This window comes from Pimephales promelas, chromosome 17 (assembly GCF_988280905.1).
Source record: "Pimephales promelas chromosome 17, fPimPro1.hap1.1, whole genome shotgun sequence".
Classification (NCBI taxonomy): Eukaryota; Metazoa; Chordata; class Actinopteri; order Cypriniformes; family Leuciscidae; genus Pimephales; species Pimephales promelas.
In genome coordinates, this window is record NC_142785.1 from 672,400 (window position 1) to 744,488 (window position 72,089).

The following is a 72,089-nucleotide window of genomic DNA, read 5'->3' on the forward strand; positions in this document are numbered from 1 at the left end:
GCTCCTCCTGCGTCCCACTGTAACCAGCACTGAACTCACTCCCGCGTCCCACTGTAACCAGCACTGAACTCACTCCCGCGTCCCACTGTAACCAGCACTGAACTCACTCCCGCGTCCCACTGTAACCAGCACTGAACTCACTCCCGCGTCCCACTGTAACCAGCACTGAACTCACTCCCGCGTCCCACTGTAACCAGCACTGAACTCACTCCCGCGTCCCACTGTAACCAGCACTGAACTCACTCCCGCGTCCCACTGTAACCAGCACTGAACTCACTCCCGCGTCCCACTGTAACCAGCACTGAACTCACTCCCGCGTCCCACTGTAACCAGCACTGAACTCACTCCCGCGTCCCACTGTAACCAGCACTGAACTCACTCCCGCGTCCCACTGTAACCAGCACTGAACTCACTCCCGCGTCCCACTGTAACCAGCACTGAACTCACTCCCGCGTCCCACTGTAACCAGCACTGAACTCACTCCCGCGTCCCACTGTAACCAGCACTGAACTCACTCCCGCGTCCCACTGTAACCAGCACTGAACTCACTCCCGCGTCCCACTGTAACCAGCACTGAACTCACTCCCGCGTCCCACTGTAACCAGCACTGAACTCACTCCCGCGTCCCACTGTAACCAGCACTGAACTCACTCCCGCGTCCCACTGTAACCAGCACTGAACTCACTCCCGCGTCCCACTGTAACCAGCACTGAACTCACTCCCGCGTCCCACTGTAACCAGCACTGAACTCACTCCCGCGTCCCACTGTAACCAGCACTGAACTCACTCCCGCGTCCCACTGTAACCAGCACTGAACTCACTCCCGCGTCCCACTGTAACCAGCACTGAACTCACTCCCGCGTCCCACTGTAACCAGCACTGAACTCACTCCCGCGTCCCACTGTAACCATCACTGAACTCACTCCCGCGTCCCACTGTAACCAGCACTGAACTCACTCCCGCGTCCCACTGTAACCATCACTGAACTCACTCCCGCATCCCACTGTAACCAGCACTGAACTCACTCCCGCATCCCACTGTAACCAGCACTGAACTCACTCCCGCGTCCCACTGTAACCAGCACTGAACTCACTCCCGCGTCCCACTGTAACCAGCACTGAACTCACTCCCGCGTCCCACTGTAACCAGCACTGAACTCACTCCCGCGTCCCACTGTAACCAGCACTGAACTCACTCCCGCGTCCCACTGTAACCAGCACTGAACTCACTCCCGCATCCCACTGTAACCAGCACTGAACTCACTCCCGCGTCCCACTGTAACCAGCACTGAACTCACTCCCGCGTCCCACTGTAACCAGCACTGAACTCACTCCCGCGTCCCACTGTAACCAGCACTGAACTCACTCCCGCGTCCCACTGTAACCAGCACTGAACTCACTCCCGCATCCCACTGTAACCAGCACTGAACTCACTCCCGCGTCCCACTGTAACCAGCACTGAACTCACTCCCGCGTCCCACTGTAACCAGCACTGAACTCACTCCCGCGTCCCACTGTAACCAGCACTGAACTCACTCCCGCATCCCACTGTAACCAGCACTGAACTCACTCCCGCATCCCACTGTAACCAGCACTGAACTCACTCCCGCGTCCCACTGTAACCAGCACTGAACTCACTCCCGCGTCCCACTGTAACCAGCACTGAACTCACTCCAGTCAGACTTCTCTTCTGGAAACTGTGTTGCATTATTGTCCTGTTATCTCTGTAAAGCTGCTCTGAAACGCTCAAACACACACACATGACCAGTGTTAGGTAAGTCACTAACTAATTACTAGTTACTAATTACCTCTTCAACAGTGTAATTAGATTACTGTACTAATTACCCTCTCTAAAAAGTATTTAATTACTTTCAATTACTAATTACTTTCAAAATCCCATATCAATCTCAACCAGCCGAATAATACAAGGATAGACATGAATCTGTTTTAATTTTTTCAAATAAATACTATAAAATTGCATGAATTATCCTTAAACTGACCACGGCGGAGAAGGTTACATTATAAAAACATACTTTTTAGCATCAGACGATACATTTTGATGTTAAACCCACTATTGTTTTATGTCTGATCTCATGACATTTCACACTTTTTTCATACATGTTTTACACGAATTTGTACGAGTGCGGTCGTAATATTTAGACACCTCGTAAAATGCATCGGATTGATCTATACACAGTATTTACCTCAATTACATCAGAAGTAACTGTAATTAAATTACAGATAAATTAAGAGTAATCCCTTACTTTACATTTTCAAGGGAAAAGTAATTAAATTACAGTAACTAATTACTTAGTAATTAGTTACACCCAACACTGCACGTGACACACACACACACACACACACTCTCTCTCTGCTTCAAAACAATGAAAAAACAGTCACACTTTACAATAAGCTTCATTAGTTAACATTCTCTAATTAACATGAGCAATACATTTTGTTACAGTATTTATTAATCTTTGTTAAAGTTAATAATAATTCAGCTGTTTCTTGTGTGTTCATGTTAGTTCACAGTGCAGTAACTAATGCTAACTAATACAACCTTTGATTTTAATAATGTATTAGAAAAAGTTGAAATTAAAATGAACTAAGATAAATAAATGCTGAAGTATTGTTCATTATTAGCTCATTATCTAAGGTATTTAACTAATGCTAACTAATCTAAACTGCATTAAGCAGAAGAGTTAAAGTTAAGTCTGTTCAAGTTCAATTCATATTCATATATAGACTTGTTTTGAAATTCAAGGAGGTTGTCATCATTAAATAACAGGAGGTTGACCAGACAGCAGCAGTGTCGGCTCAGATCCGGCCCACATCTGGTACGCGCTGGATCCACATGTACCGGGTCTGGGCCGACACTGTCTGGGTCTGGATACTGTAAATGCTGTGCCGTAGCAGTGATCTCTGTGTCTGCCATTATAAAGCAGTCAGGTGATGTTTACATTATATACAAATTCATTTCTCTTAGCCGAGGTTAAAGTCACCCGTCAATCATTTTATCCCTTAAAACTCATCTTTGATCACCAAAATAACATATTTAAACGTTCTTGAAAAACGTCTTCATGTCTTAAAATATCTTGAATGTAACTCGAGACCCTCGCCTCATTTAGTATGTGTGGTTCTATGAATATGCAAATAAGCCCCGCCTCCACTCACTCACTCACTCAGAGATCCACAGGTTGACGATCACTCGTTGATCTGATTGGTTACAAGGTGGTATGTGACGTCAGAAACGCCAGCGATTTCAAAGCGTGTTTTTGAGACTGTCTTTGGTGGTTTAAAGGAGGAAATTCTCAGCAATGCTGTCCACTTATCAACTTACACATGGATTGTCTTAAAGCATGTTAACATTGACACATAAACAACATTAAAAGCTGGATTTTCAACACAGGGGGACTTTAAAGCTTTTTGCATAAACATTTTAAGATTTTATAAGCAAATGATAACTATGAGGGCACAAACTGTCAATCTAAACATCATCAATAGTTCGATAAACAAGAGGTTAATATTGATTAACTTACATTTTGGACACAACATAGACGGATATTGTTGCATCATCTCCAACGAAAATAGTTCCAAACGAAGCGAGACACGACGTTTCCTTCCTGAATGAGTCGATGCTTTTGAACGAGTCGGTTAGTGAATGATTCAAAGACTCGCTCGCTCGTGCGGAATCGCTCCACTAAAGTCTCTATCGCCACCTACTGACTCTGGCAGCTCATGTTTGCTGGATTCTTTTTAGTGTTTTCTAGTATTTTAATGTGTTTCTTATATATTTAATTCTTGCGTTTATCAGGGCTCTCATGTTGTATTATGATTTAATTCATTTACATTTGTTATATGTGTCAGGTCTGGCTTATAGGCACATTTATATTTTTATTTTATATGTAGGCTACAGAAATAGCTCATGCTGTGTTGCAAAATAAGATGGAAGATTTATATAGCCTATATAGAGAATATTTCACTACAATTATGTGTTTAGTTGCACAAGCATGTGATTACATTAGCTTGCCTTCAGAGTCTGATGAATATCATCATACGCATGTCATCATGAAAGCTGCACTGCTGTCAATCATTCTTCTCATCCCAATTTTTCAAGCTTCAACAAGCAATTGTGGAAGATTTCGAGTTTCTTGGATGGAAAACCAGATGTGAACTAATTTTCCAAAACATACTCAAAAGCTTTCAATAAGAAAGGAGGAATTTCTGCTGAAGCTTGAGCCAAAATGTCTGTGGAAAATTAAGAAAACAATCGCAGAATTATCTCCGAAAAATCTGATGTATGATTGTAGACGTTATTAATGAGCCCGTTTAGACTCCAAACTCAAATTTATAACCTGTGACCCGAAAACAGCCTCTCAGCACACCTGTAATATCTGATATTCCGATTCAGGCCTCACGAATAGTGTGTGTGTGTGTGTGTTTTCATGAGTCAGCTTGAGAGGAGCGATAAGCCAGACCGGACTTTATCATGACTGCAAAACACACACACGACCAAACTGTGTTATATGTAAGATAATCCTCCATTTGCATTAAATACTGCCTTAAACACACACTCCAGACCAGATCACACACACACACACACACACACACACACAGAGAGAGAGAAGCACATGATCACCCGTGGCCCAATTCCATTATCCTGAGATTATGATTTGAGTGTCATCAGTTTTCCTCGTGGATAAGTGTGTGTTATCGGAGGTCACTTGAGCTAATTATACTGTGTGTTTGTGTGTTGTGATGAGAACACGGTTGAGCCTGTGCAAAATTAGCCATTTTGTGTCGAGTTCAGCAGAAAACATCGAGAGAGTTGTGGTGTGTGTGTAAACCGGTGTTTAGAGTCGGTTACGGAGAGTTGGATCAGGAGGAACTGGAAGTCTAATCCTCATCCTGTCAAAGAAACTAATGTTTTACACATTTGCCTTTAGAGCTGCGGATTACCCAGCATGCTCTCTGTGTCTTCCATTATTAGAGTCCGTTCCACAGATTTACATCAAGAATCTTTGAAACACTGAGTGTGAAAACTAAAGGATATTGAACACATGGTGTGTTTTGTGGGATAGACGTGTGTGTGTGTGTGATGCAGATTACAGCGTCTGTTGCGACTCTTGCACTGAGATCAGATGTTTATACAGATATATGACATCATACATGTGTTACAGCACATCAAAGCCACTCGCAATGTGTGTGTCACAGATGCTTTATGAGTGTGAGTGTGTGTGTGTGTGTGTGAGTGAGTCAGTCAGTGAGTGTGTGAGTCAGTGAGTGTGTGAGTGTGTGAGTGAGTGAGTGAGTCAGTGAGTGAGTGAGTAAGTGAGTGAGTAGGTCAGTGAGTGAGTGAGTCAGTGAGTGAGTCAGTGAGTGAGTGAGTCAGTGAGTGAGTGAGTGAGTGAGTGAGTGAGTGAGTGAGTGAGTGAGAGAGTGAGTGTGTGAGTGAGTCAGTGAGTGAGTGAGTGAGTGAGTCAGTGAGTCAGTGAGTCAGTGAGTGAGTGAGTGAGTGAGTGAGTGAGTGAGTCAGTGAGTGAGTGAGTAAGTGAGTGAGTAGGTCAGTGAGTGAGTGAGTCAGTGAGTGAGTAGGTCAGTGAGTGAGTGAGTCAGTGAGTGAGTCAGTGAGTGAGTGTGTGAGTGAGTGAGTGAGTGAGTGAGTCAGTGAGTGAGTGAGTGAGTGAGTGAGTGAGTGAGTGAGTGAGTGAGTGAGTGAGTGAGTGAGTCAGTGAGTGAGTGAGTGAGTGAGTGAGTGAGTCAGTGAGTGAATGAGTGAGTGAGTAAGTGAGTCAGTGAGTGAGTGAGTCAGTGAGTGAGTGAGTGAGTCAGTGAGTGTGTGAGTGAGTGAGTGAGTGAGTGAGTGAGTGAGTGAGTGAGTGAGTCAGTGAGTGAGTGAGTGAGTGAGTGAGTCAGTGAGTGAATGAGTGAGTGAGTGAGTCAGTGAGTGAGTGAGTGAGTGAGTCAGTGAGTGAATGAGTGAGTGAGTAAGTGAGTCAGTGAGTGAGTGAGTCAGTGAGTGAGTGAGTGAGTGAGTGAGTCAGTGAGTGAATGAGTGAGTGAGTAAGTGAGTAAGTGAGTCAGTGAGTGAGTGAGTCAGTGAGTGAGTGAGTGAGTGAGTGAGTCAGTGAATGAGTGAGTGAGTGAGTGAGTCAGTGAGTGAGTGAGTGAGTGAGTCAGTGAGTGAATGAGTGAGTGAGTAAGTGAGTCAGTGAGTGAGTGAGTCAGTGAGTGAGTGAGTGAGTGAGTGAGTCAGTGAATGAGTGAGTGAGTGAGTCAGTGAGTGAATGAGTGAGTGAGTAAGTGAGTCAGTGAGTGAGTGAGTGAGTGAGTCAGTGAGTGAGTGAGTGAGTCAGTGAATGAGTGAGTGAGTGAGTGAGTCAGTCAGTGAGTGAATGAGTGAGTGAGTAAGTGAGTCAGTGAGTGAGTCAGTGAGTGAGTGAGTGAGTGAGTCAGTGAATGAATGAGTGAGTGAGTGAGTGAGTGAGTAAGTCAGTGAGAAAGTGAGAGAGTGAGTGAAAGAGAGAGAGAGAGAGAGAGAGAGAGAGAGAGTGTGTGACGGTGTGTGAGAGTGAGGTGGACATGAAGTTGCTAAGTTACTAATAGTCAGTAGAATGAATGAATGTCTGTTGAGGAGCATCACAATAAAGAGTTAGCCGATCATCCCCAGTCAGTCTCTAATCCTCCACGGAGAGAGAGAGAGAGAGAGAGAGAGAGAGAGAGAGAGAGAGAGAGAGAGAGAGAGAGAGCGAGTGGACATGTGGCTGCAGTTACTGATACTGTTCAAGGGAGCAGCAAAATAAAGGTCAAAGGATTTTAAAAGTGTGTTAAATAAATAACAACAACTGAACACAAAACTGGAACATCTACAATCTCGAAAATCACTATGAGCCTGAAATCTGTGTGTGTGTGTGTGTGTGTGTGTGAAGTCTTACGTGTGCCAGTGGTTTGCTGTGGATGGCGATGATGGGACGGCACTGGTGGAAGTCAGTCTGGATCACACACACTTTCTTCTCCATCCTCAACACAAGCACACACTGCCCATCCCGCGGAGTGTGAGGCGCCTGTTACCTGAGACTGAGCCGCACTGAACACACACACACACACACACACGTGCTGTGCACTCGCTCGGAGGGGGAGGAACTAGAGCAAGAAAACATCCAGACTCCCTCAAACTTGTCACACACACAAACTCTCTCTCTCTCTCTCTCACACACACAAACTTTCTCTCTCCCTCTCTCTCTCTCTCTCTCTCTCACACACACAAACTTTCTCTCTCACACAGTCACTCACACAAACTTTCTCTCTCACACACACACAGTCACTCACACAAACTTTCTCTCTCCCTCTCTCTCTCTCTCTCTCTCTCACACACACACACACACACACACACACAAACCACTCAAATCTCTCCCTTTACACCTTTATACCTTCATTACACACTCTTCAATAACTCACATTACACACTCTTCAATGAATCAGTATCCGCCATCACAGAACTGGTTTGTTCATCCTGATGGATAATCTCATCCCAGTATACAGCGCTTGTGTTAGAGCAGACTGGGGCAAGTTGTCACAAACTCATCAACAATTTCATCAACATTCACTTCATAAATATCTTACATTTTAACATTTCCCTCCACAGAGATATAAACCAGACGTGTGTGTGTGTGTGTGTCAAAGATTGAACAGTCTTGTAAAGGTCAAGAATTCAGCCGCTCCCAGATCAGTGTGATGAATCTCCTGTGTGTGTGTGTGTGTGTGTGTGTGTGTGTGTGTGTGTGTGTGTGTGTGTGTGTGTGTGTGTGTTTACTCTGAGAGATTTATGGTTGAGATATTCTTCCACAACCCATCGCTCAGCTGAAATACCTTACTTAAACGAAATCTAAACACCAAAACAACAGGCAGAAATCAGAGTAAAGCGGTTTGGGAATATGCGTGTGTGTGTGTGTGTGTGTGTGTGTGTGTGTGTGTGACGTCGTCTCACGCTAAATTTGTTCAGATATTATTCATATTAAACCATAACCAGTGTGAGGAATCAGACATTCACGAGCCGCAATCCCAGAATCACACACACAGCTGCAGTTTTGGTCTATATAGCTAATGTTGCCCTTCATGACGACTATAAGACGGTGAGATCCGTTTAAATTATATTACAGTTCTTTCCGATCGCTAAATGTGGATGTGCTGATCTCAGTCCAGTCTGCAGTTCATGAGGACCAAACGCTAGTTCAGTGCTTCAACACTTTCAAAACTCTACACACACTGGGGATTTACAGCACTTTGTTCAAATGCTAACACACACTATGGCAAGCCGTTTTAACTTTTATTCATTTCCAGGATATGAATTGTTGATATCAATAATTGAATTGCTGATATCTGTAAGTGTATTTTCTCTAGTGAAATCTCACTGCCATTCAAAGTAGAAATATTTTTTAATATCAATAATTACATTGTTCCTAGTAAAAATGTAAATTCCTGTTATCAATAATTAAATTGTCACTAGTTGAAATGTCTATTCTTGATATCAACAATTCAATTGGTACTGGTAAAAATTTAAATTTTTGATATCTGAAAATGTATTTCTGATATCAATATAATTTCTGATATCTAAGGCTACGTTTACAAGGAAACGATTCTGAAGAGAAAACGCAAAAGTGTCGTTGCGTCATCACTTTTTATTGTGCGTTTAGATGAGCGTTGTGGGTGGGGAATCCGCATGTACATATGATTAGGGTTTGGTTTTGAGAATCGAGTATCGATTGGAACCGAGACTAACTTTTCGTTTTTCCCGGAATCGTTCAAAAGTTAAAATTTCGATTCCTAGTTTCAATATTCACAGTCCGCCGAGCGGAAGAAGAAACCGCTGAACAACACCAATGAAGAAGCGTCTACCGGAAGTGTTGGCATAACCGCGCGAGTCGAACATGAGTACCTTACGTCGGCGATCCAAAGTGTGGCTTCGCTTTTCTAAAAATAACGAAATCTCGGCAAAATGCAAAATTTGTGACAAAAGGAGTATTTGTGACAGAAGGAGTATTTCCTTCAGAAAGGCCGTTGGTTAGCAAGGTTAGCTAAACTTTTTTGACCCCGCCTCTTAAAAGAATCGGAATCGAGAATCGTTAGGAACCGGAATCGAAACAAGGAATCGGAATCATTCAAATTCAAACGATACCCAACCCTACATATTATGATGACGCAAAAGTGTGTGAAATTCAATGTATTATGCACTCCAGGCGGCTAGGAGTGTATACTACAACAACACCAAGTCCACGCGCCTGCGTACAAGTACAACCTTCACTGTCGAGCAGACTTTTGCGTTTTTACCGTTTACACGGGAACGCGGCGGTGGAGCGTTTTTAAGATTTCCACTCTGGAGGGTGGTTTCACTTTTTTGCGTTTTTAAGTCCCAAAAACGCCGTCGCCATGTAAACGAAAGGCACATTCGATAAAATATTTTTAGTGTTCTCGTGTAAACAAGGCCTTAAATGGCTTTCTTACTAGTAACAATCACATTCATGAGATCAGAAATTAAAATTGTCACTAGTAAAAATTGAATTATAGATATCAAAAATGAACATTGTTACTAGTAGCAATTCAATTGTTGATATCAAGAATAGACATTTCAATTAGTAACAATTGAATTGTTGATATCAAAAATAAAGGTTTTTACTAGTAAGAATTGTATTTCTGATATGCGAAATTGGAATTTCAACTAGTAAGAAATCAACAATCAGTTTTGAATGGTGACATTTCACTAGTGAAAATACAATTACAGAGAACAATTATAATTTTTACTAGTTCAAATTCAATTTTTGATATGAAGAATTATCATTTTAACTAGTGAAAATGTAATTGTTGATATCAAGAATTCATATCCTGCGAATGATTAAACGTTAAAACGGCTTGCCATAAACAGAGCAGATTTCAGCCTTGAGCGTTTCTCACACACACACACACACACACACACACACACACACACACACACACACACACAGTGCACTTCAGCTGAACGGCTCATTTATTTGTTTGAATTACAGTATATACTTTTAATTTCAACCTTTTTTTCTCATTACTGTAATTCCGTGTACCACTATTGAAGCAAACTGCTCATTCTCACGTTCCTTACAGAATCGTCATGTTGTAAAAATGTAAAAACATAATGTGAAAGACATCACTGCTGTTGCTGTGTTTATCAGTCAAACATGTAGAACAACCACATGTGAACATCTACAGTATATTAGCATCTACTCCACCATTATTACATGAGATCTTACTATTGAAACACTCGTAGCGCCATCTACTGGAAGGACAGATGAACTAAAACACATTTTCTCAGCAAGTGCATTGAAAAACGAGTTTTAACAGCAAACACACAACATTAAAATGCCAACAACAGATTTAAGAAGCCTACAAAAAAAATGTTCATTATTCATTAGTACAAATACTTTGAAAATACAAACAAGTATGCTTTTGTTAAAAAAGGCTTTGGGAAGTGTAAAATACGGGATGCTGTGTGAGTAATCTCTGAGTGTGTAATAGGATCACTGTGCCCGCTGATCCTCCTCGGTGTCTTACAGTAATCTGCTGTTCTGGGATCAGCTCTTTCTCATTAATATGTGTAGTGAAGCTGGAGGGCTCGGCTCAGATCACGTCTCTATCCTCCTCGGTACACCACGATGTTCTTCTCGGTCTCGTACACCTTGACCTCGTACAGGCTGTCCGGCGGGAGAAGCTTCGCCATGCCGTCCCATATAAACACCGACAGGTTTTCTGTAGTGCTGCAATGAACACACACACACACACACATCATTATAGTGAGTGTATCATGACTGATATGTGGCGTTTAGGCTCAGTCGTACCTGACCACATCAGCAAAGTACGGGACGTCCCGGTCCAGGTTCTTATGGTCAAGAGGTTTCATGATGACCTCCTAAAAATATTACAATACATTTTATTTGTATTGCACTTTACATTAAGCAATCTCAGAGTGTTACAGAGCATATAGTAATATAACGCAATTAAAAAGGAAAAATAAATGCAAGTATAAAATATAACTAATTAACAACGTTGCATCTTTCATTGTAGAACGGCTAAAAGAGTTCACGAGCAAATTAAATGTAGATTCTTGTCTTTGCAATGACTGGGATTAAAGTGTCATATTTATCCTGAATGAACACAAAATGTGTATATTAACTTTAATATATAATAACTTGTACACAACTACAAGTTACTTTAATTTTGTATGTGTATATTTCCGTCAGTCTCTCGTGTGGTGGACTCGTGTGTTTTCTGTAAAGCTGCTTTGAATGGTGTGTGTTGTGAAAGCACTGTACAATGAACACGAGTTGGATTTATTTTTAGTGTGTGTAAACAGTGTGACCTCGATACACTCCTTCAGGTCCGTCAGGTTCATCACCATTCCTGTGTTTCTGTCGATCTATGAAACACACGAGCGTTGTTACACACACACACACACACACTCACGATCAACACAGATTTATAAATGTGAGCTAATACCTTTCCTCGAACCGTCACTTCAACTAGAAAACAAAAATATCATAAACATATTTACTTGTGTGCATGAAAAATGTATGATACATTCATTTCTAACGTGCTCCTAATAAATAACGGCTCACCTTTATAGTTATGACCATGGCCATTAGGATTGTTGCATTTCCCAAATATTCTTTTATTCTCCTCGTCACTTAAAGATTTGCTAAAAAAAGAAAAAATTATGAACAAATGAATAATAACAATAATAATAAATAAATACGTTTGACAAAGACTTGAAATAGGCCGATGTTGAAGACATTTATTGGTAAAATAAAGGTTTAGGCCGTTATTTTTATTATTATTTGCATACAGAATGAAACGTACAGTAGCGCAATGAAATGTTATACATGTATATGATGATATTACATTAGAGATTCAGTCACAATATTTTATATATTGATATTTATCTTTATGAAGACACATAACAATAGAAAACGTCTAAAGAAAATCATGTCATTAAAACAAAGAATAAACAATGCTTTCTAGGTCTTTGTTACTTTTGTTCTCATAAAAGAAAACAACGTATTTGAATAGTTTTTATCTTTTACTAACGTAAAGATCATTTATTCCAGTTTTATCCTAAATCTATTGAAAACTTTGCATAAAAACAAGTCCTCACTTTCACTAAAGCAACAGAAATCAATATCCGAATATCTCGAAATTAAAGATTTAAGAAGAAAGTGTAGGCTACTTTTACTTTATTAGGCTAATAAGAGAGATTATGCTAGCATCTCCTCCAGCTTATATGATATTTGTTTTTGCAGTTTGTCCTCAGTTAATTCAACAGTCTGATGATATTAATTTAGGTTTAGTCACTGTTGGAGAGTTATAGCAAATATGACATTAACAAGCTGAATAAGGGTTAGACGTACAGCCGTGATGACTGGGTTAAATTCGGGGAAATTGTGATTATATAAGACTGAATATATTTACAGTTAGCAGTCGGAAATTATCGGTTATAATCGTGATTAAGCATGAATAAGTCAAAAGATTCCATGAGTGTCAAACCATTTCATTAAAATGATTAATGTTTCTGTTAAACCAGTGACGGAAAGATTTATTAGTTATGGCGTTATTAAATGAAGGAGGCGTGAGGAGAAAATAATGTGAAATTTTCCAAGCGAGAGGTGAAATATGAGAGGGATTTTAGAAATATTATAGTCACATGATAACAGAAATGTTAGGCCACATGAAAGAACGAAGTCTTGTTTACATCCTCATAATAAAGCATCTGGATGTTTTAAACTACAATTCCCATAATTCCCTCGTGATGACGCGGCATGTTGCCGACTTTCCCTCGTGATGACGCGGCATGTTGCCGACTTGCAACAAGTAGTTTCAGTTTAAGAGGTGCATTACTATTGTAAAGCAATTTTTGAATAATAATTAAAAAAAAAAATAAATAAATAAATAAATAAAAAAGTTTCAGTTTAGGGTTAGAGAGTTTAGTGTTTGCTCTGTTCTTTGTATTTCATGTGGTTGTTAATAAAAAAAATAAAAATAAAAAAAGTAGTTTCAGTTTATTCATAATTTTCAAACTGGTTGTTGCTGGAATGGGATCCAGAAGGCGAAAGATTGTTCGAAGAGAGCATGGTTGAGTTATTATTCTGATGTGTTTGATATATGAGGTATGATAAGCCCCTTTTCCACCAAGCATTTTGAGAGCCGGTGCGCGAACCAGTTCTTCGTGTTTCGACAGCCAAAGAACCGGTTCGCGACCGGAAAAACTGGTTCCAAAGCGGCACTTAACTCTTTGCTGGACTAGAGCCGTTCTGTTAGCACGTCATGTTTACTTCGGGGGCTGGGGCGGGTTTAGATGTGCTCTAAACATATTTTCTGACAATCGCAAAGCCAGGAGAAACTGCAGAAACACGCAAGCGTTTTTATTTATTTATTTATTTTTTTATTTGAAACATAAGCAACGAAGAAAACAGTCACGATATAGAAAAAAATAAATGGAAAGAAAAAAGACACAAGACAGGGGTACATAACTTATCAGAAAAGATTACATATCAAACGAAAAGATTAAAAGACTTGCATATTTCAATTGTTTTTAAAGTTTTCTTGGTACACGAGTTAGAGATACTACCAACGCAATGTACTTGCGAGCGTTTCTAGCGACGTGCACAGTGACGTAACGACGTCGTTCCCTGGGCGAAAAACAAACAGGTTCTGCACGGGTTCGCAAGTTGAACCAACTCCGAACCAGCACCAGTTCCGAACCAGTTCTTTTTTCGGTGGAAATGGGTAATAGAGAGCTGTACCTGTGTAAGCGATGGCTCGCGCTGAAGCTCTGCACGCGAGTGATGAAGCCGACGCGCTCCGACATGTTCCCCTCAGAAACCTCTCCGTGTTTACAGTCCAGCGAGCTTTATTAGTCTGTGTTTAACGTTACGCTCCAGCCAGCTTTATAAGTCACAGATGCTCAATATCTGACACTTCAAATGGTTCAATGTTCAGTGGGGGCGTGGCTTAGCCGAGCCGCCTTTCATTTGCGCCAGAGCCGTTAGCTCTGATCATAATCGATTAGAGTGTGACATCAGCACTTTCCTCATGATCATCACGTGTCTTCTCACATCTGGACAAATGTCATATTATTCTATATCCACATAATCACTCTTATATTACAAATAACATTAAATGTTATGTATAATATATAAATGTGTGTTTGTGTGTGTGATATATATAAATAAAATATTAATTTAATATGTTAACAAAAGTTTATATATGTGTGTGTGTGTGTGTGTATAATATTAATAATACAATTAATAATACAAATGTCAATACATATAAAAGTAATATTTTATTTATATACACACATTATATTTTATTTTTCATTATATAATGAAAAATAAAACATAATATACATAATATGTAAATGTGTGTATATATAAATATAATATTACTTTATTTCATATATATGGGTAGTTGACGTGACGTGGCTTTTTCACCGTCACAGAAGATAAAAAATAATTTATTTCACATTTTCATCATTTAGAAAACTTTTTTTTTTTGTTTTACATGAATTTATTGTTTTAATACCAGAGTTACTTTTTATTTTTTTTTACAACTTTGAGCCAAATCTCAAACTCGTCCTATGGTGTGACGGGAGACAACATTTTTTTCATAAATATTACCTTTAATAAATAAAGAAAATAATGTTTAGAAATCTTAATGGGCGCTCCTGGCATAATTGTGCAAGTGTCTATTTCACTACTAAGTGGCCAATCATTTTCCTATATATATTTTTTTTATTAACATTAACATAGTTGCCATTGTGCAATAAAACATAAATAATGATTGAATTTTGTTTCTTGAACAAATAAACCAAAAATAATTAGTATTGCCTCTCAACATTGATCAGTCTCTAACTTCTAATCCCACACATTTGCATGAATTTAGATATACTGTATCAGGACGGACCACAGAACATGTGTTCAGCAACAGCATATTGTGAATTAATCCGAATGCATCAAATAAGCTCAAGAGGTTTCCTGCTGAGACATAAGTCTGATATATTCCTGGAAATCTCTCACTATCAAATCAGCCATAATCAGTATAATCATAATCACGCTTCATCCGCGGCTAATCCTCCGCGGGTTTAAAGAGCGGATCCTCGCGCTCGCCCTCAGTCTGGAGAGTGATTGGGAAGATGGGCAATGCTAAAAGTGGAGCCCTGTCCAGAGATCTCCTGGAGGACCTGAAGATGAACACCAAGTTCAGCGAGGAGCAGCTCTACGTGTGGTACCAGAAGTTCCTGAACGAGTGTCCGACGGGCCGCATCAGCCGCGAGCAGTTCGAGAGCATCTACGCCAGCTTCTTCCCCGACGCCGACCCCAAAGCCTACGCGCAACACGTCTTCAGGAGCTTCGACTCCGACAGCGACGGGACGCTGGACTTTAAAGGTGCGTATAGACATGTTACGCCCTTAGAACATGTGTGTGTGAAATCTCAGCTCAAAATATATATGTACAGATGATAACGTTTTTCTAAAGTTGCTTGCACTTTGGAACCGGTTTCAGGGTTTGCGTTCTCGAGTCACCAGGAGCGGTGTAGAGCGGTGTCGTGTTAGCGGCCAGTAACTTAATCACTAATGATCTTTGGAACGGAAGTGAATCAATCCAAACTAACTTTATCTGGACAATAGCTTTATTCTAGATCTGCTGTAAAGACTAAACACACTCTGTGACTGTAATCTCCTGTTATCACTGTAGAGATGCTGTGAAATGATCTGTGTTGTTAAAGCGCTGGATAAATGAAAGAGATTCGAGTAGCTTGTCAAATTTGCCGTTTTTGTGTGTATCCCTTTAAATGCAAATGAGCTTTAGCTCCGCCTCCGTTCAGTAGAGGGCGGAGCCTTCACACCAGCTTCAGAGACTCCAGCAATAACAGCGGATCTGACTGATCCAGGATCAGGAGTAACAGCAGCTTTAGCTCCGCCTTCCGGAGAGACTCAGGGAGAGCTGCACTTTTACACGTTTCTGAATGTTAGCGGAGACGTTTGTGTAGTTGTTGTGGAGTCACACTGATCATCTCATCATCATGTTGAACTCTTCCTCAAGTGTCCACAGTTCCTGAGACAGTGTTTATAAGACAGCGGTCACATGTTCTGCTCAATAGTGTTCAGTGTCGTCTGTGCTGACCACAGAACAGTTTCAGGCTCAGCTGGATCTTCTCCAGTGCGTTACAACTGGGCTCTCCCAGCAAGCAATTTTGCGTCTAAAAGACGTCTAATAGCCGTCAAAACATAGCCCAGACGTCTAGGCTAAATCAAGGCAAAATTTGGGCTGTCAGTGAAAATAGACGTCTAAATGTAGCCCAAGAATAGACTAGTCATCAATTAGACAACTATTAAACGACTAAATATACATGCAATAGACAACAAAATGGCTAAAAGATTCTTTTCACTCAAATATAACAGGTTCTCATAAATGACAAGCCATCCAATATATATATATATATATATATATATATATATATATATATATATATATATATATATATATATATATAAAAGGCTTTATTTAGCAAAAGAACAACATTACCTAACTTCAAAACATAAAAATTACCAAACCAAATATTAAAATTAAAAATATAAAATTATTTTAACATGAACAACTTAAGATAATAAAATAGAAAACTCTGTTGCTGCTGGGAAGTTGGTCATCACAGCATCTTAAGAATAAAATAATTAGCACAAGAAAAGAAAAGAAATTGTTGAAAGTACCTGTACGTTTTGTGTGTGTGTGTGTGTGTGTGTGTGTGTTCTGTTTAGGTTTTAATGCACATCTGATCTATTTGCATTATTGATATACTGCTGGATACTTTTTAGATTTGCTTATTTTATATAGCCAATCATGTGTATTTTTATGCTGTATTATAATATTAATTTGAAAGTTTCAAACTTGAATTAATGAGGGCATTTTGAATGAAACCTCATCTTATTGTGCTTGTACAATAACAAACATTATTCTACTCTATTAGCTTGCAGGCTCAGTCGGGGGCCAGTTCTCCTCTGGCTAACATTCATATTTTTTAAATATAAATATTAAATATAAATATTGTTTATATATAAAACGGCACCATAACAGCGGCGCTGGTGTGTGTGAACGCGCAGATTAAGGGGCGGGAATATTATATAAAACCCTCTTCATACGCCAGAAGGAACGAAATCTGATCGTAAATCTGCCATCAAACACTCACCAGAACACAGTTACTGGGTTTCACTGTTCACGGGTTCTGTCGGTAGAGGCGGTCGATTACAGCACACACACAAACACACGCACACGCACACGCACACGCACACGGAGAAAAGCAGACTTTCATGATATGTCCGTTTATAGAGTACATCGTGGCCCTGCACCTGACGTCCTCGGGGAAGACCGTGGAGAAGCTGGAGTGGGCCTTCGCTCTGTACGACGTGGACCGGAACGGCAGCATCACCAAAAACGAGATTCATGAAATAGTGAAGGTGAATGAAGACCAACTCAGACTCAGTTACTCACACACTACAAAGAAAGTTTTGAATGTTTTTTCTTACACTGTAAAAAATGTTATGTGTGTGTGTGTGTGTGTGTTCTTTAATGGAATCTACCTGAATAGATTATGTAAAACCCCCTACATTATTTTAGTTTATAAAACGGTTAGTTTTAATCGATGATTCTGATTGGTCAAAAGCTTTACTTTATTTACGATAAAACACATCTATGACCGCGTCACCCAACGGTTCTGTGTATCACTGCGCAACGCTGCGGTTCCTATGTTGTGTTTATTTGAGCTTTCATGCAGATTACACACCGGAGCGTTGTTGCTGTTCACGGTCAGGGACTATTTTTTTCTAGCGGAAGGAAGGCTTTTAGTGATTTTACTTCATGAAAGTTGCACTAATGCATTTTTTTTACTTGAATATTTTTATTGTGTGATAACCGTTTTATAAAACCAATAAGGTACTCGAGGCACGTGCTGTATCGTGAATAATGCTGCCTTCATGTGCTATGGTAATTATGGTAAATACCAAAAGCCGACGTGGAAAATGCACATGAACACCCCCTCATGTGGTATTTTCTACTGGGCAACTCCTAGAATATTTTGATGGACCAGTTGCCGAGATGAGATAACCTTTGAACTTTTCAAAATGTCAGAGAGCACCGCAAGAGTCGTGAATGGTAAAAATATATACTTCATGATCTAGAAAATATATAGCATATTATTTACCTTTTGAGTTTTGATAAATCATTTTCTTGCTGTTGCAGATGACTTAAGCAATCTTAAATAGTTTTAGCTAAATAACAGGTCTGGATCTCCGTCTTTTTACCACATTACGACAACAAAAGCACTTGAACGCAACACACTGTTAAATACCAGTTCACTAGCGGAAAATATCCTACTTTCCATAGCACGTGAACACAGCATTAGTAAATTACTACGGTAACAATCAAAACTTCACCAATGCTGTGGCTGTCTCTAAATAAAAAACGCATAACTTAACTAATTTATTTTTTTCCCTTAATTTTATCAGCTTAATCGGTTCCTCAATTCAAGACTTTCTTTAAAAAAAAATTGGAAATTGTATCTCTTGGTTTTATTAGTGAAATGTTCTCCTGAATCACAATTTTCTTAATGAAGTATACACTCTATTTTTAATGATCCCCTTCATTTATTAAATGAAAATGACAAGACCCATTTTTTACAGTGTAGAAACATTCCCTTTTGCAAACATTATGAGAATGTTCCTTTTGAATCTGAACGTTACAAAAGTTAAAAACGTTCAACTAAAACATTTCAGAAAAGTAAGTTTTATGACTGAAGCGTGTTTGTTCATAACTTTGAGAACCTTTGCTCCTCTTTCAGTCAATATTCAACATGATCTCCAAAGAAGACCAGAAAACACTCCCGGACGACGAGAACACCCCGGAAAAACGAACCGATAAAATTTGGGACTTTTTTGGGAAAAAAGAAAATGGTGAGTGACTGTTTGCACATGTAAATGTCTTAGAGATGACATGTAGAATCTGGAATCTGTAGTCAACACTTTTATCTCTTAAAAATCATCTAAAAAGATCACCAAAATGACATGTAACTCGACACCCTTGCCTCATTTAGCATGCACAGTTCTATGAATATGCAAATGAGCTCCGCCTTCACTCACTCACTCACTCAGAGATCCACTGGTTGACGATCACACGTCGATCTGATTGGTTACAAGGTGGTTTGTGACGTCAGAAACACCAGCGATTACGTGTTTTTGAGACTGTCTTTGGTTCACTGCAGTTTTAAGGAGGAAATACTTATCAACTTAAAGCATATTAAAAACACACACAGACACATAAACGCTGGATTTCACCACAGGGGGACTTACTCTTCAACAGAAAACCCTTTATTGAGCTTTAAGAATGCATTTGTTTGTGTCGTCAGGTAAGATAACAGAGGGAGAGTTCATCCATGGAGTTATGGGCAATAAGAACATCCTGCGGCTGATTCAGTTCGACGAGCCCCAGAAGGTCCAAGAAAGGCTCAAGGAGAAGAAGCAATGATGTGTTTGAATCACTGCGACTTGTTTAAGTTCAATCTGACTTTCTTAAATAATTAAAGTGTAAAAAGTGCATTCGTGCGCCGGTTACACGCCGACTGACAGGAACTCGAATCAGTGTGTGCCATGATGGAATATACATGTGCAAATGTTGTTTATTACCCCCACAACGGACAGGAATGCATGTAATGTGAAACACACGGATACAAGCAGTCCGTCGGCCATGTGACCACAGGGGTCAAAAGGTCACATTCACAGTCATCTCTGTGCAAACATGCCAATTATGCTAATAATCCACAACTTTGCCCATGTATGTAACAGTTATGCACACGTTTCATTTTAGTATTCTACTGTATTTTACTGTGAGTATTGTAGCGCGCTGTTGCTCTTCTACTAGTGTGCTTTCTTGTATAATTGAGTGAAGATATTTGCTAATAACTGTTCACTTTAATCGTGCTCCCTTTGCATTAATTGATTAAAATGCAGTGGCTCTTGATAGGCTAAATGCATATAATAAAATACATCTATCATTATTATCTGGCACTGTTAGGACAGTGAAAGGCAGCATGTAGCACATATGGAAACATGAACGCATGCCAAGATTAGCATTTCTGTCATTTTTGCACTACGAGTCGCAACATGATCTGGATAATATAAAGCATATACTGTCCGAGAGCGTCAATCACAGTGGGGTATAACACAAGAGGCCGGTTCTGAGCACTGCCATATCAAATAAACAACAGCAGTATTACAAAGCTTAGATTCGATTGTGGACCTTGCGTCATAAAATGTACAAAATTCACGTATCAAAAACATAACGGAAGCCATTTACTATGGAAGCTCGTTTCTGCCACGGAATAAAAACGAAAAAGGTCATTACGACAATTAATCACATCCAAAATAAAAGTGTTTACATAATATATGTGTGTGTACTGTGTATAATTATTTTCTATATATAAATAATTTTTTTTTTGTGCAAAAAACGTGTTATTTACATATAATATGAATTATATATACACATGTAAATATTTCTCAAATATATACATGCATGTGTGTGTATTTATATATGAAGAGTTCAGATGCAAAAGCCTCTAAGTGCCATTTGAAATTTCCTTCTTTAATGGTCATTTTTATCAAGCTTGTATATTTAAGTTCAGTAATTTCACTTAAATGGCAATGATAATTACCTATGAATTGCTATTTAAGTGAAATTACTGAACTTAAATATACAAGTTTGATAAAAAATCATCATTAAAGAAGAAAATTTCAAATGGCATTTAGAGGCTTTTGCATCTGAACTCTTCATATATATATATATATTAATTAATTATGCACAGCACACACACATATATTATGTAAACAATCTTTTATTTTGGATGTGATTAATCGTTGCACAGCCTACACTGAGAAAACAATATGATCAATAAGTTATGATAACACATTGCTTTAACTCATCAAAATACGTTTTTTTTTTTTAAATGAGTGTAAATTGCAACTTTTTATCTCACGATTTACAAATAAAAAATGTATATTACGCGATTCCGACGTTTTTCTCAGATATGATCATTATGAAGTCCGAATTGCAGAGTCAGAATCGTGATTAAAGTCACAATTACCTTTTTTTATTCTGTGGCGTAAACAGCCTTGAATAATTTACAGTGGTTAAAGATTGGAAATATACATCCCTAATTACATATTTACATAAAAATGAGTGTCAGAACTCGCTCTCCTCGATGATCTCCTCCATCGTCTCTCCTAAAGTCATTTCCCCGTCGCTGCTGGACAAACTCTTCCTCGTGTAGAACTCCAGGCCTAAGCTCCGCCCACAGGCCAGGTCCTCTGCTGATTGGTCGGTCACCTGCGGATGCACCTGTGAGGGGGCGTGGCCTCCGTCCTCGTTGGATTGGCTCTGCTCTTGGGTTTGTCCTGAACTCTTGTGCGAACACTTCCACAGGTGTTTGGGGTGGATGTCCGTGAAGCAGTTGTGGACCTCGCAGTGATTGGAGGACAGGAACAGCTGCCAGCGCTTCTTCAGCTCCGCCTGCACCTGCACATGTGGACAGAACAGGGCATTATGGGAAGACATCTGAACTCTCTCACTCGCGCCGCACGACTAATCCCACGAACCGATTGGGCAAAGCCTGCGATTATTTTACGTGCAGCTTGTCAGTGAAGTACGACTGATGAGTCTCACACACACACACATGTCCCTCTGAACACTAGAGGGCGTCTTATACACACCACATATTTTCCATACAGGAAAAGCGTGTTATTAAATGTCGACTTTTGTTGGACAAGAGGTTCATAATTGCGTCTCATGTCTTTCTCAAACGCCCGTTACAAGCGACTCAAACTCTGAGCCGTGCTTCACTGACACGCTGCACATAACTAATAATCACAGCCTGGGTTTCAGTGCGATTACATGTAAGTTGTGATTAATCGTGCAGCGCCGTCTCACTTTCGAAACGCCCCAAACGTACCTCTCCGTTGGCGAAGCAGTACAGCACTGCGACTAGCAGACCCTGTGGACGAACAGAGCTCGCGGTTAGAGGCGTCCTGAGTCGGGAGAGGACAAGCGAGGGGATCGCTCACCTGGAACGAGCTCAGGGTCAGGTGGACGAAGTTTCGAGCGTAGCGGTTGCTTCCTTCCACTGATTCGTCGATGATGATGGTGAAGACGATCTCGTGGATCCCGAGCAGAGGAATCAACACGAGCGTTGCTCTGGCTAAACTGTGCAAACCGCGTGAAATCTGTGAGTTTTCATCATGGATGCACATTTTTGCCCGATGCGATAACCGATTACTCCAATCTGACGACCAATTTGTACGAGAGATTAAAAGGTGGCTAATTTGTACGAATTTAGTACGATTTGTCTAAACCCACGTCTTGGATAAGAATTCATACGAATTTGGTAACTCGTAAAATATGTACGAATTAGCAAAAATCTTGCGTATTTGAACGAGTTGGGTCGCATGAATTTGTACGATTTAGCCACCTCTTAAAATTCATATGAATTGCTGAGATCGGGTTGATAACCGATATATCGGTCGATAAATCTAAATACAAATTTTGACATAATTTTTGAGAGCCTGATTACAAAAACAAAAGTCTCATCATGTCCCAATCACACAATTATAATGTTATGAAGCCGATATGACAGACTTGCTCTGCACTTTAACTCTATTTTCCTTCGTGATTTCAATCATATTTCAAGCAATTCAAACCAATCATGTTGAACCGTGCGCATCTGAAGAGTCTCAGCTGAAGGAAATAATACATTATTTATCAGCTTTAATATATTGACCAAATGTTCTTATCAGGCCGATACCGATAACATTAAAAATGAGCATATTAACATTAGCTTTAGGCGAGCACGACTGACCTGTAACGGTAGTCCGTGAACTTCACCTGGTCGGCCTTTAACTTGGACAGCAAAAGTCGGATGATTTTGAGGAAAATGCAAAAAATGACCTGAAAGACAAACAAGCTTTATTATATTTTCTCCACACATATAAAATGTACTCCAACATTTACTAAATGAGACAAAGGGATCGTTAAATTTTAACGATCTGAAACACAAGTATCAAGCGCGACTTCATATCTCGCAATTCTGACTTTATATCACAACTATATATTTGCAATTGCAACTATATATCTCGCAATTCTGACTTTAGGGGAGCGCGGGGTTAAATGTAATACGGACTTTTCACATAGTTCATCAGGATCAAGCAGGCTGTCTTTCTGCTCTTTTCCTCTTTTCTGCTCCCGCGAATTTGCGGAAAGGTTTGATTATATTTCGTGAAGATACTGGACAAAGACTGTTTTGACACCATGAAAGTAAATGTTTTCATCATATATTTTCTGAGTTGGGTGTATACGTTTCCAAATCTAACTTTATATTGTCTTGTTGGCTCAAACACAGCACCATTTTGAAACATGTCAGCAATTCCTAGCGACTGTTAGCTAGGCTTAAAATATGTAATACACAGCGGGGTTAGTACTAACACAGAGTTACAAACAAGCCGCCAAGTGTACAATGATAATCAAATGAAAACGGAGCCACACAACTTTTCAGGTTTGAGTATTTATTTATTCATCTAACTTTGTTGAACTTTCACAAACAATGTTGGAATTTAAAATGTTGAAAATTTAGTGTACTATGAATGATAAAAATATGGCATGTTCTTAATGCAATAAACACTTTTACATTTTTATTTTAAGCTCATTTGTATTATTATTAATAATAATAATAATTGTACATCATGCAGCTGCCACACACAAATCTAATTTAATTGCAATTACAATATTTTATAATTTTATTTATTATTATTTATTGCAAAACTGTGCAGCCTTTTTCTATGTCTCTATCTATGATATTGATCCACAATAGAAGGATGATTGGATGAGGGATGGATGTATGGATATCTGTCTATACAGATGCACAAACAATATCAAACTATACAAATAAAATAGTCCTGAAGTGTTACAACTAACCCCTGTGTCTGTTACAATTAAGTTGCAACATTTGCACTTCTGTCACTTTCAGTCTAACTGTACGAAAATGGTAGGTCCTAGAAAAAAACTTTAAGTGTTCATTTGTAGCAGAGATGTTTATGTTGCTTGTGTAAAAAAAATATTAATCTAACCTAATTATTTTTAATCAACTGAGCCAAAACCAAAATGCGTGCCCCGCTCTGCCCTATATCTTGCAATTCTGAGAAATATGAGCTGTAAACTTGAAATTGTGAGATAAAAAGTCGCAATTACCTTTTTTATTTTTCATTCTGTGGCGGAAACAAGCTTCCATAAATCAGCGTTTGACGTTTGCATGATTCGATTTTCAGCAGGATTGAGTGTTAATGAGGTTTTGATCTAATTATAGTGATGCACATTTTCATGGTATGTTTCTGAGAGTAAAGCGCAGAAGGTTCAGAGCGCCTGCGGTAACACACTGTGACCGTGGTGTTGCGCTCGTGACCAGCATGAGGCGCGCCGGCACGAGGATCACTAAACACAGCAGAGCATGACGGAAACAAGACACGTGTAATGAAGTCAGGCATCTTACTCACGATCACTGACAGTGTTATTGGGCCTCGGATTATCCACCAGATCCATCGGATATTGTTCAACCAACAGCTTTACAAAAGAACACATGCAATGCATTATATTAGGCAGATGTAGCCTTATAACCATTAACAGGCAAGGCAAGTTTATTTATATTGCACAATGTTAAGTGCTTTACATAATCAGAAGAAACACAAATAAAAAAGGGGATAAAATATATTAAAACTTATAATAGAATAGCATAAGAATATGGAAACACTTTACAAAGAAGTGCCATTAGTTTGGTAACATGAACTGTTTTTAAAGCATTTATTATTCTTTGATAATGTTAGTAAAAATATAGTTAATGTAGTTACAGTTATGTAAATGTATTAATAAATGTTGATTATTAACATAATAATTAACATGAACCAATGTTAACAAATGAAACTTTATAGTAAAGTGTTACCAAATTTATTTTTATTGTGTTGAATAATATAGCACTGTAAAAAAAGATTATTTTTTTTCAAGTTGCAAATGAACATAATTAGCGTACGTCTTTTTATCAAATCAATCAATTTCAAAGTTTAAAACTGCAGATTTTTGTAATTATTTGAGAAACGCACAAGCAATTTTTTTCTTTCAGTGAATCGTTGCGTTATTCTACTATACAACACATTATTTTCTGTATTACGTGCAAAACTGTCTTTTAAAGTGGCGAGTAAGAAAGGCACGTACCTTTTATTTTCATATAAAGTTTTGGTTACGGTCCAGGGGATCACGAACAATAATGGAGTTCCTGAATGAGTTGGTTGAATGAAGTATTAATAAAGTCATTTGTGTAAGATGCATTATAAAAGTATTTCTAATGCATTAATTAAAGCAAATATTACAAAGCTTTGCTTACAATTATTTATGAATAGAAAAGCACTAGAACATACATTATGAACACCTTTATAATGCATTATACATAAGGGCTTGGAGTAAAGTCATCTTTAAACGCGTGACAAGGGTAGTTGTGTATTACGGACGAGTCGCACCCCATCCGATGAGCATGTACTTCTTCAGGAGTCTCTTGCGGGTCAGCACGGCCGTGAACAGAAGCGTGTGCAGGAAGATCGCCTCCACTAGAAGCCAGAAGTAATTACATCCCACAAAATATTCCAGCGACACCTTCGAGGCCTTGCAGAGGAAAGAAATCTGGAGGGTTGACATTATATTACTGCATGTTTTGTGCATCTACACAGAGAAACAGCGAACAGTCAGACAAACTGTGCTGTTCTTCCTGAGGACTTCGGTCTGCTTTCCAGTCCAAATATCTAAACATTCTTACATCAAGATGCGTTCAGTAAAGATATTAAGTCTCGTTAAAGGGGGAGTTAATCAAAATGAAGTGAGTGGATGCTTAAAGGAGTAGTCCACCTTTTGCTGATAATTTACTCGCCCCCGTGTCATCCAAGATGTCCATGTCTTTCTTTCTTCAGTCGAAAAGAAATTAAGGTTTTTGATGAAAACATTCCAGGATTTTCTCCATATAATGGACTTCAATGGGGTCCAAACGGTTCAAGGTCCAAAAGACAGTTTCAGTGCAAACTACAAACTGTTCAAAGGGCTTTAAACGACTCCAGACGATGAATAAGAGTCTTATCAAGCGAAACGATCGCTCATTTAATAAATAAAGAACAAAGTTATTTGGTTCATTCGGCGAAAGAAACGAACGAATTGATTCGGAAAAAGATTTGTTCATTTTGATGAACGAGTTCGAACAGGAGTGCGTTACAGAACAGAGCAAGGCGAGCATTTGAGCTTATAAAACTTAAACTTTGTTATTTATTTATTAAATGAGCGATCGTTTCGCTTGATAAGACCCTTATTCATCGTCTGGAGTCGTTTAAAACCCTTTGAACCATTTGTAGTTTGCACATTTGCACCTTGAACCGTTTGGACCCCATTGAAGTCCATTATATGGAGAAAATCCTGGAATGTTTTCGTCAAAAACCTTAATTTCTTTTCGACTGAAGAAAGAAAGACATGGACATCTTGGATGACACGGGGGCGAGTAAATTATCAGCAAAAGTACTCCTTTAAAAATGCAAAATGACCTGAACAAGATTATTATTTTTTACCCCATTGGCGTTTAATTATGCTTGTTTCACATAATTGCACTACTTTAGTAAATGCATCTTGATTTCAGAAACGTTTGACTAGAAAGCAGACACAAGTCCTCCGTAAGAAAGCCATGTTGTCACACAGAAGTGAAAGCGAACACGAATGAGGGTTTCTGTACCGCAGATTTGGTGTAGCTGTTCCACCCCAGCTCGTCCCTGGGAAGGTTGGTGTACGTGACTTGTAACACAACCTCTTTGGTAATTACGGCTGTCGCTCTAAATATGAACGATACAAAGAGATTCATGTGGATGTAGTTCCTCGTACAGTGAAGCTTCCTGAAAACAACGGGTAAAAATAGTTTACTGCTTGGTTAGGGACAAATGAAATTAGTATCAGATATCTCGGGACGAGTGAATCAGTTTGATCAATGAAAACAAAGGCGCTGGAAATGCATGCAGATAAATCTAATCACGCCAGTCCTCGACAGAGAACATTGGTGAAACCTAAACACGATTCGAGAGACCATGAAACATGATCTTTTACCAGTTAGATTGTATTATTAGAAGTTTGCAAACTATCTTAACCCTTGTGCTGCATTAGATTTTTAACACCGTTGAGTGCATTAAGGACCAAAAATGGCCACATATTAAACATTGCCTAAAATATTATATATTATTATTATTTTCCACTTTTACCAAGTTAAATCTTTTAACCAGCATCAGTCCTCATCATAACTACCAAAAATGTATTCAATTTCAGGATTTTAACCCTTTAATTACCAGTTTTGTTTGCGAAACCATCGATTTGTATAAGAGGAAAAAACACAAAAATTCAATTATTTTCAATAAACTAAATGCAAAGAGAAAACTTTAGATTTGGATTATCACAGTCCCACTTTGCAAAAAATCCCACTTAGCGCGTTAGAGACCAAAAATGGCCACCTATTAAACATTGCCTATTGCCTAAAATAAGGTGCATTTCCACCCATAGGGAATAAATATGTAGTGACGTCATCACTATATAATGCAAATATAATGCTTTTGCTTCAAAACGAAAGGATGTTTGTGCAAAAATCATGTTTCATGTATTACTGATTTAAACAACGTTTTAATGGGTTTCAATGGGCCATTTTTGGTCTTTATGGTGCTGAGTGTTACTATTTGATCTACACAGTGTGTGTTATACATATTTTGCAAAATGGGATCACATTTTTTACATGTATCCAAAAAGTCACAATTTTGCCAAATTTCATACCATTTGCATTAAAAACAGCCAAAATGGTCAAAGAAATTAAACTGCAAAAGACCAAAAATGTCCCTAATGCAGCATAAGGGTTAAAGTGCCCATATTTAGCTTTTTTGGGATGTAGTGTGAAATAAGTGCAGATAAATGGAGTTATTTGTGTCCTAAGCGATTTTGAAACGAGTCCTCAGTAATTCCAGTCACATAGGTTTGTAATGATGCCCGCCTCTGGTCCTGATTGGCTGAGCAGCGTCTCTTAGCTCCGCCCTCAAACACTGTAGTGTATCTGAGACTGGGAGAGTTCGGCTCGTGTAGTTCACTGTGATCAAGAGCTGAGATTCCGATATGATAATGAGCGTTCTGACCAATCAGAGCAGAGCGGCTCTCAGAGAGGCGGGGCTTAGCTTCGACGGAAGCGTTTCAGACACTGAGAGGAAAGAGCTGAAGCTGCAGTGGAGATTATGAGGAAATCAGTGTTTCTGAGCTGGAATGATGTAAACCTGTTAGAGGAGACGCTAAAACCTCTAAAATAGCAGAATAGGGGCACTTTAAAGTTACATTCTTCCTATATGAAACCCAACACTGAGCCCTGCAGAACTCACCTCAGCAGACTCATGATGAGAACAGCCAAGCAGAGCGAGGAGAAGGACAGCGAGTATCCGACGATGGACAGGACTCGCAGCACGGACTGCCGAAACACCTCCTCCTCCTGTGTGCGCAGGGCGTCGCTGTAAACACTGGGCCGTGATGGACACCATGCTTTAATGTGTGCGAGCTATATTCACCTCAGACTTGAAATAATACTGGTTTTCGCACTCGGACTGGTTTCTCCAGACGCTGCTGGAGTTCTCCTCAGTTTTCCAGGCGCCGTTGATCATGCATTCCTTATACACACTTCCAGCAGCTCCTGACAACAACCGTACAGGTTAGAAAATTATTGGGAACTGATAATTTACCCGCCCCCGTGTCATCCAAGATGTCCATGTCTTTCTTTCTTCAGTCGAAAAGAAATGAAGGTTTTTGATGAAAACATTCCAGGATTTTCTCCATATAATGGACTTCAATGGGGTCCAAACGGTTCAAGGTCCAAAAGACAGTTTCAGTGCAAACTACAAACTGTTCAAAGGGCTTTAAACGACTCCAGACGATGAATAAGGGTCTTATCAAGCGAAACAAACGCTCATTTAATAAATAAAGAACAAAGTTTAAGTTTTATAAGCTCAAATGCTCGTCTTGCTCTGTTCTGTGATGCGCGTTCGTGACTCTCCTGTTCAACAAAATAAACAAATCTTTTTCCGAATCAATTCGTTCGCTTCTTTCGCCGAATGAACCAAATGACTCGGAAAAAGATTTGTTCATTTTGATGAACATTCAGAACAAAGCAAGGCGAGCGTTTGAGCTTATAAAACTTAAACTTTGTTATTTATTTATTTATTAAATGAGCGATCGTTTCGCTTGATAAGACCCTTATTCATCGTCTGGAGTCGTTTAAAGCCCTTTGAACAGTTTGTAGTTTGCACTGAAACTGTCTTTTGCACCTTGAACCTTTTGGTCCCCATTGAAGTCCATTATGTGGAGAAAATCCTGGAATGTTTTCATTAAAAACCTTAATTTCTTTTCGACTGAAGAAAGAAAGACATGGACATCTGGACACTTTTCAAAAGTGAACTACTCCTTTAAATAATATTAGGCTGTGACATGATTGAACCCTTTTTAAATGTAATTGTTAAAAGTGTAAAAGACAGGAGACCTTCTCGGATCCACGGGAGATACGGAGGACAGGGAACGGACACGATGCCGGGAGACGAGTGCGGCCAGCACGCAAACACGTCAAACGTTCCGTTGCAGAAGATTCCTGTGGAGCGATCCGTACAGTGACTTCTGTTAAACATAATAACTTCCACAGCAGACATTTATTACACATGTCATCTCCTCCCGCAGCTTCACTCACCAGTGCCAGTCGGCAGAGAGGCTTTCAGGAAGCGTGTGCAGTTCTCCTGATATTCCCCACGCTTATAGATCACATCGTCCAGCATGGAGCCCATGACCTTCACACGTCAACATAAACACGGGGTTAACTTGCTGTGTGTGTGTATTCCTGTCATAATGAGAGCTGATGGCACTGTTAATAAATGCTTAAATGCTCAACATTACGTCCTCCAGCTTTTATCAGGACACAATATTAATGATTGGCGAGCGGTGTGAGGCTGTGACTGGAGGAGATATTAAACATCTTCAATGAACACATCAATATTTACATTCTTCCCATTTTACAATGCCAGCTCCTGAACATCGGTTTAGAGTGAGAAACACACACACACACACACGTTTCTCTGCTATGTACATACAATACTAGAAGAAATAAAACACTGGAGGTGCTTTTCCTTCATTAACACAACTTATATTGTAGATTCACGATAATATTCCATCTGTAAATACGTTATACTAGACTATTCAACGGCCAACTTCAGGTAACTTTGCAAGTAGAGTTCGAGTAGATCGTCTGCTTAAATACAGTGTATCTGGACTGTACATGTCTTATCCTACTAGCGCGAACCCGAACCAAACAGTTGCAAAGTAACTTACAGCGTTGAAATAAAGAGCAACTCAGTATCATAAGAACACGCCATCCTGAGCCGACAAATATAAAGCTTTTATAGGACAGACGTGAAAGATATGCGATGCTCTGTGAACGGATTCGGCTTAATCTGATATTCAACATTTACTCAAACTTTCATTTCGGTGTTAAAGGAGTAGTTCACTTTTGAAAAACTTTTGCTGATGATTTACTCGCCCCCATGTCATCCAAGATGTCCATGTCTTTCTTTCTTCAGTCGAAAAGAAATGAAGGTTTTTGATGAAAACATTCCAGGATTTTCTCCATATAATGGACTTCAATGGGGTCCAAACGGTTCAAGGTCCAAAAGACAGTTTCAGTGCAAACTACAAACTGTTCAAAGGGCTTTAAACGACTCCAGACGATGAATAAGGGTCTTATCAAGCGAAACGATCGCTCGTTTAATAAATAAATAACAAAGATCAAGTTTTATAAGCTCAAATGGTCACCTTGCTCTGTTCTGTGATGCGCGTTCGTGACTCTCCTAAAAATGAACGAATCTTTTCCCGAGTCATTTGGTTCATTCAACGAACGAAACGAACAATTTGACTCGGAAAAAGATGAAAAGATGAAGATGAAAGGTGAAAATTTTGATGAACAAGAGAGTCATGAACAGAGCAAGGCGAGCATTTGAGCTTATAAAACTTAAACTTTGTTATTTATTTATTAAATGAGCGATCGTTTCGCTTGATAAGACCCTTATTCATCGTCTGGAGTCGTTTAAAGCCCTTTGAACAGTTTGTAGTTTGCACTGAAACTGTCTTTTGGACCTTGAACCGTTTGGACCCCATTGAAGTCCATTATATGGAGAAAATCCTGGAATGTTTTCATCAAAAACCTTAATTTCTTTTCGACTGAAGAAAGAAAGACATGGACATCTTGGATGACATGGGGGCGAGTAAATTATCAGCAAAAGTTTCTTTTTTTAAAGTGAACTACTCCTTTAAACCTGCTGTAATATGGCGAGACGGAGAGTTACGAGCTTCTACTGTAATTCTCCTGAACTCTCAAAGATTGCACAAAACCGCACAGCGTATGATGACGTTTGACACTGTTGTGAAAGTGACTAACATGCACGTTTGTGTGTGTATTGATTCATCTTTTCAACAGCAAAACGTCTTTGAAATAACATCTCAGCACTCTTAGATTCACCTCGACACTAAACACTGATCAGAGAGCAGCCGCACATTACAAAACTGAAGATAAATGTGTGTTTCTGAAGATCAGGCTCAGACTTCAACACTAATCACCTCGTCTCTCGATGTTCGGTGAACGTTCAGATATACGAGCGTTAAACTACAACATGCGTCTGATATCTGTTAGCAATAAAGTCTTTCGTGAACGCTGGTTAATGAACTCATATTAATGAGCATTTGTTACAATATTTAATTTTTAATAATATCAGTTGATAAAACAACTGTTCATGTTAAAATGATCATTAACTAAAAGTCACTGAAGTCACTGAATTCTTCTTTTTTTGTTATTATTAACATCTTATTTTAGAGGTCTAATGTATTGTTAATGAACTGCACTAATATTATTAATGCTATTAGGTTAACTAACTAGAGTTTTTACTAGAAAGACTATTTTTACTAGACATTACTTGCAAAGAAATGCTGAATTTAACATGTTTTACATATTTTTTATTTAACATTTTAAAATATAAAAACTATATTAAAATATATTTAAAGTATTTTCTGCTGAGAAATCATATTTACGTGCTGTTTAATTCACAAAACTATTTAAAACATGATTAAAACTAAGTCCATAGAGTGATAGAACCCTAAATCTTCTACATGGATATGTTATAAGACAAAGTCAAAATATAAAATAACAAAAAAAGGTTAACTAAGTAGAGTTTTTACTAGAATGACTATTTTTACTAGACATTACTTGCAAAGATATCCTGAATTTAACATGTTTGACATATATATTTTTATTTAACATTTTAAAATATAAAAACAGAAATATAGTACTTAATAGTAAAATGTACCACAATGTAAAGTTTTTCCTATGGAAAAAATCACTAATACTATTTTATCTATTAAATCCTATTCTTTTATCAACTACAAAACTGGAATAAAACTGGTGTTTAACTTTAAAACAACTTTCACTGGTAAATTTCACAAATAATTACATTAGGTCACACTTTATAATAAGTTCATTAGTGAACATGAACTAATAATGAACAATATTCATCAGCATTTATTAATCTTAGTTCATATTAATCTCAACATTTACTAATACGTTATTAAAATCAAAGGTTGTATTAGTTAACATTAATTAATGCACTAACATGAACAAACAATGAACAGCTGGATTATTATTAGCTAACATTAACAAAGATTAATAAACACTGTAACAAATGTACACATTACGTAATGAACCTTATAGTTACCAAATTATATATTCACTACCGTCCAAATTTTGGAATAATTACGATTAGCTAATGTTTACGAAAGAACACCAAGGCTGCATTTAATTGTTAAAAAATACAGTAAAAAATGGAGAAAAATTATTATACTTATTAATTACAAAACTTTTGACACACAGTGTAAATTATATATATATATATATATATATATATATATATATATATATATGAAGAGTTCAGATGCAAAAGCCTCTAAATGCCATTTTAAATGTTTTTCTTTAATGATGATTTTTTATCAAACTTGTATATTAATTTCAGTAATTTCACTTAAATAACAATTAATAGGTAATTATCATTGCCATTTAAGTGAAATTACTGAACTTAAATATACAAGCTTGATAAAAATGATCATTCTAGAAGAAAATTTCAAATGGCACTTAGAGGCTTTTACATCTGAACTCTTCATATATATATATATATATATATATATATATATATATATATACACACACTCTCTCTCTATATAAATATATATAAATGTTAACTAATGAACCTTATTGTAAAGTGTTACAGAAATGAAATATAACACAGTTTGAAAACTCCAGAAAAGTGTCAAACTCAGTGTAAATCAAAGGATGAATTTCCCACAAATTGAAGAAATCTTGCAATAGCTTAATAATGTGCCGTCATCCCTGCCCCATGCACAGCTTGTTTTCAGTGTTTTGACTGTGTGTGTGTGTGTGTGTGGATCATGAACTGACCTGAGTGCAGAGAAGCGCCGTGAGAGAAGAGCACAGCACAAGCTCCGTCCGCATGGCTCCACATCCACATGTCCACGACCCGAGCCTCCGACACACACACGACCCGACGAGCTGCAGACCTCACTGAGCGAGTGTGTGTGTGTGTGTGTGTGTGTCCTCACTCACAGGTCCACACTCTCCAGCCAATCAGCAGCTGCAGCTCCTGAGAGGAAGAAGAAGAGGCAGAGTTAATCCGATCCTCAAAACTATAAAACCGCACGGCTCCATATAAACTGGACACGTGTCTCAAATTATTGAACAATTCTTTCATATTTAACGGGTTATTTCAAGTGTTTTCTGCTGAAAAATCATATTTACGTGCTGTTTAATTCATAAAACATGATTAAAACTAAGTCCATAAAGTGATGGAACCGTAAATCTTCTACATGAACATGTTATAAGACAAATTCAAAATATAAAATAACAAAAAAAATGAAAAATACTTCACATGGATTTCAGGGCTGTCAAACGATTAATCGCATCCAGAATAAAAGTTTGTGTTTACATAATATACAGTATGTGGATGCACTGTGTATAATTATTTTGTATATATAAATACAAACACACACATGCATGCATATATTTAAGAAAATGTGTTATTCATATATAAAATATTTATATTCATATAATATAGATTATGTATTTATATATATATACAGAATTTAAGCGCAAATATTTCTTAAATATATACATGCATGCATAGGTATTTATATATACAAAATAATTATATACAGCACACACAAATATATTATGTAAACACAGACTTTTATTTTGGATGCGATTAATCGCAATTAATTTTTGCACAGCCCTAATATATATATAATATAAATTATATATAAATATCCATACAGTATACACATGAAAATATTTCTTAAATATACAAGCATGTGTGTGTATTCATATATATAAAATAATTGCACCCACATATATTATGTAAACACAAACTTTTGGATCTGATTAATCGTTTGACAGCCCTAATGGATTTATAACAACAATAATAAAAAAATAAATGAATAGGGCAATAGGGTCTGAAAAGGAAGTCAATATTTACTCATTTAACAGATTAATATTTATTATTATATTAATGTATTTATTATTTAATCTGAAATTCACTAACCAAAAAAAGTTGCTTAATCTTCAGAAAACATTCAAGGGATGAAACTATATTATATAAGATGTAGGTTTGTTTCTTATTCTTTTTTTATGATATTTGAATTTTAAGCTGATACTAAAATATGGGAGATTTGTGTAATTATTAAATGACATAAAAATTAAACGAAACAAAAATTCCCTAACTTAAAGCATTAGCAGCAATAAAGTTGCAAATTTGATGTAAATAAAATGATAAACCTGCCATATATTGAAGAAAGACTTTTGCGATAACTAATAATATTAATAAACTTTATTTTATATAGCACTTTTATTAGAGCTTCTCTTTACACGACACAAATAAAATAAATACACACAGAACTGGTGAAGCTGAGCTTGTTGACTGAAGTTATGAGTTAAATAAGCTTCCGGTCGTCATATAAACGTCACATTTATGAGCGTCATTAAACAGTAATCGCATATTCTTTATAAGAGTGCCAATAAAAACCGGCTAATTTACTTCTATCACGATAAATCAATATTATGAGGGACTGATCATGTAAAGGCTTGTGTGTGTGTGTGTGTGTGTGTGTGTGTGTCAAATAAAGCTAATATATAACCGGCGACAGTCATAAAGAGCGAGTCCTGTGTGTGTGTGTGTGTGTGTGTGATCAGCTTTAACACACACCAGCTGATGTTCTCAATCATGATGCATTAACAAAATGGGAATTAATTGACTGGTATAAAAAATAAACATTCACATCTCCCACTCCAGCATTTAGCTGTTTTTCATTACGCAGATATTAAAACACCAGCATCTTAGAACAGAAATAAAGAAAGCATTTCTTCATCACTTCATCATAAAGAAGATGAGACTCTCGGATTTACACGCTGCTAAACGATGATCTCTTAAACATAACGAAGGTTTAATGAGCGAACTGTCCCACTCGTGTAGTGATGAGGGTTAGATCGTGTGTGTAGTGATGAGGGTGTGTGTGTGTGTGTGTGAGATGATCATGAAACTGGTGCGTCTGACAGTCTGAGACTGAAGAGTTCTCATGATCTCTCCCGCAGGGTCAAGAGGACACACACATATACAAGAGAAGAGATCATAAACACACACAACTGAGCGTTACATCTCTCCAATACCAGCTAGACCTGAACAATGAGGACACACACACACACACACACACGCATTCACTCACTCACACACACACTCATTTACTCACTCACTCGTTCACACACTCACTTATTCACTAATTCATTCACTCATTCACTCACTCACTCCCTCACTCACTCACTCACTCATTCACTCGTTCGTTCACTCACTCAAACGATATAAATACTGTTGGTTTTCGTTTCGTGTCTTAGGCCATCAATGTGTACTTACATTTACGAGTCATTAAATCATGTTTAATTTGGACTTCTCTGTGCTGCTCTTTGGTGGACCCCCTTAGCCTCCAGTGTATGACTGATAGACAACAACGGTTTGACCGAAAAATGTCAAAATTGAAAATACTGTGGAAACAAAGACACCTACATCTTGGATGCCCTTGAGGTAAGATTAAACATATCAAAAATTAATTTCAAAGTGACTATCCCTTTAAAGATTGTAAACAATATTTACAAAAAAATATTTAGTTACTATAGCTCAGTGGAGCATGATTTATTTAATCTATGCTTCCACGAAATACAGAATATAGAATATAGAGTATAAAATATGAAATATATAGAGTATTGAATATGGAATATAGAATATAGAGTATAGAATATAGAATATAGAGTATAGAATATGAAATATATAGAGTATTGAATATGGAATATAGAAAATAGAGTACAGAATAAAGAGTATAGAATATAAAATAGAGCATGGAATATAGAATAAAGAGTACAGAGTATAGACTAGAATATGGAGTATAGAATCTAGAGTATAGAATCTAGAGTATAGAGTATAGAATATGGAGTATAGAATAGAATATTGAGTATAGAATATAGAGTAAAGAATATAGAATATAGAGTATAGAATATAAAGTATAGAATATATAATATAGAATATAGAGTACAGAATATAGAGTATAGAATATAGAATACAGAATATAGAGTATAGACCATTTCATAAGATGTAAACAACACTGGTCCAGAAGCACTTCCTGTTTCAGTTTGTAACTGTTTTCTTTATTTCACATGTAAAGAAAACCTCTTAAAGATGTTTGTTGAACTTTTTGATTCAGTTTTAAATGTTCTGTTGGTTGTATTTTATCCCAGCTTTTATGTAGTGTCAAAAAACTGAAACAGGAAGTGCTTCTGGACCAGTGTTGTTTACATCTTGTGAAATGGTCTATAGAATATAGAATATAAAATAAAGCATGGAATATAGAATAAAGAGAACAGAGTATAGACTATAGAGTATAGAATATAGAGTATAGAATAAAAAGTATAGAATATGGAATATAGAATATAGAGTATAGAATACAGAATATAGAGTATAGAATATAGAATAGAGTATAGAATATAGAGTATAGAATATAGACTACAGAATATAGAGTATAGAATATAGAGTATAGAATATGGAGTATAGAATATAGAGCATAGAATATGGAGTATAGAATATAGAGTATAGAACATAGAGTATAGAATACAGAATATAGAGTATAGAATATAGAGTATAGAATATAGAATAGAGTATAGAATATAGAGTATAGAATATAGACTACAGAATATAGAGTATAGAATATGGAGTATAGAATATAGAGCATAGAATATGGAGTATAGAATATAGAGTATGGAACATAGAGTATAGAATACAGAATATAGAGTATAGAATATAGGGTATAGAATAAAGAATATAGAATATAGAGTATAGAATACAGAATATAGAGTCTAGAATATGGAGTATAGGGTATAGAATATAGAATAGAGCATGTAATATAGAATGAAGAGTATAGAGTATAGAATATTGATTATAGAATATGGAGTATAGAATATAGAGTATAACATAGAGTATAGAACATAGAGTATAGAATATAGACTAGAATAAAGAATATAGAATATAGAGTATAGAATACAGAATATAGAGTATAGAATATAGACTAGAATAAAGAATATAGAGTATAGAATACAGAATATAGAGTATAGAATACAGAATATAGAGTATATAAAATAGATTAGAATAAAGAATATAGAGTATAGAATACAGAATATAGAGTCTAGAATATGGAGCATAGAATATGGAGCATAGCATATAGAATATAGAGCATAGAATATAGAATATAGAGTATAGAATATAGAATATAGAATATAGAATATAGAATATAGAGTATAGAATATAGAATAGAATATAGAATCTAGAACACCAGGCCGGAGCGTGTGAGGAGAAGCACGTATAACAGCTGGACTCGCTCATAAATCACGCGTGTTGGGCCGTTTCCAGGCTCTTTAATTCCCATCGTGAGCAGGGCATGCTCTTCTACACAACATCACTGAGATAAATGACTGCATTAACACTAACACACACACACACACACTTCAGGAAGCCGGACATTAAACACTAACAGCCCAGATAACAGAACGCTCAAGTTATAGACTAATGTTCTTCAGTTACATTAATAGAGTGTTTGTTAAGTTATCTGCTCTTTAATAACATTCTCAAAACATCCACACAAAAAAATTATTAATACATCATCGTTTGAGGATCGTTCCACATTCTAACATTCCATAATGTTTAAAGTATGATCATATGAAATGTTCACATGACCAATAATGTTATTTAACTTTTAAAAAATTGGATGTTTTCAACATTCACAAATAACTTTATCGCAACATATGTAACTTGAATATTCTCAAAACTTACTTTTCAACATATCAACACAAAATATCAACATATTTTTGTTAGGAGGGTAAGTATTCTTTTTTAACTTAAGTTAGTCAAATAATGTCATCGTTAAAATCGTTTAAAGCCCTTTGAACAGTTTGTAGTTTGCACTGAAACTGTCTTTTGGACCTTGAACCGTTTGGACCCCATTGAAGTCCATTATATGGAGAAAATCCTGGAATGTTTTCATGAAAAACCGTAATTTCTTTTCGACTGAAGAAAGAAAGACATGGACATCTTGGATGACATGCGGGTGAGTAAATTATCAGCAAAAGTTTTCAAAAGTGAACTACTCCTTTAAGGCATGAACAATTTTTTTTTCAAAGAAAAAAAGCTTTAAAATGTAATTGTTTTAAGGGATACAATTATTGACTAACAGGGGAAGTTTAAAAACAACATTTTAATAACCTAAAGAACTGTTTGTCCGATGGAAACGTCCCACACTTTTGCTCTTTATTGGCATCAATGGTTCCATGAAGAATCTTTCCATTGCTCTAAAGGTTTTTCAGATTATTAAAATGTAAAAATATACTCTTTTAAGAACTTCTGAAAGATTATTTCTGGAACCGTCAATTTTTTGATTTCCCTTTAAGTGATCAAATCACGGTAATAAAGTCTGATCAGCAGAAGCTCATGATCTGACGCTCATCGACATGACGATCTAAAGCTTGAGCAAGAACGATTACAGAAGGAGAGCACTTGGACCGCTCTAAACGGGACACACAGTACCTCAGGAACGCTGAGAGGAGATTTCCTGCTGTTTGTTTGCTGACGCTTGCGTAAAGAAACCGTCCTGCAGTTCTTCAAGTCTTCCGAGGAAGAGCATCACGTGTAAACAGACGGATTTCTCACCACAGGGACATCTCTGCATCTCTCCGTTTCGTTCTGCCAATAAACAGAAAACTCTCTGTGATGCCCTCTCTGCCATGTATTTTAATAATAATAATAATAATGCATTTCTCCTCACTTCTGAATCTAGTTGCATAATAATCCTGGTATTGTGTGTTACCATTACCAATACTGTTGGCTCTTCTTTTTTAAAGAAGTGGTGCCTAATTTCCTCGAGGTTTCAGCGTTCTCAACGCTTGTAAACACAGGCCTCTGTTGGGGGGAATCTGTCTCGAGTGTTTACGGGCCGCTGTAAATGGGTTAAAGTGTGTTTGCCTCTCTGGACAGGTGGTATCTGGGAAATGTAAATAGGTTACATAATAGATGCATAAATAGTGTGGCCCGTAAAGTCATTAAAATGCGATGTGTGTGTGTGTGATTTGAGCTGCAGGTGAGCCGACAGAAGAGGCGTGCTGGTTATCATAACACTAACAGTGATCATAACACCACACTAATGACAGATTCGTGTCCGACAGATAATGGCTTCAATTTCTTTACACTCTTAAAAATTGTCGTTTCCATCAAGAAGCTTTAACAAAGCACCGCCCACTGTTTACAAATACGATAGTTCACACTGTATTGTATGTTGAATTACATATTTATGTCTGTGTCTCTTTATTGTTTAAAATGGTCCTTACGTGCGTGTTTAAATCTCATCGAGCGTGACCTTTCAGCGTGATGACGTATTTCCGGCGCGTTGCAGATCAGCTCAGTCCCAACAACTGCGATTAAAAAAAGTATATTACATATTTATTTTTGTGAAAATGACCAATCGTTTGGCTAGATCAGACTCTTCCTCAACCTAAACCTATTCACAGACCTTATTCAAAGAAAAATCCAGAAATGTTTTCCTCAAAAAAACGTATTTTCTCTTCCACTGGAAAGAAAGACATGGATATCTCGGAAGACATTGGAGTAAATTACCAGGACATTTTCATTTTAAGGTGAACTACTCCTTTAAAGGGTAACTAAACACCAAAACAACTTTTTTTAGTTAATGATCTGTAAGAATGGAGCTTCATAAATGCTGTTCATTGATTCGAGTACATTTTTTGACAATTGAGTATAAAGTGTTTTGATTTTCAAATATATGGTGTAAAAACGTCTGAGTGCTGCCCTCTTCAGGTTAAACGGAAAGCTCCTGCAGTAGGGGTACTTGCTGACGTAGCGAACTCTCAGACGCACTCTGTCACACCCTTGGTGCGAGCTCACCACGCCCTTGGCAGCCCCTGGTATAAAAGCATCTGGTTCCGTCAAAACTACTGTAGCGAGTCAGGAGTTGGATTTATGAATATTGAAAACGATCAGGATACTATAGCATATAATAGCATCTAGTTAGCATAGCATTTATATAGTTATTTAGATTATTTTTGAAAACGACCAGGATAGAGTATTGTTGCATCTATTTAGCATAGCATTATATAGATAATTTAGATTATTTTGTGTAGCTAGTAGCATAGTACAGTTAGGATAGCTTCAAGTTAGCATAGATTTATCAGTGTTTAGTACAGTGATCAGGATAGTAACGGAATAGAGGTGGACATGGGCTTCTCCACACGCAGTGCCAAACACTGCTCGTCCTGCATGGACTCCTCCACCGCAGCGGCGTCTTGATGTGAGTGATCATGGATATTTTAATCACAATTTATGGTTAGGATAAAGTTAATCCTCTAGGGTCGACAAACGAGCCGGTGCATTTTGCTGGATTTTTTCATTTAGCGGCATAATATCAATAGCGTGCGCTATTGAGATCAACTCGACGACATAACTCATCAGATGCCGGTCGCGATGCGGGAGTTAAGACCGCAGTTTGAGCCAGCAGCTCGAATGGATTTGGCCCTGTGTATACATACAATTCACCCTCATCCACTTCAGGTGAAGGTGAAGGTGAGGGAGAAAAGTCCTCGACTTCAAATGGCCGCTCTGTTGCAAAGGCAGCTATTGAGTCACTCCAGACTAGTCTCGCTCTATTTTAGAGTCTGACAGCAGCTGTCACTCACGGCGGGTCTCAGGTGCACGCCCCCTAGCCCCGCTGGGGTCTGCCCATTTTTTCAGCATTTTTCAAATATTGCTAGTGGGTGGAGTCAGGCTCTGACCAGGGGTTTAGTTACCCTTTAAAGGTCCCGTTCTATGTTTCAAACCTTAGTTAGTGTGTAATGTTGTTGTTAGACTAGAGTATAAATAATATCTGTAAAATTATAAAGCTCAAAGCGAGATATGTTATTTAACAGAAGTAGCCTAAGTTATATCGAACGGCCCGTTTGGACTACATCCCTCTACTTCCTTCTTTAATGACGTCAGTAGAACAGTTTCTTGACTAACGTCGCTCCCTCAACTCCCTCAATATAACGTTACTGTGTTTACTCGGCTCTTACGGTGATTTTCTGAAGTAAAACTGACGCTTCATCTTTTGTGATGTACAATAAACTCAGTATATGTTTGATCATCATTCAGACCTGGTCCGAAACAGCAGGCTTGTAGGCTATTAATAAATAATGGATACATACAATCAGATGACAAATACGTTATAATAACCGTAATTAAACTACTAAACTATACCTGTTCCATCTCTATACAGCACTCTGACTCTGTAGGCATTATTGTCCGACTGGAAATGAACACCGTTACCGAGAGTTTCTGAAGAAATTGTCCTGAGAGAATGAGCGCGAACTCGTGAAGCTCCGCCCCCTGTGCCGGCAGCAGCAGCTCATTTGCATTTAAAGGGGACACACTCACACAGCGCGTTTTCTGAGCCCCCAATAAAATTACAATTTAAACATGCTATAAAAATGATCTGTTGGGTATTTTGAGCTGAAACTTCACATACACGTTCTGGGGACATAAATCTGATATATCCTAAACTGTGTTCTGGAGATGAATGGAGGTCTGACGGGCTTGGAGCGACGTGAGGGCGAGACGTTAATGACATCATTTTCATTTAAGGGTGAACTAACCCTTTAAAAGCAAGGTTTTTATTAGCTGTGATGAACACAGAACACCCTTCTGGAACCTTTATTTTCAAGAGTCTAGAAATGAAGCTTGTGAATGCCTGTGATCGATAATATTGTTTATCATAATTCTGCACAGAATCTCTGCTCACGTGTTTGGCTCTTCTGTTTACATTCTCCGAGCAGAGAGAGAGTCGACGGCCCCCGACACACACACACACACACACACAGACCGCCGTATACTGTATGTCCTACACATACAAGTGGGAAAAACAAACAAGCTTCTGAACAGTGTGTCCGGCCTCGGTCAACAACACGCTCCAGATCCCGCAGGGCACAGGTCCTCCACATCTCCGTCTTCATGAGCCGTTTCTGTGGTTACAATCAGCCAGCGCTTCACTCAAATATCTCTTGATATATAGAGCACCATATGCACCATTTTCACATTTACCGGTTTGGAATGTGGAATATAAACTATAACAGGGTAAACTTCAATGGAGATTAATGACAGACTGTGGCAAATAGCATTTTTGCTTTCCCATTTACTCCAACAGCGAAAACAAAACACACTATTGCATTTCCCAAATAGGATTATCCGCATTAGAAAGCATTCTTTACCAGAGCTTTATATGACTCGCTTCTATCAGCCAACACACATTCAGAGTTTTATTAAAAATAGGCCTGGGCAACGATTAATCGCATTCAAAATAAAGGTTTGTGTTTATAAAATATATGTGTGTGCGCTGTGTATAATTCATTGGTATATACACACACACACATGCATGTGTTTAAGAAAAATGTGTTGTTTATATAAAAAAATATATATTTATATAGATAATGTATGAATATACACAGTATACACATGCACATATTTCTTAAATATATACATGCATGTGTTTGTATTTATATACAAAATAATTATACACAGCACGCACACACATATTATGTAAACAACACAAACTTTTATTTTGGATGCGATTAATCGTTGCCCAGCACGAACATATCCTGGCTCTTTCCAGCTTTATAATGGGCGTGAATGATTCCCATTGATATTTGGAAGACTCCAGGGGTTAATAAAGGCCTTCTGAAGCGAAGCAATCCGTTTTTGTAAAGAAAAATATCCATTTAGCGTTAGTTTGGTGTTGGTTTGTTTTGTGGTTAACGTTAGTGTGAAAGCAAATGAAACTCGGTTGACTAGCTTACCTGAAGAAAAGTAAATCGCAGCGGTTTACATGGGGTCGAGTGGATGCCATGTCAGAAAGATGGAAATTACAGTCTGTTGTTGGTGTTCGTTACTGGGTTTCAATTTCATATGTACATAGTTCAGGCCAGACTCGATGCGACACGAGCTGAAAGCAAAGCCAATCCGAGAGCGCGACGCGAGTCGCGACTGTGAAGTTCGATTCACTAACAAATGACTCTTATGAGCAATGAATCGTTTTAATAAACTCGCATTGAATCAGTCATACTGTGCCAGAAGTAATGTCGTTGTAATATCTGTAAACCTCTTCGTTCATGCATATCCTCATTTTCAACTTACTATTAGATGTGTGGTCATGAAATTAATTTGATGAGTCTTTAAAATAACCAAATATAAATGACAAGGAAAAAATCAACTAATAGAAGAGAACAATTGCATGTTTTTGGAGGGTCGTTTATTATGAAAGATTATTTTCACAGGCAAAGGCTTTGTGCTCTAAGAAAGCTGCAGTATTTTTAGTAAATTCTGTAGTAGTTTGATGCTATTTAGTGCAAATAGTGGCACTGTATTATAAAACTATGAAATAATAACAACATAATGAGTAAATGATTATATTTATTAAAGCCATGCTGCTTTATTGGGACAATAAAGCCTTGGCGACCCCTAACCCGACTCGATAAACACTTTATTCCTACTATTAAATACCTGTCATGCACTTTATTTCCACTTTCAAATATTTTCTTAATTTTTTTACTTCAGATAAACGCCTCTGTGGGATGATATGCGATGGGAGAAGAATGAGTTGGGAGAGAGCTTTTCTCTCCACAGCACTGCTGTTATCAGACAGGTTTCCTCTGTCACTCTGTCTGGACCAATCACACACTGGTGGGCGGAGTTACTGTAGCCTTGGTGTAATAGACACTTTCTATCTCACAATTGCGAGTTTACATCTCGCAATTCTGACTTTATTTCTCAGTTTTGCAAGATATAAAGTCAGAATTTTGTGTTATATTGTCAACTGTGTGTCACAAAGTCAAAACAAGCAATTCGGAGAAAGAAATCAGATTTTATTTGTATAACGCTTTTCACAATACATATTGTTTCAAAGCAGCTTTACACAATAAATGTACATAGACAAATACAGTTAGTTAATCATGTATTAATTTAGGGTAATGAATGCGCTTTATTTAATCAAAAAATTGTGGCAACAGATTACAAGCAATATTATTAATTCAATTTAACACATTAGAATTGAGTAATAATTAATCATATTACAATGAGTAAAACCTTTTTGTTTTAAGTCACCATTATGGTGATCAGTGTTTGTTTTCGGTTTGTTTAAAAATGACGGTTTTCTCCTTCAGTGATTCTGCTTGTTAACATCAGGTGTCTTCAATGTTGGCAATATAAAATGAAGAGTTCTTAATTAATCTTTGACGTCTGTCTGTTATTCAGATATTTTTGTTTGTTTTATTGGTGTAAACATTTTAAATGGTTAACTTTTAAGGAATAATTTGATTCATTATTACTTGTTAAATTTAACTAATTTTGCTTGTAATCTATTGCCGCAATTTTATTGATTAGATATAGCATAATAATTTTTACAGTGTAGGCTATAACATCATCGACGTCGAGTCGTCTCATCGCAGGATGGGCCAATTGTGACTTTAAATAATGCAAAAAAAATCCTGAATTGTATGGCAAGCCGTTTTAACTTTTAATCATTCACAGGATATGAATTCCATAGTTTCAGTAGGAATGAGCGTTCTCCGTCTTAATAACTGTGATGTGTAATCCCTATACTTCTCATGAATCGCCCGCTTCAGAACAGCAGTTTGCACAGTTTTGGTCGTAAATCTTAAGGGATCTTACTTTAATACCACAGTGGAACTATAACGTCTTGCCCAGAGTCATTACCCAGATCTCGTGGTAAACACATCATGCCACTAATGTCAAAGCTGATGGCACAAGAGAGCTGCACGAGATTCAGATCCAGAGCGAGTGTGAATGCAGACTGAAGACGGACTCGGGGAGTGATGATGGGAGTCCGCGGGTTCAATCAATGACTGTCAGTCTGAGGCATTCACTGGGAATTATCCGCACATTCACCTCCCAGTAAACCAGTTAGAAGGACATGCCCTCCAGTCCCCGAGGCCAGTACTCACAGATGGAGACGGAGATGCATTTCTTCATGGATATATTGGCTGTTTATTATCCCCTGAATGGCACAGCGCCGGCGGTGTTGCTGGAGGTGTGTGTGTGTTGCTCTGGAAATGATGAGTTTAGGGAAAGTGAGTTCTTGGAAGAGGGTGTGTTCACGGCAAGCTCTGGGCTGATGGATCTTATATTTAGACACAGCCGGTGCAGATAAATCAACTTCATTAATTTTCATCCCAGAACACCATTCCTCAAGTGTTCACTATCATTTTTAAAATTTTCGTTTATTTTATGTGTGTATATATACGTACACGTTAAACTGACATAAGTAACAGTCTTTTTAAATGGAACAGTTTATAACAGTTTCCATTTGACAAAATCTTAAAAATGAAATAAAACAAAAAAAAACTCTAAAAACAAACTTTGTACTGCCTGTGTTTTTTGTTGAGTTTCATATCTGGCTTTTATAGCTCATATTGTCTGATATAGTGATAATATGGAGGGGAAACTGTTTGATTTTATTTTTAAAAAAATAAAAAAAAAATAAAAAAAAAATTTTGTGCAGATGTTGATATTTAGATTCTGATGCTTGTAATGCAAATCAATGAGATCTTCATAACATTAAAGCGGATGCTTACTTAGGGCTGTAAAACGATTAATCGCGATTAATCGCATCCAAAATTAAAGTTTGTGTTTACATAATATATTGTGGGTAATATATATATATATATATATATATATATATATATATATATATATATATATATATATATATATATAAACACACGCATGTATATTTAAGAAAAATATCATTTGTATATAAAATATTTATATTTATATATAATAAAAATTATATATAAATCTAGCATATACATGAAAATATTTCTTAAATATATACAAGCATGTGTGTGTGTTTATATATATATAAAATAATTATACACAGTGCACCCACACATATTATGTAAACACAAACTTTCATTTTGGATGCGATTAATTGCGATTAATCGTTTGACAGCCCTAAATATCAGTATCTGCCAATACTGTAATATGTCTTAGTAAGAGGGCATTGAAATGCTTAGTTTTATAATAGTTTTAATAAATATAATGCAAACATATTCCACCGTTATCTGCAAACCTCTTTGTTCATGCGCATCCTCATTTTTATTACTTTGCCTATTAGATGCATGGTCATGAAATGAATTTGATGAGTCTTATCTAGTAACATAAATGACAAGGAAAAATAGTAACTAAAAGAGAACAAATGCATGTTTTTGAAGAGATTGTTTATTACAGAAGAATATTTTTCCAGCAAAGAATAAAAAAGTCAAAGGCAATGCAATGATGACCGAGAGATCAACAAATAAACCGTCCTCAAAAGACTGATTTTTACAAAAATGGTGTCTGCTGAAATATTACTAACAATATGAAAGTTATTCTTGCGTTACTTGATAAAGATCAGTGCAGATTTGACAGCAAAGACACTGAAGACACTGTCGAGCTGATTGTACAATTATTAAGAGTTTTACTTGAACTCTCAATCCGGAGGAGACTTGATCATGTTGATCATATTAGAAATGAAAAAATGACTCATTGTTAATATTCAAGGTCATTTCAGTGTAAGTGCACATTTTCACAGCATTAAAGCATTTTTATGACACGTTTATTCTGTTAAACACGTGTGTGAAGAGCTCAGACTGATCAATGCTCTGACACACACACACTCGAGATCTGGGAATGATGAATACTGTTCTTCTTTACTGAAACTAAAACTGACACAAAACATCTTGAATATTTCCTAGATGAACTCAGATCTGAATGATTGCGGTGTGGTATGAGTGTGTGTGTGTGTGTGTGTGTGTGTGTGTGTGTGTGTGTGACAGATCCTGTACTGTAATTGCTTATAAGGCCATGATGTGGTGTTTGTACTTCAGTAAACCTTCTATATGACCCCAAGAATGAACGGAGATAAAACAGAGGCGCTCTCGGGATGAAACACAGTCCCTGCTGGCTTATTCACGGACACACACTATCCTTCAGATGAAAACACACGACACACACTCCAGCAAACCTCTGGGAATGTGTGTGTGATGTGACGACGTCTGCGACTGAACAGCTGATCTCAGAAAACCGTACAACCTTTTATAGCGTTTAGATCTAAAACACGTGTTCGTACGACATCGAGAAGAACTACGTACATATTTTTATAAAAAAGATGGATAAAACATATTGTATTATTTGAGATGTAACGCTGTTTATATTATTATTTACAGTCATTTTAGGGTTTGGAGACTGCATATATATATATATATATATATATATATATGTGTGTGTGTGTGTGTGTGTGTGTGTGGGTCTTGTTATATAGATAGTTTTGGTTTTTGTTTCATGTTCATGTTTCCTGGTTTGTCATGTGATTCCCTTGTCCTCATGTGATCATGTCATGTGCTTCTCAAGTCTCATGTGTTGTGTTGTCATTGGTTCATTGTTTTGATTGTTTACAGGTGTGTCTTGTTTAGTCATCAGACCTTGTGTATTTAAGACCCCATGTTTGCCTTGTTAGTTTGTCTAGCAAGTTCCAAGTTCCAAGTTCCAAGTTCCAAGTTCCAAGTTCCAAGTTCCAAGTTCCAAGTTCCAAGTTCCAAGTTCCAAGTTCCAAGTTCCAAGTTCCAAGTTCCAAGTTCCAAGTTCCAAGTTCCAAGTTCCAAGTTCCAAGTTCCAAGTTCCAAGTTCCAAAGGTCCGACCAACAGTGGATCTCTGAGCTGAGTGAGTGGAGGTGGGGCTCATTTGCATATTTATAGAACCACACATCCTAAATAAGGCAAGGGTGTCGAGTTACATTCAACATATTTTAAGACATGAAGAATATTTTTCAAGAAAAAAATGTGGTTTTGGTAATCAAAACCGAGTTTTAAGGGGTTAAATGATTGACTACAGGGACTTTAATCATGTTTAAATATTTGTGCTAGAAAACCCTTTTTTTGTAGAGTGGCAACAAAGTTGTAAACTTGCATTTGACTGTGAACAGAAAAGGTCGTAAGTGAAAGCAAAATCATGTTAAACGAACATTATTTACTATATTAAAACTGAATATTTGAATATTGATGAATTGGCCCCATTCGCTTCCTTAAATCTTTCCCTTAAACCTGCTCGTTTTAGTTCACTTTCATGGCTTTACGTGCTCACACATGTTCAGTTGTGACTGATATGCAGTCGACCGAGAGAAAAAAAGAAAAAAATCAACACACACATCCACCATCTTGTCGAAAAATGTAAGCCATGTATAAACACTATAAATTATGAGTGTGTTTTCTTGGTCCGAGTCCAGAGCCGGAGAAGCTGCTTCGGTCATGACCAGATTTGGACACGTGTCTCGTCTGCATGCTGTTCGCTGATGATGGGAGATTCCTGTTAATGGCAGAAGGAATGAAACCATACCTGGAAACCACTGTTTGAGCAAAGAGTGCTGGAGGACGGACACTTGTGGACAGAAGAAACCCTTCGGTGAAGTTTATCCAGTCCGAGAGCTTCTGCGTTACAGAACGTCAACATAGGATTAACTGAACTTCATTTAAAACAAAGGTAGGCCACATCTGCATCTCATATTTTCATTTCTACGATTACTGACCGTAAATCACTTTTTCATGCAGAGATTAAATATTTTTATTCCAGGCTTCATGAACTGCATGTGAAAAATTCTCATTTTCATGTAAACGATAAACAGCGATTCATTCCCAGGAACAGACATTGAAATCATCACGCTGTATCTTCTCTCATGGGTCAGTGTGTGATCAAAGATTATTTTTACCTCATAAATTGTCATAATTTAGAAATTAAAGGCCATTTTCTACCCTGAATTTAGCCTGTGATATGAACAATCTGTTTGAAGGGGCGTGTCTTCAATGTAAACACTCTCTTCTCTGATTGGCTATAACATCTTTGCATATATAATTACATGTTGAACTCTCTCAAAGTCCTCTTCTGTTCTATTACAGCTGTCCAGATTAACTAATCATGAAAAGTGCTGATTATAGCACTATAATCTGATTTGGTCTTTCATTTGTATTACAAAATCTAAAACGAGTCGTTTTCTGAGCTTGGTTTCAATTAAAGCTGAATTTCTCAATTCGTGACCCTTTTAAAGCCCCCCTGCAGTCATTTTTAATAATTATTTCAATTACAACTCTTCTTTAATAATAAAAATTACATATTTACACGTTTGTTCCTGTGAAAATATTTTCTTCATGCTTTAAGTAGCCTATAAGCAGTGAGGTGCTGTCTTGTGAGTAACGGTGTTGTTCGGCTCAACGCGAGCGGAGTAATTTACTTATTCACGATACAATACAGCACGAGCACATGCCTCGAGTAGGCTACCTTATTGCTTTTATAAAACGGTTACCACACAATAAAAATATTCAAGTTAAAAAAAATGCATTAGTGCAACTTTCATGAAGTAAAATCTCTAAAAGCCTTCCTTCCGCTAGAAAAAAATAGTCCCTGAGCGTGAACAGCAACAACGCTCCGGTGTGTAATCTGCATGAAAGCTCAAATAAACACAACATAGGAACCGCAGCGTTACAGTGATACACAGAACTGTTGGGTGAAACGGTCATAGACGTGGTTTATCGTAAATAGAGCACAGCCGTTGACCAATCAGAATCAAGGATTGGAGACTCTACAGCCTTGCTCATTTAGTAAACATTGAGCCACGAATATGCAAATCTGCCTCCGCCTCAAACCAATCACAGCAGCTTAGATCACCTGCAGACATCCTGGTTTGATTAAGCCATGTTGAAATTATTAAAAACATGTATGTTAATTGAAATGAAGCTGGAAAAAAATACTAGTTGAAAAACTTAAACTAAATGAAAATTAGATATGTTGAAAACTGAGATAAGTTTAAGCACTAAAATTATTAACAGGGAAAAAACTAAACTAAAACTAAATTAAACCTATATATCAAATTTTATCTCAAATAAAATAGCTAAAGCACAAAACTAAAATTAACATAAAAAGCTTATATAATTAAAACAAAAAACAAAAATGAATATTTTTTTTAATGTTATAAAACATGTAGCAACAGAAGTTTCGTTTTAATTAGAATTGCTGAGCACATTTACCACAATATCATATTCCTAACATTTTTAAAGGCAGCATTGCTGAATTTAAAGTCGCACGTCTGATAGTTGAAGTGATCAGATAATAAGAGAAACTGCATTATTATTATTTACTATATATGCATTGCCAGTGTTTTCACATTATAATGCACAAGTTCCAGAAGGATTGGGTGAAAGTGAGAGAGTCTGCCAGTGTCCAACAGAGGGCAGCAAAACACTAAAACTGGAGCAGATCGCTGACAGGAGCTGCAGATCTCCCCGGTAAACATTCAGTCAAATGATCTTATTATTATGAAGGAGTTGGTTTGTCCACAGGTGCTTGAGGCGTATATGCATTGCATTGTGTTTTAGCTCTATTTTATTTATAGAAAAATCACACTTTTTGGAATTGAATTCGATTAATTCATTGTGATGATTAAGATTGTATACAAGCTTACATAAGATGCCATGGATGAACATATGACTCATAACTCAGAGATGTGATCAGGGAGAGTGCTCATAAAATTAATGAAAGCACGGCCCAAACGGACAGCCTTCAATTAACACCCCGGCCTCTGCTTGTAATGGGATGACCTGTGACTGCGGATGATTTATGACAGCATATGGGCGTCATGGAAACTGCATCTCCACTCATTAACACACATGTCGTTAGTCTGGGTCCTCTCTTTCATTGGACAGCTGATTAGACATTTTGATTGACAGCCGAGTTGCCCCTCCCACTCGCAAACCACACACACACTATTCATAAAACCTCATAATCAAACAGTCAAAAACACATGCGAGTCATTCTGGATATCATATTTGATTGAAAAAATGAATGGCAAGTAAGACGTTGAATTAAACGTGAAATTTTGAAGTAGAAAGAATAAAATATTATTTCCAGTAATGCTGCACATTGAGGTGGTTGTGTAAAGCGCTTTGAGTGCTGAGGAAAAACGCTACAGAAATGAAACACATTTTTATTATTATTAATTTTTACTGCACAAAAAATGCTTTTAGACTGTATTGTTTCATGTGGTTACTTGAATGGCGTCTTCAAGTAGCCAGACAGAAATAAAAAAAATATATAATGAGAATATTTGTGAAGGAAATTGTATTCCTTAAAAAATATTGTATGAATAGAGAATGCAGTGAGTTCTGCTGTAACACTAATGTGATGATGGAGAGACACACACTTCACCCCAGCGTGTGTGTGTGTGTGTGTGTGTGTGTGGCTCGACCACACACTCCCTGACACTGACGGCTGAAGGAATCTCATCATCCATCACTGACGGTGGACAGAAGAGAAACACCTGCAGAATAAACATGACTCTGGAACTACTGGAGGCTTTATTTGGTTCATTATGTTGAACACATCTACAGCTATTACATAAAAACGTGCATATTCTAATGCACTTCCACTGCTTTTATTTATTTATTAGTCTTATCATATATCTGTGGGAAATACTAATTACCAATATCGGTTTTATCAGAGATTTTTTCAATTGGTTGGTATCGGTGGATCTTGCGTATACAGGTCAATATTAGGCTATAGACATTCATTGATGCTAATTTTGTGATCCCTATTTACTTTTATTTTAGTAATGCTTTATTTATTTAAACACGAGAACTTTAATATCGTCTATTTTGCCAATAACACGATGGGTGCATCCATATAGCCATATATAAATAGCCTACATGTCAATATTGTTTTAATTCGTGGAATATAATTATTCAAGAGTGTGAGCTAACCCGGGTTATGAGTCTTGATATATAAACTTGTCCCTCAAATCTGATTGGTTGATGGGAATCATGTTGTTCCTGGATCTACAAAGATGTTCATTTAATTCAGGAACATGTTGTTGGTGAGATCCTGTTCGCCCTGTGTAATAACGCCACAGATTTGAGCTGTCAATTATAAATAAACACGTCCCCGGGAAATGTGATGATAATCTGATCTGTGCGATCACAAGCTGAATTTTGAGACTCGGATTATAAATTTTGTATTAGTGCCGAATTCCTTCAGTCTGTGTTTTATAGTCCACATTTTCACCCGATCAGCAAATGTGCCCAATAATGGAATCAAAAACAAGACTAGCTATATCTTTTATTCATATAGTCCAGGCAAGATTTCAATAAATCGTGACTGAATCTGAACCAATCAGAATGAACATTTAAAAGACCCAAAGCCAATCAGCATATCACTTCAATCAGCAGGTATAAAAACGTTTTAAAATATAGCGAAATATTGATAAAATCACAAGTATTGAATGCAAAACACCTGAGAGTGTTCATGACTGAATCAGAGACGAGTCTTCTGAGCAAGTCTTTTTGTGAATAGAATCACTATTCGAACATTCTGAATCGATTCCCAAACGGAAGTTATTCTTTTCAAACGTAAACGTTGTGTCGGATAATAAAACACGATCATACTTCTTTCAAAAATAAAGTTACATCATGCTCGATGTTATGCCAAAAAACAAACAAAGAACAAACACTATTGGCTTAGAAAAATAAATGAAACTATATTCTCAAACTTATACAATCGCATCCAAAATAAAAGTTTGTGTTTACATAATATATGTAGGTGCACTGTGTATAATTATTTTTTATATATAAATACACACACATACTTGTATATGTCCAATAAATATTTTCATGTATATATATCTATATATAATTTATATGATATGTAAATATAAATATTTTATATATAAATAATTTTTTTTCTTAAATATACATGCATATGTGTGTGTATTTATATATATACAAAATAATTATACACAGTGCACCCACATATATTATATAAACACAAACTTTTATTTTGCATGTGATTAATCGGAATTAATTGTTTGACAGCCCTAAAAAAACAGTACATTTTAAAACCAGACAGGAAATAAAATTACTTTTTTGTAGATCTGCTATATATCCTATTCACATGATATAATTATGGTTATTGTGTCTTGATCAGTCTGGCAGATTTGTACTCTGTAGACAGCAAAAATGATATCCGGCTGTAAACCGTAAAAGATTGTTAGACCGAGGTGTCCAAGGACAGCGTGTTCCCGTTCACACAGATGTCCATAATTTGAGCTGACGAGTCCTCTTGATCAAACCCGGGCTCATTCCTCAAGCTACAGCAGAGAAAAACTGAAAATTGTCATTGATTTTCTGAAGCTTTCTGACACACTGAGACTGTTGAATTGATCACGGTCAACATTAGAAACATTAGGACTATATTATATCATATTCAACACAGTAGGAATTGTTACTCTAAATGTGAGGTGCACTGCATGCATCAAAAAAATAAGCAGAAAGAATAAAGTGACTTCATTGGTAGCAATTGCCATATATTGCATCAGGAAATCCCGAAGTTGCACAAATGCGACTGTGGAGAGAAATGAAGGTCTATGTGGATCAAGCTACACACTCCAGCACAGTCCTGTCTCTAACAGCAAGCTGTCAAGGCCAACGCAAGGTTGATATTTTCAATCTGAGAGAGATATTGTGTGCCATGACACCGGTTCAGTCATCAGCGTTTCCAAAGCCGTGAGTCAGTCACAGATCTGGGACCTGTGAAGAGGCCTGAAGGAAGCGCAGGAGAAACTCCAGGAGATCTGTCTGTGGTTTCTGTCTTAATTTCTGTCTTTTTGTCAATAGATTTAAAGCGTTGCTTCTGAAGACTGCGCATGTTTGAACGAGCTCTTGTGTGTGTGAACGAGTCTATGATTGAATCTGGAAATAAAGCAAATAACTGAGATGAATGAGAAAGTTATTACTCCACCACCTTCGTGACATCATTAACAAACACAGTTGAAAGACCAATTTGAGACAATACAGTTTCGGGAAACACTCATGTCTAGTGGATTTCTTCAATGATACATTGAACTATAGTAGTGAAGCGGAGAGTTACAGCGCTGTGGGAAACACACATTTCTGTACTAGAAGCAATCACAACACCTGCAATCACATGTGGATCAAAACAAGCAGGTTTCTGTGAAGTCCTCAGTCTGACGGGGAGCAGGGCCGAACGCCCACAGCATGAATCTGTGCATCACAGAGGTGGATCAAAATAACTAGATTAGATAGAGAGAGAAAGGTTTCACAGCTGATGGCTTAAAACCTCTGCAAAATGAGCAATGGTAACCACCATTTCTGCCTACATATAATTTTTTGTAGAATTACGGTTCTCACAAAAAAAGCCACTCTCAACTAACTAACTAACTAACTAACAACTAACTAACTAACTAAAAAATAACTAACTAACTAAATAAATGACAACAAACTAACCAAATAACTGAAAACTACTAACCGACTAACTAACTAACTTACTAACTAACTAACTAACTAATTTACTAACTAACTAAATGGACAACATAATGTAATATGTTAATAATGTGTTGAGAATCCATTCTTAGGTTGACGTCACTGAAAGGTGTAAACATTGTATCACTGGCTGACTAACAGTTAACAAATTACTAACTAACAAACTAACAACGAACAGCTACTGACTAACAACTAACTATTTAACCGAGTGAGTAATTAAATGGTTTAAAAAAGTAACATGTTAATATAGTGAGAATTTATTCTTGTTAACGTCTCTGAAAATAAATAATTAGTCTCTTACTGACTAACAGCTTCTAACTAACAAATAACTCACTAACAACTAACTGACTGATTCACTAATGTTGACAAAGGGTAAATGGTAATATCCCAAGAATCCATTCTTAGGTTGACATCCCTGAAATGTGTAAACATTGTCACTTGCTCACTGACTGTCTGATAGACTAACAACTTCTAACTTACAACTAACTAACTAACTAACTAACTAACTGACTTCCTGACTAACAACCAACTAACTGACTGACTAACTGACTGAAAGACTAACTAAATAACAAATACTAACTAACAAATAATACCTGTCTGACTAACTAACAAATAACTAATGAACAACTAACTCTCTAACTAACTAACAATTAACTGACTCACTAACTGACTGACTGACTGACTGACTGACTAACAAATAACTAACTAACTAACTGACTGACTGATTGACTCACTAACTGACTGACTGAAAGACTAACGGACTAACAAATTCTAACTAAAAAATTAAACCTGTCTGACTAACTAACAAATAACTAACTAACAACTAAACAACTAAATGATTCTCTAACTAACTAACAACTAACTGACTCACTAAGTAACTGACTGACTCACCAACTGACTCACTAACTGACTAACAAATACTAACTAACAAATAATAACTCTGACTAACTAACAAATAACTAACCAACAACTAAATTATTATCTAACTAACAACCAATTGACTCACTAACTGACTGACTGATTGACTAACAAATGACCAACTCACTAGCTGACTCACTAACTGACTGACTAACTAACAAATAACTAACTAACAACTAATTGACTCACTATAATCTGACTCCCTAACTAACTAACTAACTAACTGACTTACTGACTAACTGACTGAAAGTCTAACTAACAAATACTAATTAACAAATAATACCTGTCTGACTAACTAACAAATAACTAACTAACAACTAACTGACTCTCTAACAAACTAACTGACTCAGTAAATAATTGACTGACTGACTGACTAACTAACAAAAATCACTGACTCACAAACTGACTCAATGACTGACTGACTAACTGACTGAAAGACTAACTGACTAACTAACAAATAATAATTGTCTGACTAACTATCAAATAACAAATAACTAACTAACAAATAAATGATTCTCTGACTAACTAACAACTAACTGACTGACTCACTAACTAACTGACTGCCCCACTAACTGTCTGACTAACTAACAAATAACTAACTAACAACTAAATGATTCTCTAACAAACTAACAACTAACTGACACACTAACTGACTGACTAACTCACTAACTAACAAATAACTAACTCACTAACTGACTCACTAATTAACTAACAACTAACTGACTCCCTATCTGACTCCCTAACTGACTAACCAACTAACAACTGACTGACTCACTGACTAACTAACTAACTAACAAATAACTAACTAACAACTAACTGACTCCCTAACTATCTGACTGACTAACTAACTAACAAATAACTAACTCACTAACTGACTCACTAACTGATTTACTAACGAATTTAACAAATAACTAACTGACTCACTAACTGATTGACTAACCAACAAATAACTGACTAACAGATAACTGACTCACTAACTGACTCACTAACTAACTGTCTGTCTGACTGACTAACTAACAAATAACTAACTCACTGACTCACTAACCAACTGATTAACTAACTAACAAATAACTAACTAACAACTGTCTCACTAACTGACTGACTGACTCACTAACTGACCGACCGACTAACTGATTAACTGACTAACTGATTGACAAAGAGTAATATGTTAGAAAACACTTTCTTTTAGGGTTCAATTCTATGTGAAGGACAGGAGAGATAGAGACGACCAATTTGACCATGAAATGAATTTCTGGACTCGATAAGACCGACGTTCAGACAGACACTGTTGTGATCAGTAATGAATAAACCAGCAAGAGTTGTGGCTTTAGATCTGTGCAGTTGAGCATTTTACAGTCGACAGAGTTAAAGTCAACACTGATTGCATGGACGGTTTGGTGTTGTTGTTTCATTCTGAAAACGAAATACCTGATTAATGTTGCTGAGAACGAGCCTGCACGCCCAGAGAGAAACGCATAGGTTTGCATTGTTTCTGTGTGCAGTCAGATGGTGACAACACACTTCTGAGACATTTTCTGTAATGGAAAAAGCAAAACATTGATTTACAGTAAACGCACAACATGAAGACACAAATTGCAGAGCCTCAGATACAGTTGTAAGGCCATCGATCCCTCTAATCCTCTCTAAAGCCTTCGGATAAATCTGGGAGAATTTGCAGAAAAACATGACATTTCCTGAAGGTCTCCTGGAGGGTTTAATCAAATCTCAGTTTCTGCAGTCGTGTGTGTTATGCTCATCTAAAGACAGGCGTTCGGCTCGGAGACAATGGAAAATGGGTCATGAGAAATATAACGGTAACACTTTACAATAAGGTTCATTGATTAACATTAGTTATAACTAACATGAACTAACCATTAATAATACATTTGTTACTGTATTTGTTAATCTTATATTAATATTAAGCTATGTTTTTTGTTAGTTCACAGTGCATTAACTGATGTTAAAAAGATTTTAATAAAGTATTAGTAAATGTTGAAATTAACTTCAGTAAAGAAGTTTAATGAATGCTGTATAAGTGCAGTTCATTATTAGTTCATGCTAACTTATGTTAATTAATGTTAAAGGAAGTATATGTAACTTTTTCACTCTAGTAAACCATGAAAATACCATCATATGTTTGCGAATATTGAGTTCACACACTCGTCTCCCTGAGGAACACTTTCCGGTTATTTTACCTTGAAATGTGTGTTCCCATTCAGGGAACTTCGAGCTGCGTGTAAACGCCGTGTAAACGCCGTGGGAACGCCTCTGCGTGACGAGTCATGAAGCACGTATGAAATCTGTCCAATGGCGAGACGGAACGTCATAGGCGGGGTGACGTATCGACCAGGAAACTATAAAGCATCCCCGAAACACAAGCGCAACAGCTTCTGAGTCTTCACAAGCGCTCTATGTATGAATTTTGTCTGTCTGTCTAATATTGTATATTTATATATATTGATATGGCGAGCAAACAACAGCAGAAAGTGTGTTCATCCCTGCCCTCGCTTCATCACGGGTGGGGATACACACGATCTGTGTGTTGTTTGTTTGGGAGTGCAGCATGCTCAGTCGGCTCTCGAGGGGGCCGGCTGTGCACTGCGAGTGTCTGCCCATGAAGACACTTCGCTCCCGCCGGGCACTCTTCGAGGAGAGTGGTTCGGTGCGCGCTCCCCGCGGCTCGGGTCCCGCTGCTGCCGAGGCACAGCGAAGGCTTGCGTCGTGGGGATCGCAGATGGATCTATCAGCGGGGATTGAGACGGGCCCCGCCCTTTCTCTGCCCTTACCTGGTAGATCCAGTGCCTCAGTTCTCGCTGCGGGAGTCCGCGTTGCGGTTTTTCCTGCCCGGGCTGAGGCGCCATCACTTCAATTATCCAGTTCTGAGGAGCTGGATGTTGAAAGTGTGGATGCAGAGTCTATGGACTCAGTGGAGAGCGTGGGAAGCTCGTTTGCCATCCCAGTCTCCCGCGAATGTAGTAAAAATAAAGGGAAAAAAAAAAAAAAATGGAGGTTTTTGACTCGGGCTGTGGAAAAATTAACCATTGAATGGCCAGTTGAGAAACAAGAGTCGAGAGAGTAAAATGGATGAGAGATTTTTAATATCACACTCACTACCTCCATGCCGGTGTTTGCCCTTCTTCCCCGATCTACACACCGAGGTGTGTAGATCGTGGAACAAACCAGTGTCAGCTAGAATTTTGACACACCAGACCTCTATGTATGCTAATATTGCTGGGTCTAGGAGATATGAGTGAGGGGGAGGTCGTCGGCACTGACGTGATTAATGATATTTCTCTCCGTGCCACCAAGGAGACGGCCAGATCAGTCGGCCGCTCTATGGCAGCCCTGGTGGCCACGGAGAGGCATCTGTGGCTAAATCTGGCTAATATGAAGGAGAAAGATATAGCGTTTCTCCTGGATGCGCCGCTGTCGTCCGGAAAAAAACAGGCAGCGGCGCTCCAGAAATGTCTCCCCCTCCGTACTCATCCTTCGGGGGCTGCTGGGCGAGAGCAGCCCCGCCCGTCGAGAGAGCGTCGCGGGCTCCTCCCCAGCAAAACTGGGCTGAGACGCGGCGTTCTCAGGCGAGGTCTTCCCGGGATAGAACCGATCTGAGGACGGTTATTGTCGCCAGGAAGGCTTCGTCGAAGAAGTCCTGACGCCACTGGTGTCAGGCTACTGAGGGTGGTCCCCACCGTGAGACAAAGGTGTTCGCCGCTGAATCCGGCGCCCGCTCTCTCTCGGTGCCCTCAGGGGTTCGTTCTGCCAACCCTGCCTGTAATGGGGGGTGCAGACGGTCCCAGCGAGCGATTTCCCGAGGGACGCTCGTTTGCTCCGAGGAGCGATACAGAACGGTCGTTAAACCCTGCCTGTGCGCGGTCACAGGGCGCTGTTTCTGTTTTTAAAAACTACTCCAGAGGCCAGTCTCGAGAGACTGGTACCCTTAGTAGAATTTCTGGTAGAATGGGGAAGTCTTCCAAATATATCTCGTTGGGTCCTGCAGACTATCGAACGCGGGTACGCGATCCAGTTCAGGTCGCGTCCACCTCGTTTCCGGGGGGTTTTGCCCACAGTGGTGACCCCCGAGCAGGCTCTGGTTATGGAACAAGAAGTGAAAGCTCTGCTACTGAAGGGGGCGATAGAACGAGTTCTTCCTCCCGACAGAGAGCTGGGGTATTACAGCCGGTACTTCATTGTTCCAAAGAAGGATGGGCGGCTGCGTCCGATTTTAGACCTGCGCCTCTTAAATCGGTCAGTAGGGAAGCTCAAGTTCTAAATGCTGACTCTCAAGCAGATCGTGTCACAGATCAGGTCCGAGGACTGGTTTCGTCACGATAGACCTAAAAAAAGACGCGTACTTCCATATCTCCATCCTTCCGCAACATCGGAAGTTCCTGAGGTTCGCTTTTTGGGGCGAAGCGTACCAATATCGGGTCCTTCCATTCGGCCTAGCGTTATCTCCTCGAACCTTCACGAAATGCATGGACGCGGCCTTGGCCCGCTGCGTCTCCAGGGCATTCGCATTTTAAATTACATCGACGATTGGTTGATTCTGGCTCAATCGGAGCATCAGGCGATTCGGCATCGAGATGCCGTCCTCGCCCACATCAGAAGGTTGGGGTTGAGACTCAACGCTAAGAAGAGTGTGCTTTCGCCAGTTCAGCGGACCACTTTTCTAGGCGTGGTATGGGATTCGACGACGATGCAGGCACGTCTGTCGCCGGCTTGTATAGCCTCGATTATCTCGACTGTCAAGCAAGTGAAGCTAGGCCAGTCACTCACTGTAAAGGAATTCCAGAGAATTCTGGGTCTGATGGCAGCAGCATCCAACGTGTTACCGTGCGGCCTGCTGTACATGAGACCACTACAGTGGTGGCTCAAGACCAAGGGGTTCTCCCCGAGGGGAAAGCCGCTCCGCAAGATCAAGGTCACGCGACGTGGTCTCCGTGCCCTGGCTATGTGGAAAGAACCTTGGTTCCTGTCCCTGGGACCTGCGCTGGGAGCCCCGTGTCGCCGGGTAACGGTGACGACGGATGCCTCTCTCACGGGCTGGGGAGCGATCATGAGTGGTCGCTCGGCCCGCGGGTTGTGGCAAGACCATCATCTCCGATGGCATATAAATTGTCTAGAGATGATGGCGGTGTTTCAGGCTCTGAAACACTTTCTCCCAGACCTCAGAGATCATCATGTTCTTGTCCGGTCAGACAACATGTCTGTGGTCTCTTACATAAACCACCAGGGGGGTCTGCAGGGACCCGTTCTGCTGAACCTGCCTGTGAGGGTGGGCGCAGACGGTCCTAGCGAGTGGTTTCCCGAGGGAAGCTCGTTTGCTCCGAGGAGCGATACAGAACAGTCGTTAAACCCTGCCTGTGCGCGGTCACAGGGCACTGTTTCTGTCTCTATAATTACTCCAGAGGCCAGTCTCGAGAGACTGGTACCCTTAGTGGAATTTCTGGCAGAATGAGAAAGTCTTCCAAATATATCTCGATGGGTCCTGCAGACTATCGAACGCGGGTACGCGATCCAGTTCAGGTCACGTCCGCCTCGTTTTCGGGGGATTTTGCCTACAGTGGTATCCCCCGAGCAGGCTCTGGTCATGGAACAAGAGGTGAAAGCTCTGTTACTGAAGGGGGCGATAGAACGAGTTCTTCCCCCCGACAGAGAGTTGGGGTATTACAGCCGTTACTTCATTGTTCCAAAGAAGCTAACGATATACGCCTCCCTCACGGGCTGGGGGCGATCATGAGTGGTCGCTCAGCCCGGGGTCTGTGGACTTTCTACCAGACCTGAGGGGTCACCATGTTCTTGTCCGGTCAGACAGCACATCGGGGGTCTTTTTATAGACCATCAAGGGGGTCTGCGCTCATGTCCATTATTCAGGCTAGTGCCAGATCCTTCTGTGGGCCCAGGGGAAGCTTCTTCTTTGGCGATTTTATATCCCAGGATATTTAAATCGGGGAGCAGACATCCTGTCGAGGCAGGGGCCGAGGCCCGGGGAGTGGAGACTCCACCCCGAGGTGGTGGAGCTCCTATGGAGTCATTTCGGTCATACCGAGGTAGGCCTATTTGAATCCAGGGACTGAGACACTGCATGCTGTGGTTTCTCTGTATCCACCAGCCCCTCTGGGGTTGGATGCGATGGTACAGGAGTGGCCGAGGTCACCCCTGTACGCATTTCCCCCGATTGCTCTGCTCCCAGGAGTTCTGGAGAGGGTTCACTGAGTCGGGGTCTTTCTACTGTTAGTAGCCCCGCGTTGGCCGGCCCGAGTATGGATGCGGGTCGATACTTCACCCCCGCCCAGATCTATGGAGGTTGTGGCTTGGCCTCTGAGGGGGCCCAGCTCATAGAATCGGGTCTCTCGACTGAGGTCGTGGAGACCATCCTCCAATCCAGAGCTCCGTCCACGAGGAGATTATATGCCTTGAGGTGGCAATGTTTCACCTCTTGGTGGGGAGAACACCAGTTGGACCCAGTTAACTGCCCGGTGTGGCGGTGCTGGAATTCCTTTGGAGCATTTCTCCACAGGGTTATCCCACTCCACACTAAAGGTGTATGTGGTGGCCTATCTGCTTACCACGTCCCTTTGAGTGGAGCTTTTCACGGGAGATACCCATTGGTAATTCTTTTTCTTCGTGGTATTGTGAGGTCAGACCAAGAGAAACTAATCTGCTCTGCCCTCTGAGGGCTCTAGATGCTTATGTCCACAGAGCTGCCCTGTGGAGAAAGCCTGAACAGTTATCTGTTTGTTTTGGACCTCCGAAGAAAGGTTGTCCCGCATCTGAGCAGAGGTTGAGTAAGTGAGTGGTCGAGGCCATCTCATTTGCATATGAGTCCGCCGGTCAGCCTTCTCCTTTGGCTGTCTGGGCTCACTCAACCAGGGGTATGGTAGCTCCGCTCCAGGGGCGCAGGTGCTTTCGTCTAAATATGTGCCTGATTTCATACAACGGACACCTGCTCGCATGGCGGCGTTGGTATTAGCGTTCCCACGGCGTTTACACGCAGCTCGAAGTTCCCTGAATGGGAACGTCTCTGGTTACGTATGTAACCCTAGTTCCCTGAAGGGAACGAGACGCTGCGTGTCTATGCCATACTCCCAGCATGCCCGTGAGCGCTTGCTTCAGTCCTATCAGAAGCTGTTGCGCTTGTGTTTCGGGGATGCTTTATAGTTTCCTGGTCGATACGTCACCCCGCCTATGACGTTCCGTCTCGCCATTGGACAGATTTCATACGTGCTTCATGACTCGTCACGCAGAGGCGTTCCCACGGCGTTTACACGGCGTTTACACGCAGCGTCTCGTTCCCTTCAGGGAACTAGGGTTACATACGTAACCAGAGACGTTTCCTGGCTGGAATGTTTGTTGTTGTTTTGGTCTGTGATGCGACAGGTTGCCAATTTTGATTGTCCATTGCGCTCGTTCCTGTTGTGTGTCCTCAAACAGGCCATCCGTGTGAGTGTCGAGTCTGAGGAGGCGGGGTGCGAGACACAACGATCTCTGATGTTTTGAATTTGGACTGCAGTACCTGTTTCCACCACTAGTGGAACACAATCTTACAGACTGCACCTTTAACTAATGAACCTTATTGTAAAGTGTAAACGAAATAACTTTGGTTTTCTTTGGTTTTAATGGCTTTTCTGACACTGTAAACTGCAGCAATAGTAGTCAGACATGTCGGGGTTTTTTTCAACATTTTAATTCTCTCTCTTTTTTTCTTCATTGTGATGTCAGGAGAACAGTTGTATAACCATGACACTTTTGACTTTATGGCCCCAAAATATACCAATGAAATTCAATTCAGAAATTAAAAACATGCACATTATAAAGGATGAACAAAGTTGTTGTATGTAAATAAATTAATAGTTCTGTTCCACACAAACAGGTGTTTTTCATGCTATTTAAAGGAACCAATCACAATACAATTATGAAACAAAGAGCCCCCTCAGTATTAGTTATTCATCTCGACAGTGAATATCAGACACATGAAGGAATATTATGTATGAGTCTGAGGGGTTTTAGCATATTCCAGTTCTTCATCATTGGGGATTCACTCTCAGAAACCTGTTAGAAAAGTTGAGTTGAAAGAGAATCTCCTCCTTCATTATATCATCCTCTGTGTGTGTGGGGGGATTTACACTGTCGTGACATATATCACACACACACACACACCGAGGATATGCTTTAAAGAGTCCTTTCAAACAAAGGAACGAGGATGGAGAAAATTCTCGACTCTCGACAACATGGCTGAATCTTGATTTGAAAAGCAGAGAGGAAATAGAGCGTTTCTGCTTAAAACAAGATCAAAAATCTGTCAGTGGGATCAAAAAAATAATGTTAATTCAAAGAAAACAACAGTGTATTTAGTAACACTTTATAATAACTGCATGCCTTTAAATCTCCTTTGTAGAAGCTTTACGAGGCATCCTCACTTTATAAGCTCACAAAAATAGTTAACAGACAACTATAACTATTAATCATGAATTACAGTAGGAAATTAGGAATACATGTTAATAGTAAAAGTAACTATTACTATATGTCTTAATAATAAGATGTAAAAATGTACATTTAAATAGTTTATTAATCATACACTTTTTAAATTATCTTATGAACCACTGACAACTCCTAGATAACGTAATAATGTAATACTTAATTAGTTGGTTAGTTAGTAGTTTTAGTTAGTTAGTTAGTTAGTTAGTTGGTTAGATGTTTAGGTAGTTAGTTAGCTAGCAAGTTAGTCAGTAGTTTTTAGTTAGTTGGTAGTTTTTAGTTTGTCGATTAGTTAGTTAGTCAGTTAGTTAGTAGTTTTTAGTTTGTCGATTTGTCAGTTAGTCAGTTAATTAGTAGTTTTTATTTTGTCAGTTAGTCAGTTAGTCAGTTGGTCAGTCAGTTAGTAGTTTTAGTTTGTCAGTTAGTCAGTTAGTAGTTTTACTTTGTCAGTTAGTCAGTTATTAGTTTTTAGTTTGTCAGTTAGTCAGTTGGTCAGTCAGTTAGTAGTTTTAGTTTGTCAGTTAGTCAGTTAATTAGTAGTTTTTATTTTGTCAGTTAGTCAGTTGGTCAGTCAGTTAGTAGTTTTAGTTTGTCAGTTAGTCAGTTATTAGTCTTTAGTTTGTCAGTTAGTCAGTTGGTCAGTCAGTTAGTAGTTTTAGTTTGTCAGTTAGTCAGTTAGTTATTAGTTTTTAGTTTGTCAGTTAGTCAGTTGGTCAGTCAGTTAGTAGTTTTTAGTTTGTCAGTTAGTTAGTTTTTAGTTTATCGATTAGTCAGTTAGTCAGTTAGTTAGTTTTTAGTTTGTCAGTTAGTTTGTAGTTTTTAGTTTGTCGGTTAGTCAGTCAGTTAGTAGTTTTAGTTTGTCAGTTAGTCAGTTAGTCATTAGTTTTTAGTTTGTCAGTTAGTCAATTGGTCAGTCAGTTAGTAGTTTTTAGTTTGTCAGTTAGTCAGTTAGTTTTTAGTTTGTCAGTTAGTCGGTTAGTCAGTTAGTTAGTAGTTTTTAGTTTGTTGGCTAGTCAGTCAGTTAGTTAGTTAGTCAGTCAGTTAGTAAGCTAGAGTTAGTTGTTAGTCAGTTAGTTAGTAGTTTTTTTAGTTTGTCGGTTCAGTTAGTCAGTCAGTTAGTTAGTCAGTCAGTCAGTCAGTTAGTTTGTTAGTTAGTTAGTAGTTTTTAGTTCATTGGTTAGTCAGTTAGTCAGTATAGTCAGTCAGTTAGTTAGTCAGTCAGTCAGTCAGTTAGTAAGCTAGAGTTACTGTAGTTGTTGGTCAGTTAGTTAGTAGTTTTTAGTAAGTCGGTTAGTTATACCACAAAGAAATGAACTGGTTTGTGTTGTCGTTTGTGTTCGGTAAGAGCTTTCGCCAGCTCTTGAAGAGATGATGTGAAACAAGAACAATATATGAGAATGAATTGTGTGGCATAAAGGACGCGGTTTCACAGATTGCCCATCGTCTGCAGGTTTGCATATGGCAATCTTTAGAAAACATCAGTGATTTCAGAAACCAGACAAACCTGTCGACCTTCAAAACATACATGCATACTACTCTGTTATTTCAGAGAGGCGGGACTAAAAGAAAGATGCTTCACGTCTTCCACTAGCACTATAAATAATCAGTTTTGCCATTGTGTCAAACTCACACTGCATCTGAATGCAACACACACCTGCCATATAGATGTCATTCTCGTCATAAAGGCATGAATCTCCTGCAAGATGACAGGTTTTAGCAGGGATGATTTACTGAAAGAATAATTGATTGATGTTCTGCAGATGTGTGTGTGTGTGTGTTTCCTTCAGTACATGTGCTGGTGCTGAAAGCGAACGGTCTGATTATACAGGCGTCTGCACAATGACAAGGTGTCAGCTCGTATCGACTCACTGCTGGGCTCCTTCGCTTCTTTTAATCAATTACAATTTCCCTAAAGCCTCTCGTCTCCTTAGTCTCTGGGCTAATAGAGAAGTGACTTCAGACGAGGCCATCTGTCGCATACCTGAACACACTCATTTTGTTCCACGCTTATGCTCTGTGTCTGTGACATTTTAACATTCATTATAATGCTCAGGCGTACGGATGACTCCCAGTTGAATTAATACCAGAGAAAAGCACTAGTAACCTTCTTCCTTTATTGCATTAAAAGTGCATAAAAATAAATCAGTGTATAGAAGCACGTTCTATTGCACACGTGTTGGCATTTTCAAAACAAGGTCAATAAATCTGGTAATAAATCAGATCATTTGATCTTCAAGCAAGGTTGGTTCAGGTTGTAACGTGTGATATGGTGCGACAAACCCGTAGTTACATTTATATTACAGTTACATTTTTATTTTGACAAGCTTTGTTTAACAGTTCTGTCTAAAAAAATATTTGACAAATAAATTAAATGGAATATTAAAAAGTATTATAGTATTTGTCTTTCTGACGCTACTCATAACCTACTGTTAGCATCCAGCAAATACATATTCATATAATTTAATCAAGTATTTAAATAAAGACTTGGCGGTTTTCCCTCGAGATGCTTCCATTTGTTTCCATATATTTGTATCGATCCATTAATGAAGTTCAGAAAATACAGTTTCTTTTATTACGGGGACTGAACAGCAATTGTCAAATATGTTGTATTTGAATACAGAGAATGGATTTAAATGCTGCAATTATTCAGAGTGCAAATGCATGATGTATGAATATTACATAAGCCATATTCTTGTATTATATCCCTGCATAAATGAGGGATTATCATAATGCGAGGGTAATTCTTGAGTCACACACACAATTATCTTCCAGTTCTTGAAAAGGCATGCACATGTTTCACTCTCCTGTATCTCTGGTTAGGCTTGAAGGAGAATCGTTTCTAAATTGGGAAGAGAAGGGAGATTGATCACACGTTTTTCTAAAGTATTATGGAAATATTTTTGCCGGTCATAGCAGAAAATCCAGCATTAAAGTGCAGCACCATCTTATCCTCAAAATCCTTTTTCGAGTACCAAGAGATGCATTTCCACCCGAAGCATCTGTCAGTGTGACATCTCTGATCAATCAATGCAAATTCTCCATTCTCCTGCCAGGGACGAGTCTGTGTTCAATTCTGCTGGTGTTCTCAGAGCAAAAGTGTAGGGCCGACCTTGTGCCTCGACCTCATTATTTTCCAGATCTTCAACCTTAAAGGTCTGATGTTTCATTCAGATGGTGATGTTTCACCCTCTCCTGTTCAGATGCACTTGATCTATTGATGGGCCTGTTGAAACTCTCCATCAGTCTCTGTTGCACATGTGAAATTGTTAACCCTGGGATAAACCCATATCATTTCCTAAATCAAACTGTCATCATTGAGTGGTTGTTAATCTTGAGTATGGCTCCTAGATTTTACACTTTACTTGTATTTGTAAGCTGGTTTGTTTATTTACAAAGCAGAGAAAGGTGATTTTTACCTGGACTTACAGTAAATATGCTAACCAGGCTGTGCGTCATTCAGAATAGAATTTAGAATCCTTTTAAATTCCAAATCAAATCCTTAATTGAATTTAGGTTGCAAACAGGATGCAGAATTTCCATAGAAATTTCAATGTAAGAATCAAAAGTAGAATTAAAAACAATTCAAAGACAGAAAGAAAGAAAGAAAGAAAGAAAGAAAGAAAGAAAGAAAGAAAGAAAGAAAGAAAGAAAGAAAGAAAGAAAGATAAACTGATACACAGACAGATAGACAGATAGATAGATAGATAGATAGATAGATAGATAGATAGACAGACAGACAGACAGACAGACAGACAGACAGACAGACAGATAGATAGATAGATAGATAGATAGATAGATAGATAGATAGATAGATAGATAGATAGAACTAGATGAGTACTCGATGAGTATCAGAGGAGTATTAGATGGGTATTAGATGAGTATTAGATGAGTATTAGATGAGTATTAGATGAGTTTTAAGTGAGTATTAGATATGTATTAGATGAGTATTAGATGAGTTTTAGATGAGTATTAGATGAGTTTTAGATGAGTATTCAGTGAGTATTAGATGAGTATTAGATGAGTATTAGATGAGTTTTAGATGAGTATTCAGTGAGTATTAGATGAGTATTAGATGAGTATTAGATGAGTATTAGATGAGTTTTAGATGGGTATTAGATGGGTATTAGATGAGTATTAGATGAGTATTAGATGAGTTTTAGGTGAGTATTAGATGAGTATTAGATGGGTATTAGATGAGTATTAGATGAGTATTAGATGAGTATTAGATGAGTTTTAGGTGAGTATTAGATGAGTATTAGATGGGTATTAGATGAGTATTCGATGAGTATTAGATGATTATTAGATGGGTATTTGATGAGTATTAGATGGGTATTAGGTATGTATTAGATGAGTATTAGATGAGTTTTAGATGAGTATTAGATGAGTATTCGATGAGTATTAGATGAGTTTTAGATGAGTATTAGATGAGTATTCGATGAGTATTCGATGAGTTTTAGATGAGTATTAGATGAGTATTAGATGAGTATTCGATGAGTATTCGATGAGTTTTAGATGAGTATTAGATGAGTATTAGATGAGTATTAGATGAGTTTTAAGTAGCTATAAAAAAAATCGCACCTCTCACACTCGTCATGAAGGGCAAAATTTGCCAAAACCACTTTTTGCACCAGGCTGTAAACACATTGTTTTCTTGCGTAAAGTTGGGCATTTTAACATGCGGGTCTATGGGATCGATGGTGCGTTCTATTATTCATCCGTCTCGGAAATCCGAATCGGACGACAGACGTTGCCTAGCAAAACGCCCCCTTTCCTCGGATTTCTCCTCTCGGACGTCGGACAACCGTGAGGACACCGAGCAAGAAATCCGTTTCGGAATACAAGATGGCCGCGCCCTGTGACTTGCAAAATGAATTGTTTTCATTGTTTTTGAACCGCTTTGGTATTTTAAATGACGATTATAATCACTCGTATTACTGCGTCCCCTGTGGGTATGGGAATCGGTTGTTGTGAGTGCAATTACTAACGTTGCTAACAGAAGATTAACATGAAAAACATTAAGTGATCATTTTCAAGTGGCTGCGTTTTGATAAGGTGTAGTCATAATATTTAGTTATAGTTAATATTTAGTTTTAGTTAATATTTATTTATTTTATTATAATAGTATGCTACCATGACAACAGCTTTCTCCGATTAGGACACGCAAAACATAATAGAACGCTTGAAGTGTGGACGTGACGCCAAATCCGAGGTCCGAGTCGGTTCGTTGGGTATAATGGAACGCACCATGAGTCTCTCCTCCAGCCGGCCTCTAGTGGCCAGTGGATGAACTGCAGTATAAGTCACTTCCGTGTTGGATAGGAGCGAGACGGGAAGGTTGCCGCTTGATTAAAACACAGGTTTGTCAGACGACTTCCCACCTGTGGATGTTTTGTGCAGGACGCCAGAGAAATGCTGGAAGAAGAGAACAAGAGAGATCTGTGCTTCGTCTGTATAATGATGGTGAATGATCAGACTCTCAGCAATAGCAGCGTATTGATTTGCTGTTCTGAAATGTCTGTGGCTCTATTATCCCCACTTTAAATTAGGCCCGTCACAATGGATCGTCCTTAAACAGTAGCAGTAAAGCGATGCCGGTGACCCGCCATGTCTGACTTTGAGAGTGTTTTCAGGGAAGGACGAGGTCAGGACAGTCATTCGAGGGCTCTGGGGCTTTATGGATGATTAGCTCCAGAATTGGCGAACTGACATCCATTCTGTTAGAGATCAATCCGGCAGATTTGCTCATTAGCAGTGAAGCTGTGCGGCGTCTCCATCTCTGATGTGACTCGGGGTTAATGTTGTTGCTCAGACCTGTTCCTCTATTATCATGTGCTTGTTCATCATTAGCCGGAGCTGACTTGTGTTTAAAATCAGCATGAAAGGGAAGTTTCAAATATATACTGCAATATCCCATTAAGTGAAAATCTGCCTTTCTCCGTGTGTGTGTGTGTGTGTGTGTGTGTGTGTGTGCTGTAATCGGCCGCTTCTACCCACAGAAACCATGAACAGTGAAACCCAGTAACTGAGTGTTTCTCTGAGAGCCGATCAGATTTCGCTCCTTCTGACGTATGAAGAGGATCTTATTATAATATACCAGACCCCGTCTCCGCTAACATTCAGAAACGTGTAAAAGTGAAGCTCTCCCTGAGTCTCTCCGGAAGGCGGAGCTAAAGATGCTGGTTCCCGGCAAACAAATTTAGGTTCTGGGAACGTTAGTTTTTGGTTTTCCAGAAGGTTCCTAGAACTTTCCCTTAAAGGGTTAGTTCACCCAAAAATGAAAATTCTGTCAGTATTTACTCTCCCTCATGTTGTTCAACCCCGTAAGACCTTCGTTCATCTTCAGAACACAAATTAAGATATTTAAGATATTAAGATCGCTCCTGCATACAGTCCATAGGCTTCTTGAGGGAATGACTCGAAAAGTCATTAAAGACATCGTTAAAATAGTCCAAGTGACTACAGGGGCTCAATCTTAACTTTATCAAACGACGAGAACACTTTTTATACGCAAAAATAAGGACTTTATTTCAACTATTGGTTTATTTCTCCCTCTGCGCGAGTCAGGTTACTAGTTTAATAGCGTAAGCTTCTGTTATTGTACGTCACACGCATCACACACACATGACCAGCGTCGGCCAATAGTGAGCCTACGTGTGACGTAGCTCTACGCAATCACACTACGTTAACTGACTACAGGCTCATGGAGAAGGAAGTGAATAGTTGAAATAAAGTCGTTATTTTTGTTGTTTTTTTGCGTATAAAAAGTGTTCTCGTCGCTTGATAAAGTTAAGATTGAGCCACTGTAGTCACTTGGACTATTTTAACGATGTCTTTAATGACTTTTCGAGTCATTCCCTCAAGAAGCCTATGGCCTAGTATACAGGAGCGATCTTAATATCTTAAATATCTTAATTTGTGTTGCGAAGATGAACGAAGGTCTTACGGGGTTGAACAACATGAGGGTGAGGAAATACTGACAGAATTTTCATTTTTGGGTGAACTAACCCTTTAATTTTCCCGGAACATTCTCCTTACGTTATAAAAATGGAACCTAAAAATAACCTACATGGAACGTTCCTATAACGTTCTTGTTTGGTTCCCAAAAAAATAACCTCACGGGACCATTCGGGAACGTTAGGGGAACGTTCGGTGTTTGCTGGGTTACTCCTGATCCTGGATCAGGGAGATCGGACTGTGTTGTTATGGCCGGAGTCTCTGAAGCTTGTGTGAAGGCTCCGCCCTCTTCTGAATGGAGGCGGAGCTAAAGCTCATTTGCATTTAAAGGGACACACACAAAAGTTTTACAAGCTATAATATATGATCTGGTATTTTGAGCTGGAATTTCA

At 38.4% G+C, this 72,089-nt stretch overlaps 4 protein-coding genes across 11 annotated transcripts in view; 1 reads left to right on the forward strand and 3 right to left on the reverse strand.

Annotated features, from left to right (window-relative positions):
* The window catches only part of LOC120464401 (putative uncharacterized protein MYH16), a 58,402-nt gene extending 51,321 nt beyond the window's left edge, over positions 1-7,081 (reverse strand). The window contains exon 1 of one of the 3 annotated variants that reach the window (XM_039653874.2): positions 6,935-7,081. In XM_039653874.2, coding sequence (XP_039509808.2) covers positions 6,935-7,018 — 84 coding nt within the window. In that variant the 5' untranslated portion in view covers positions 7,019-7,081. Of the gene's footprint in view, positions 1-3,538; positions 3,602-6,934 lie in introns of those variants that run through there. The other 2 variants (XM_039653876.2, XM_089121736.1) reach the window with 2 other exon arrangements.
* Positions 7,082-10,002: 2,921 nt separating this feature from the next.
* On the reverse strand, positions 10,003-14,098 carry pts (6-pyruvoyltetrahydropterin synthase). 2 transcript variants are annotated; one of them, XM_039653888.2, is made up of 6 exons: positions 13,820-14,098; positions 11,639-11,718; positions 11,520-11,542; positions 11,383-11,439; positions 10,862-10,932; positions 10,003-10,780 (listed from the first exon to the last, which is right to left on the reverse strand). In XM_039653888.2, exons 1-6 carry the CDS (start codon positions 13,882-13,884, stop codon positions 10,657-10,659), a joined length of 420 nt encoding a protein of 139 aa, XP_039509822.1. In that variant the 5' UTR covers positions 13,885-14,098; the 3' UTR covers positions 10,003-10,656. The 2 variants fall into 2 exon arrangements, with proteins under 2 accessions (XP_039509822.1, XP_088977864.1); XM_089121738.1 differs by lacking the exon at positions 11,383-11,439.
* A 1,070-nt stretch (positions 14,099-15,168) lies between these two features.
* rcvrnb (recoverin b) lies at positions 15,169-20,382 on the forward strand. Its single transcript, XM_039653670.2, has 4 exons — positions 15,169-15,460; positions 17,399-17,526; positions 18,906-19,017; positions 19,470-20,382. Exons 1-4 carry the CDS (start codon positions 15,208-15,210, stop codon positions 19,586-19,588), a joined length of 612 nt encoding a protein of 203 aa, XP_039509604.1. The 5' UTR covers positions 15,169-15,207; the 3' UTR covers positions 19,589-20,382.
* A 476-nt stretch (positions 20,383-20,858) lies between these two features.
* Positions 20,859-33,933, reverse strand: glp2r (glucagon-like peptide 2 receptor). Of its 5 annotated transcripts, none has more exons than XM_039653667.2 (13): positions 33,732-33,933; positions 29,931-30,027; positions 29,730-29,834; positions 28,765-28,886; positions 28,582-28,688; positions 26,916-27,072; positions 25,669-25,828; positions 25,367-25,427; positions 24,655-24,721; positions 22,968-23,056; positions 22,177-22,315; positions 22,065-22,106; positions 20,860-21,631 (listed from the first exon to the last, which is right to left on the reverse strand). In XM_039653667.2, exons 1-13 carry the CDS (start codon positions 33,783-33,785, stop codon positions 21,299-21,301), a joined length of 1,533 nt encoding a protein of 510 aa, XP_039509601.2. In that variant the 5' UTR covers positions 33,786-33,933; the 3' UTR covers positions 20,860-21,298. The 5 variants fall into 5 exon arrangements, with proteins under 5 accessions (XP_039509599.2, XP_039509601.2, XP_039509600.2 ...); XM_039653666.2 differs by having other exon boundaries at positions 24,651-24,721; XM_039653665.2 differs by having other exon boundaries at positions 20,859-21,631; positions 22,065-22,315; positions 26,916-27,012; positions 33,732-33,922.
* Between the last annotated feature and the right edge of the window lie 38,156 nt (positions 33,934-72,089).

Excerpts from the sequence above, each read along its gene's own strand:
- rcvrnb (XM_039653670.2), top strand. The coding sequence starts at position 15,208 with ATGGGCAATGCTAAAAGTGGAGCCCTGTCCAGAGATCTCCTGGAGGAC. Across the intron at positions 15,461-17,398 it reads CGGGACGCTGGACTTTAAAG|AGTACATCGTGGCCCTGCAC; the intron begins GTGCGTATAGAC and ends GTCCGTTTATAG. Across the intron at positions 17,527-18,905 it reads AGATTCATGAAATAGTGAAG|TCAATATTCAACATGATCTC; the intron begins GTGAATGAAGAC and ends CTCCTCTTTCAG.
- glp2r (XM_039653663.2), bottom strand. The coding sequence starts at position 33,785 with ATGCGGACGGAGCTTGTGCTGTGCTCTTCTCTCACGGCGCTTCTCTGC. Across the intron at positions 30,028-33,731 it reads CGGCGCTTCTCTGCACTCAG|GTCATGGGCTCCATGCTGGA; the intron begins GTCAGTTCATGA and ends TGACGTGTGAAG. Across the intron at positions 21,632-22,064 it reads ACTGCTTCGCCAACGGAGAG|GTGCAGGCGGAGCTGAAGAA; the intron begins GTACGTTTGGGG and ends CCACATGTGCAG.
- pts (XM_039653888.2), bottom strand. The coding sequence starts at position 13,884 with ATGTCGGAGCGCGTCGGCTTCATCACTCGCGTGCAGAGCTTCAGCGCG. Across the intron at positions 11,543-11,638 it reads CCATGGTCATAACTATAAAG|TTGAAGTGACGGTTCGAGGA; the intron begins GTGAGCCGTTAT and ends TTTGTTTTCTAG. Across the intron at positions 10,933-11,382 it reads ACCTGAAGGAGTGTATCGAG|GAGGTCATCATGAAACCTCT; the intron begins GTCACACTGTTT and ends TAATATTTTTAG.